This window comes from Protopterus annectens, chromosome 3.part1, assembly GCF_019279795.1.
Source record: "Protopterus annectens isolate FY-2018-M chromosome 3.part1, PAN1.0, whole genome shotgun sequence".
NCBI lineage: Eukaryota > Metazoa > Chordata > Ceratodontiformes > Protopteridae > Protopterus > Protopterus annectens.
This window is the reverse complement of record NC_056732.1, coordinates 886,958,121-887,030,209: the sequence shown is the minus strand read 5'-3', so window position 1 is coordinate 887,030,209 and position 72,089 is coordinate 886,958,121.

Sequence of the window (72,089 nt, the reverse complement as noted above, 5' to 3'; positions counted from 1 at the left end):
CCAGGTCCCTGTACACTGCAATTAGAGAACATACCACTACTCCACTTGAGCTATATAAAATAAGCTTGTCATTAGTGTGATATCTACTAAAAAGTGAGCAATGGTTAGCAATGTGCAGCTGTGGTTAGCTGGTGTATGACTTGCTTAAATATAGATGCTAAGTGTGTTTGTGCATTGGTAAGTATCGCTAAGCAAAGCATACACAGTGTAAGCGCCTATACTTTTAACCATGTTTTAGCTCCGCTTAGCGTCATGCAAACCCATGCAAACATGCCTAAAGCCACTTTAAAGTGCCTTAATCACTCTGCCTACCAGCAAAATAAATACCCTTTTATAGTTTTGAACCCAGGACTCTGTACACCATACTCACAGAAGTTAATCACTAAGCCATCTGAGCTGTTAGAAGTTGGGATGATTTCTCTAATATATCATGTAGAACAGTCAGCTTACCACAGGGAATGTACAATGTGGAAGCAGTAAACATTCACGTGATATATATATATATATATATATATATATATATATATATATATATATATACACACACACACACACACATATATGTATATATATATATATATATATATATATATATATATATATATATAAAGACAGTATATATAGAGAGTGCACAGAAAATCAAACCGCCAGTAATGCTAGAGTTGCCACCTTTTCAAATGGCCAGTCTGATTCTTTTTTGGAAATGAGAATTATTGCATTGAAACATATACCCACACTCAATGAAAAGGACATAACACCACACATTTTGCATAAATATAAATGCTTATTTGTGTACTATTTAAGTTGTTTATGCCATTTCTTATAGCATTTAGGTGTTTGAAATACAAAATAACTGATTTATGCAACTATCAAAGAAAACATATGATACATTCTTGGTCCTACCATCTCAGGCCATTTGCCATTTGTCAGTTTTTATCAGCAAGACACAACTGCACAAAGAGGGTTTTTCCCACGCAAAGAGGGACAGGTGGTAACCCAAAGTAATACATGAAAAATAAGATACTCTGCTGTCTTGGCCAAAGCCTTCAAGTAGTACAACAGTAAAAAAACACACTTGCCTTGAATACAAGAATCAATCAACACTTAATTACAGATTTAGTTCAACAGCCTCCAATTAAACTCTGTAGTTAACCCCCAGGGGGAAAAGTATCAAATGTTACTATGTAAATGGATCCTTTACGTAACAATGCTTCACTTTAAACTGTACTATCACACTGACAAACAGAACTGTCTGCAAAACAGTAAGCTCTAACCCACCACTGTTCCCATGGTGAAATGTATGAAATGTATAGCCATATACCTTTATGTTTCTGATTAGTAATATCCCTCACATGTACTAACAGCCTAGGTTAAAAACATGTAATACCCCTCCCCATAAATTATCTTACAAGGGCATATAACAGCATTCTCTATACACTGACCTCTTGACTGTACAGGGTCACACATGTTGTCCAGCTGTAGCCCTCATATTTATGGCCCCTACCCCAAAACATGTGTGGGAGTCCACAACATCACTGGGATGATAGCAGGAATGTCAGCACTAAATAATGATACACCATACCTATCAACCTCTTACTGCATGACATCTGGACAAAGCCTGGTATATGAGTGGAGTACAGAGGCCAAAACACAGGGCCATATTAGAAATGGTGCTGTTATACACTGTGAAAGTTGCTGGCATTACAGGATTGGTTGTAACATACCCTTTCTGAGGAATATGATGTCAGAAACACAAATGGATGTTGCCATGTACTGATAGCAATCAACAGAGAGAATGTCACTGATTTGTCAAGGACAACAACTGTTTGGGAAACAGACTAAACATAGCAGCCAAACCTCTGGCCATTATGTGGATAGCCCCACAGTTGAGAGCTTTTCAGACAGACTGCATTCCATGCAAAACTAGCATGTACACACAAACTCTGTAAAGGTAGCAGTATTCAAAGCATATGACAGCAATACTCACACTCTGTCCCTAGGTCGGGAACCTTATAAAAACATGTAGTTGGCCTGTGTCCACAAGTATTGTTGTACGAGGTATTCCTACCTGCTGTCTGTAACACTGCTTCCCCCACACATGAAGGATGTCTTCCATGCAGGCAAGGTAAAGGGGCAATGCCCACATGAAGTAGTCAATTATAGTAGTGGGTTGCTATGACATTGGCTATTGGAAGAACTACACAGCTGCTCTGCATGCAATTAGCAAGTGGGGAACACCAACTGGTGCAGAGGCCATCACATCCTCATGAGCATCACATACAAAAGCCAGGCTGCAACCTATTCAAATCAGCTCAATCCCCGTAGTGCAGAGCGAAAGAGAAAAACAAACAAAACAAGAAATGCATAAACCTATACCAGAACACGGAAGAGAGCATAAAAATAAAACAGGTATGTAAAACATGTAAGCATGTAATTGAATGTAGTACTTGGTCTCTAATAATGGGATAGATGATTTTGAAATAATTATATGTGCCAACAAGACTTGCAGTAATGATGTCCTGCAGAACAGCTGCTATGTGCATAGCATCTGGCTCTGTCTGCAGTGGGCCATACCTGTCAACTGTACATATCTTCACAGAATATCAAGATTTATCCATCATAGTATTTGGCCTGTTCCTCCTAACATCTATATTTTTTTGGCAAATAGCTGAGGAAGGAAGTCATGAAATAATGACAAACACTTGAGTTTCATACTCCACATCCTTCAGAACAGTCATGGTAATGCAAAATGTAGTATGCTACAAACATCATAGGTTTGTAACAGGCATGTTTAAGATCTGTTCCTATTTATCCCCCCATAATTTCAGGCTTTGTCCAGATGCGATTCTCTAAGAGGTAGAGAGATAGGATCACAGCTGAGGAGCCTCGCTCACTCTGGGAAAGTACAGCTCACATATGGCAACCACTAGAGTTCATAGGTTCATAGGTAGGTAGGTATTAGGCTACTGGCCCTAGGGCCCATATAAGCCTAGCCAAAAAGGTACCCTGGCTTTCGCCATCCAAGAAAATTATTTTCCTGTGCCCCTGTTGAGCAGAGCCACAGAAGTGATCCCCAGGGTGAATTTCCCATTTCCCATCCAATCATCAAGATTTTTTTTGAAAAGTGCTAATGAGGAGCTTTGTTTGCTATAGATAGGTAGTTTGTTCCAGAGTATGGGAAGTCTCTGGGACAGAAATCTCTCCCTCCAGCATGTTCTGTTTATTGTGGTGACAAGGTTTAGGTCCCTAGAGCATGTGGTTCAGAGGGATTGGGATTTCTTTACATAGAGCATGTCCAACAACTCTGGGTTTGATGTAACTTTATATGTTAAGCAGAGATCGCCTCTAAGTAGGCGATATGATGCAGAGTAAAGCTGGAGTTTTTTGAGATGATCTGCGTAGGGCATCTGTTTGATGCTGGTAATCCTCTTTGTGAAGTATTTCTGCGACATTTACAGTTGTTGTAGATGTCTTGTGAGGTATATACCAAAAGGGGCATTGCACTCTATAATGGGTCTAATGATTGATGAGTAGAGGGGAACAATGACTTCTATTTTCCTGGATGAGAAACCTTTTGTGATGAGATGTGCCATGTAGAAGGATTTCCTAACTACTGTGGCAATGTGATTATCAAAGGAGAGACTACTGTCCACCTGTGTCCCAAGGTCTCTTATCACACTTTTGGTGTTAAGTAGACCACCACCTATGTGGTAGTTCATGGGTACAGAGTTTTTACCAAATGGGATAACAATGCACTTTTTGGCATTGAGCTTGAGGCCACGGCTTTGACATCAGGCATCTGTCTCAGTGAAGTGCTTTTGTAGGATGTCCACATCATTAGGAGTTTTGATTATGGCTCCTAGTTTGCAGTCATCCGCCAACTTCATTAGCCAGAGACCTTCTGTGTTAGCCTGTACTTCAGAGAAGTAGATACCAAACAGGAGAGGACCCAGGACTGAACTCTGTGGTACTCCACTTGTCACTGGTCTGAAGTCAGATTTGGAGTCTTCTACTTTCACAGGGTAGGTTCTGTCAGTGAGCCAGTTGGCAACCCATCTTGAGACATAGGGATTTATACCTAGTTTAGTGAGTTTATCTATAATTCCAGAGTGGGGGATGGTGTTGAAAGCCTTGGTGAGATCTAGATAGGCTGTGTGAGCCACCTTACCCTCATCTATGGCTTTGTTGACTGCTTCAAAGAAGTCTATCAGGTTTAGAAGACATGATCTGCCTTTTACAAACTGGAACTGTGTGGGGTCCAGAGTTTGGAGATTATCAATGACTTTGTTTATAAGTTCCATGATGATATGTTCCATGGCCTTGCAGACCAGGCTTATCAGGCTAATGGGGCAGTAGTTCCCAGGGTCCATGGTGGCTCCCCCTTTGTGGAGTGGGATAAACCATCGCTGTGCATCATTCAGTGGGCACAAAGCCTGAGGTGAGGCTATGATTGAACATGGTTCTTAGGTGGGGTGCCAGTTCATTCTTTAGTTTGTGTAGAACACAGCCTGGGATGTTGTCAGGTCCCATGGATGCTGTGGTCTTGGCTTTGGAGAGTGTGTTTTTTACCTGTGCAGCCGTGATTGCAGGAACTTTACATTCTTACGGTATAGAGATGGGCCCTTTAGGGGGTGAGATGGTGGAAAGGTAGTAGAGAACCTATCTGCCAGGATGTTTATAGGTTCAGAGGTTCATAGGTGGGTATTAGGCTATCGGCCCTAGGTCCTATACAGGCCAAGCCATAACAATTCCCTGGCTATTTCTTCCCACAATATTTACTTCCCTGGACCCCTGTCTAGCAGGGAGACTGACATGATCCCCGGGGTGAATTTCCTATCTCCCATCCAATTGTAAAGGTTCCTTTTGAAGAGGGCCAAAGAGGCGCTCTGCTTGACATGCATGGGCAGTCTATTTCAGAGTCTGGGGAGTTTCTGGGTCAGGAACCTGTCCCTCCAGCATGTTTTGTTCATTGTGATGACAAGGTTTATATCCCTGGAGCATGTGGCTCTGAGGGATTGGGATTTATTTAAGTGTAAGCATGTCCAACAGCTCTGGGTTTGACATGGCCTTGTTTGTTAAGCAAAGATCGCCTCTGAGTAGACAATATGCAACAGAGTATAGCTGGAGTTTTTTTAGATGGTCAGTATAGGGCATCTGCTTTAGGCCTGTGATTCTTTTAGTGAGGTATTTCTGTGGCCTTTCCAGTTGTTGCAAATGTCTTGAGCGGTATATACCAAATGGGGCATTGTATTCTATAATGGGTCAAATGGGGGATGAGTACAGTGGGACAATGACCTCTTTTTTTCTGCATGAAAAGCCCTTAGTGGTGAGGTGTGCCACATAGAAGGATTTCCTGACTGTTGTGGTGATGTGGTTACCGAAGGAGAGACCACTGTCCACCTGTGTCCCTAAGTCTCTTATCACACTTTCAGTGTTTAGTGTTCTGCCGCCTATGTGGTAATTCACGGGTACATGTTTTTTTCCCAAAGAGGATAACTATACATGCTAGCAATATCAGTTGGTTCTGTATATTTAGTGCCACTGTGCTGTAACTCAGAGCAGATATGAGTGTTCCCATTGAGATTCTTCACATAGTTATAGAATGCTTTGTGGTTGTCTTTAGAATCAGTGGCGATTTTGTGTGTCTGTCAAACAGTTGTGACTGTGCCACTGCTAGGCCAGTTAATGGTATTTTGTCCATATTCATATGTTACCTGTGAATATGAGTATTATACATGTTTGTATTGTAAATCTAAGATACCTAGATAGGGCATGTGCATAGTAAAGTACTGTTGCAGATGTGTGTGTTAAACTACATGTGATATATTGAATTAATAACATTCACCTGTACAGTGTTCTGCTGGACAATAGTCTCAGCTGTGACTGATATCTGTAGTCACATATACATATACTTGAGTTATGTCAGCTATATTAATACATTATCAATATTGATTTCCCTGTTGTCACCCATTGATGGGGGCCATTGTCCAGAAGTCCTGGTATAATAGGATGAGAAGTATGATTGAGCTGCAAGACTGTAAATACAGTGTGCCATACTGACATAGAACACAAATGTATACCAGGTATCCCCTGAGCACATGTATGTATACGCATATTCAGCTTAAAGGCCCAAAAGTAATAACATGGGTTGTAAGCAGTCCAGAAAATAGGTTGTGCATGTTGCACATGTGTGTAATATCAGTGTCACTGCATACAACAGAAATAAATGTGTACAGCTACTTGTTGTTGCATTGCCATGACACTGATGTGAGTACTACTGTAGGCACGACTATCAAGTAGTAATCAGAGAAGTGTACAACTGTGTTATGAGCCACTGTCCATGCCTACCACTAACGGCTATATTAACACCCATATACACTGGATATCCAAAGTGTACACACCCCTGTTGGAATGCCAGGTTTGTATGCTGTATGTCAATGAGACCATAGAAAATCATTTAATAATGTTTTTCACCTCATCTGTGACCCATAGCCTGTACAATTCTACTGAAAAAGAAACAAAGCTGTTTCAAGGAAGGTGAGCAACCACTGCCAAGTGAAGATGTGTCATGATGTTAGAGTATAAACCAAGACAAATGAATGCTGTAATCAGCTCCGCAGGTGTTTACACTCCATATCAGTTTAAGGGTGTGCACACATATTCATCTGGCTTACTGTACTGAGTATTACTTCCCATATGTTTTCACAGAACAGATTGTCTTGTTTTCAATTGAATTGAGCATGCTATACGTCATATTACAGGTGGGTATTGTGTTGAACTGAGTTTTTGTAGGGTCATGTTTCAATTGTACAAATACCAGGCATTGTAACAGGAGTGTGTACACTTTTTATCCACTTTAGCTATATGGAGTCAACAGTACCTGACCTGTAAAACCAAACTCCACTAAGGATGGCATAATCCCCCTTGGTGGACAGCAGCAATACACAAAGCACATAATAGATTGCTATAGTGGCTGTACAGGGAAACATAAGTGCAGACCACAACTTGGAAGCAAGTCCACCTCTATCTGAGCAAGCATGTATGTTCACAGGTGAGTTCCTGTAAGGATGACTATGACTATAAATCAGACATATCCACACCACCAAGGCCAATTGCCACAATGCCTCCACATATGTAGTCAGTCTCAGAGGCAGTAACACAACTCAACCTGTACTAGGGGTAAAGCACACCTCATACACACATGCAATGGATGCAGGCAACCTGCATCAGACAGGTTAGGTGGGAACAGTGCCACCCTGTCCACACCATTTGTACAGGGGGATATGCACATCAACCACACACCTGACCTCATCAGTGGTGAGCATGTACATAATGCCTGCTGATGGCAACAACAGCAAGTCTCCATGGGGCATGAGAACATCACAGTCTGCCTCTTACATGAACTCAGGCATGTGCTCATAGCTCCATCACACACTACAGTGAAACACAGACTTGCCACCATCCACACACATCCACATGGAAGATGGCCACTGTCATCCCTCTACACAGAAATGAATGGAGAATAGAGGATTATGCAATTAAGTGTCCAACATTGGAGGAACTAGACAGGTCAGGGCCAGGAGTGTAATGCAAGATGCCAAAGCTATGATAGCTTACAGTGGTATGATATAGTTTGGATTATTTGCAAGTAATATCCACTGTTGATGTGCAAGTGGACAACTGTATGAGGTCCTGAGACATTTTTTCCTGTTTATGTCTTCCAGGTAATATGCAACATCTGTGGCTGCCAGCAGTCAGCAACACAGAGAATGACACCATAATACAGTATGTGATGCAGCATTATGACATGTTATTCAGCCACAAAGCCCATGATCTGCAGGAGAGGACCACACTGTGGAATGAGCTCATCCACAGGGTAAATGATGTCAACCTGCACAGCCAAAATTATGAGCAGGTGCGGCATCGTTGCACTGACTTTATCCGCCAAACCTGTCAGTGGGCTGCTGCCATTACGAGGGATGAGCTAGCCGCAGTTGGGGTTCAAGCCATCCAGCCCCCACTGACACATGATGAGGAGCTCCTCACCAGCCTTAGGGCATCTGCCCACTGGGCAAGCCATGAAGCTGAAGATGGCATTGTGGAGGTGGGTGCCACCCACACAATGGAAGAGGAGCATGTGGGCCCAGTGCACATTACTAGAACACTTTTGCTTATCCATTTTTATCTGTAAAGTATCTACATGCATATGTCAGATAAGATAGTATGTTACTGGAGTGTAGTAATGCACAGATGTGCATAATCCTTAGTATTGGAGTTTGTACTGCTGATGTGCTGAAACGCTTCTTCCACCCTGTAGCAATGCCACAGGTGTGGCTACTGACATTACTTCTCTCCCACAACTATTTAGCCCTCTGGTATACGACTGGTACAGCAGCCTGTACCTGGTGAGTATGGAGTTGTTTTGTTCAGGTTTTCCAATACACCAGCCATGTTAAGGCCATGTTATTTGCCATGCACACATTTAACACACCTACCCATAATGCATGCTGTACATGTTCAATGTTTTGGTGTTAACTGCACTGCATCACAGTGGTCATCATGGTGGCATATCTGAAGTGTATGTAAGATTCCTGCAGTATACCTCACAACCTGTCAGTGCAAGACATGTGAATAGAGATAAACAAAATGGTGTGACAAATGGCCTACAGTAGGGACATGTATGAAACATTACCCTTATACAGTGGATACAACAGTGTATACACCAGTATTAAATGGCAACTGTTCCTGATATATACAATGGCAGACCACAATAACACATTCCACAACTTCTACAACCTGTAATGTGATCCTAACATGAGAAATGAATGTGTAATATAGACTCCTATGTTAGGACACCAAATATGGGGTATACAAACCTTACAAAACACTGGAAGCATATGTGTGCACACACTCCAAATAACAAAATGTGGAGGCAGCTTGTGATGTACTGATAGCATTCACTCTTCTTGAGTACACACCTACCATCGATTACAGGGCCTCAATATCACACCAAGTAATGGTATGCTGTCCAAGAAGTATGTTCATGACATTTGCCCAATTGCCTGCAACAGAGGCAGCCATGGCTTGAATACATCTTACAAAGCATGAAATGGATCCCATATCTGAAAGGTAGCAAGCAGGAGTGGGAAAAGTAACCTTACCTCACCATTGCATATACCATGGCAAACAGTGCAGACAGTAATTTAGAGGTGTATTAAATATGGGACAACAGTGATGTAGAAAAGAAGCAGATGCCCATCCAAAACAGATGACAAAACATGTTGCAAACTGGTTAGGGAGGCTGCCCAGAGACATGCAGCAACACTGAGGGAGTCTAGCAAGTACTGCCTGTGTAGTACCTGTATCGACAATCACCTGGATTCTGCATAAGTGTGTCCTATGGGTTAGGGCAATTAGACAGAAGATTTTTCCCGCATAAAAAATCATCCAGGGCTCTGTACAGGTAGCAAAAGCATAACATCAAGTCTCCCAAAGGCATGTGTTGCAATGTGTAATGGTGTCATCAGACCAAGTCTCAAACCTACAGATAGTATTTGTAAAGATATGTGTGGTGCACAAGCAACACCTCACTTCACCTCAGGGCCACCATCCCCATTTTTTAGCTTGCTGGTGCCAGTGTACACCTTTAGGGTTGCTGTTCATTAGCTGAAACTAGGCCTGTAGATATGGTGGGTAGAATTTGGAACACTGCAAAATAACATTCGTGTGGCCCATAGTTGTCATGCATTTGCAATAAGGCTGAGGATGGGGAGGGGTGTCAGCTTCAAACACAACAGTGAACTGAAGCATACATACAACGCTAGCTGAGAATGGCTGTATCTGAACACAGTCAGGGTTATGAATTGTGCCAGGCATAACGCAGACTCTACAGCAATAGTGAAGCCACTGTGTGACCTCCAAGGGCTGTGCACATGAGCTGACCTTGCAATCTGGCAGAGTTGGGGGACCTTTGTAGGGCAGACAGTCCAAATAATGCCAAGTAAGGATAGGCCATGCTAGTATACCCTTTCCAGGAACAGTGACTGCTGTAGGTCACTTAACAGGAGCTTCAGCAAACCATTGTTTTAAGGGTGTGCACACTTATGCAACCCACATATTGTATGCATCTCATTCAGCATCTCCACGACTAACACATTTGTTTGATACTGTATTGGATTGCACAGGTCATAAGTTACATATCAGGTGTGTGTAATGTTATCAAATGCAGTAGTGTGGCCACATTGCATATCATAGAAGAGGCTGGAATGTCAACAGGGGTGTGTACACTCCTCATATCCACATTAAGCTTTGAAGGTTGTTGGTGTAACCAGATTTTATTGCACATACATGCACTCCTGATGATGAGATCTGCAAATCAAAGGTCAGGCATTAATTATTGACATCAGTCCTCATATCATCCCACTTATGTGTTAGTAAAACACATAGGGGCTGTGAGCAACAGAGCAAACATAACTGCCACACATATAGGCATTCAGCAATGCTTTGTACACTTGTGAGGTATGGTGCACAGTACATGCCAGTGTGCTGTACAGGTGCACAGCAATAATTTGTACATGGGTGCAGTGTGTTCCAGGTGAAGGGGCATCACCTACTAACACAACTCATGCATCATAGAGCTGTATAATGTTGGTAACAAGAATTAAGAATGGCTGCAGTCCATGCTGTTAAGTGCCATATGTCACGCATGTCAACTGTTGGGTAATGAGAGATCTGTGTAATATCTTTGTGCCAGCTCACCTGTAAGTATGTGTGTGTGTGTGTGTGTGTGTGTGTGTGTGTGTGTGTGTGTGTGTGTGTGTGTGTGTGTGTGTGTGTGTGTGTGTGTGTGTGTAGAAGTAAACCATAATGTACAGAACTTAATTTAAATTTCTTGTCTGCCCTTCACAGGTGGAGAGGTGGGTCAGGGTCCCTCCTGCAGGCAAACTGATGTTAGTGTCCATACAGACTCTAACAGTTATGATAGGCATAGTGAAGCACAGGCAGGGTTGTCAGGGCTGAATCTGTGCCATTGGTTAATATCCCACTTTTATCCACCCAGTCCCCACACACAGTCAAAATGCCCATACATACGCCATCACCAGTGACCATAGATGAGGGACAGTTGGCGGGTGGTGGCATGGGACAGGAAAGTGTGGTGACTATGGCAAGTATGTCTATACACAGCAGCCATATCTCGATAACTGGCGAGGTCCTACACAGGCAGATGGACAGGTGTGCTCATAGGAGGGCTGCTGGCCATCTTGCCCCTGGCAGAAGTACCACAGCAGGTGTCACTCAATGCATGTTTTGGGCCATCATGAAGGCACAGTCACATATGGAACATTACACCAGAGATAGTCTGAGGCTTCAGAGGGCTACTATTCTTGCTGTATGTGACTACATCCATGATCATGCAGATGCCCACCATTATTTTTCAGAGGTCATGGATAGATGGTTGGGTGAGATGGTGGGAATCCTCGACCATGTGGTGTCTGTGGTAGAGCATGTGGTGGGAGTAGGGCATTGGCCACTTAGACGTAGGTTAGCAACACCAACAGGTGGAGGTCTACATGGACATGCAACATCTCACTCCCATTCCCTTACTGGCAGTACCAGCAGCAGCACTGCAGGGGGTACTGACACATCACAATGCAGCAGGCCATGTGTATGTGGTCCTGGCCAGTTTCAACAGGGATGTGGATCCAGTGATCAATTGTCATCATCAGGGCAGAGTACCATATATTGGCTTCTGCCTGGTGGTGCCTTTGTAACCCCTGGCAGGCACAGTTCTCATGTCCGTGGCTGGACACAGCAAACTGTACACCCTGCTATGTATGGTCCACAGCTGTCCAACATATGCCTGTATAGGGCAGCCACATGGCAGAACTGCGTGCATCCATACACACAATCAACATCACAGCTAGGGCACCTCCATACTTACACACACCACATCTGCACAGGCTAATTAATAAACAACTTACACACATGATGTCAACCAAATGGCTCAGCCTAGACTTCTGGCAAACCCGCAAAAAACCCTGTACATATGATGAGACCTGTGCCACATCCCTGTTATCCATACCATTGATGCAGGGACATGCTAATATGGTTTTGCTGCACAGGGTGAATGTACTACAGTTTAGCAATTTAATGCTGTTTAAAGTATTGCCATCTGGAATGTTTAATGCTTACATGTCAGGGTGTGTAGCTGTCCAGCCATGATGCATTATTGCTGTTATTAACACTGACTGAATGTGGTCTCCATAATGTATTCCGTTTGTGTTCTAGGTGTCTGTGTATCAGGAGGATGTTGGTCTGCTGTCCTTTCCTACAAGGGGTGTGGCACTGTGGCAACACAATGACTGTGTCATATCCCGTGTAAAGCTGAACACAAGTAACAGGTCTGTATAATAGTTATTGCATGTGCCACATGGCTGATAGGTCTGTGGGGTGTATACAAGTGAGTGCATGGTGGCTGATGTAAGCAGCTCTTCTACAGTGGACAATGGTAAGTGTACTGGGTGGCACACACCAAATGTTTGTGAATAACGCACACACAGAGGGTTTTGTGTTAATGCAATACACAGAGACTACTGTTCACATAGATGTACTTCATTTTGTAGAGAACTCATTTTAGCCTATGCAATTCCACCAAGACCAAATTGCCAAAACATTACATCAGTAAATAATCAGTCTGTCAAATTTAATTTCAATGAAAATAGTACTGGCAGGGTATATGTCCTTTTTCCAATGTAGTGCAATCCTGGAGTTGGTATAAATATGTGTGCTGGTGTTGGGGGCACAGCCCCCCACTTTGGATGGTGTGGGGTATCATAGAACCACACATAGTGTCATTAACAACTACTTAACCTCTTAACATGAACTGGACAGCATAACAGCACACTAAGCAGGGAGATACGCACAACAATACTCCCAATGTGGGTGGCTGTGCCCACAACAACCACCCCCAGCTATTTATACTAACTCCACTATTGCTGTATAGCTGTACAGTGGGGAAAAGTGTATTTACACATCCACTACTAGTTTTGATGCAATGAATTTCCACAAGATGATTGCTTTGCAATATTACCTTTTGCCACTTAGTTCTTGGAAAAATGATCTCCTGGGAAATTGTTTTTCTGCAACCTGAAGTAGATCCCTTCATATACACACACACTTACTTGGCAACACTGAGATTAGAACCCTTACCTAGGTACTTATTGCTACTAATGTGTTTGGCCTTAATTGTACACACCACAGAGCTTGTAGGGTGAGGTGTGTAACGGGCTTCCTGTAAAGTGAACATCACCAGGCCTTGTACAGTATGATAATGGGGGATGTACTGGGTGTTAATGGACACTACATAGTATAACATACTGACATATACACATTGACAAACACATACAATCATAGAGAAATTTGACAGACCTGGGTTTAACAGTGCTGACTACCTTGTCAGTGAGTCCATACTGTTACAGAGTTTTTGCACACAGCTCATGCATTATTGGACTGAAGAGTGTCATCAGTTACCTGTATAGTTGATGGTGACAGCGGTCCTCATACAGTGGACCTTGGGACATGTACTGGGGTCCCATGGTGTAAAGACAGTATACCCAGCACCCCCACCCCACAATGGATATAGTACTCACTGAAACCCATGATAATGCTCTGACATACCCACAATCACACATTAACCAGGACTTCAATACAAACCCTTGTCTATCTAATTATTGCTACTATAGGGATATGCATTTATTGCACACACCACAGGGATAGTAGGGTGAGGATTTTGTCATGGCTCTCCTAATGTGAGCAACATCACCATCCCTTATAACATATGGCAATGTTTAGTGTATTTGGAGAATGAGGCCTCAGAATGCTGTCTCCTTCAAATATGCACACTCACACACACTTGCACACACAAATACACACACACACACACACACACACACACACACACACACACACACACACACACACACACACACATACACACACACACATACTCACATTTGCCAGGACTCAGAGGGTAATCCATGCCTATCTACCCATTTGTAGAACAGTGTTATGCTGGTACTGCAAGTTCCAGGTAGCCCATAGTGCGAAGAGTTTCACAAGGTAAATGTAATTTGAATTACAGCAGCAGCCCTTTCTAAGTATAACAATGGGGGGTGTAAGTGGGTGAGAAGGCCCTCAGAGTATTTTCAACTACAAGTTTACAAACACATAAACACTTTTATTCTCAGTAATGCACACAGACACATTTGTCAGTACTGAGGTCCATAAGTGCAGGTGTTCCTAGGTGTGTACCAGGCTATCCATGGTGATATGAGAAGAGTAGGGCATGTGAGTACACTGGTATCATGCCACCTAATGTTTGTCAGTAGGCCATCTATCAAGTACTACCACTTGAGTGATCCCCAGGGTGACAGTTAAATTCAACATCCACTCATCTGGTTTTCTCTTGAAGAGGGCCAGTGAGGTGCTTCAATTAACATGTATGTAACATATATTGCATAGCATGGCCAATGTCTGGGTTAGGGACCTGTCCCCAAACATGTTCTGTTGACTGTGGTAACCTGGTTGAGGTATCCATGGTATGTGGTGCATACATAGTGTTGTTTCCTAGCTGCGGCATTTGTAACACAGCTGGGCAGACATGCCAGTGTCAGTCAATCAAAGTTTGCCTGTAAGCAGCCAAGATGTGACCAGGAACACTTGAAGTTTCAGGTCTCTGTCCATATAGGACAGTTGTGTGATGGCTAGGGTCCTACATCTGCAGTACACTTGCAGCCTACATAGTTGTTGTAAGTGTCCAGTGAGTTACATGGCAAATGGACCATTGTGTCTGCTGATTGGCCTACTGAGCAGGGTGTAGAGGGGGCCATTGACCTCTCTATTCCTCAATGATACTCCCTTACTTATGCAATGTGCCACATGGAAAGACTTTCTGTCCACAGTGACAATGTGGTGGTCAGAAGAGAGGTTACTGTCAAACTGTATTCACAGACCTTCTATAAGGAGATCTCTGCCCATTGTGCTACCACCAATGTGGTCATTTCTGGGAAATGCATTGATTCAAGAGGGGATTGGGACACGGTTCTTGACAATGAGACTAAGGCCAGTATTCTGACAACAGTTGGAGGTGTCAGTGGCAACTTTATGCAGGATGTGTACATATTCTGGGGATGTGAACATAGCCCTCAATTAGCAAAACAGAGTTTATTCATGTTTGGTTGGATGTCAGAGCCACACATAACAAACAAGAGTTGACCCAGGACAAGAACCTGTGATACTCCACTCATGACTGGGAGGCTGTCACCAATCATGACTGTTTGGCAGTCTTGACATGGGTCTGCTGCTTTCACACTGTGGGTACCATCCCTGAGCTGGGTTGCTGACCATTTAGTGACATAGGGACTAATGAATAGATGAATGTGTTTGCCTATGATTTCTGAGTGTGGAATTGTATCCCAGGACTACAAGGGCCACATATGTTGTTTCGTACTCCATACTGTTCTATAGTTATTTCACATGAAAAACATATTGTAGGACTGCAGAGTGTCCACAACTACCACAAAAGTGAGCCCTGTACAGTGGACATTTGGTAGTGTACTGTGTGGACAACACAAAAGTGTGGCAAAACACCCTCTTCAATGTATATGCATCACAATGTTAATGACACAACCACAGACAGAGACACAGACTTGCCAGGAATGAGATTCAAACCCCTACTTATCTAGTTATTGCTACTACAGCATTACACATTTATCAGATGCATGGGAATGGCCTCAAAATCATGTCTTCACAAACACAGACACTCTCATACAAACAGACACACTTTTACATTTGCCTGGACTGAGTATACTGCACTACAGTTTTACGCAATCAGATGCACCATGGAAGTTACACATTTGAAAGTTCTCCAAAGGTATCTTTAAAGGTGAGTGACAGCAGCAGTACTAAAGGAGGGGTAAGGGAAGTGTAGTAAGTGTGACTGACCACAAAATCAGGTGACAACAAAGACACACACACTCTGTCATACACACACCTTTTCACAGTTGTCAGGACCAGGATTAAAACTACTCCTACCACAGGGTTATTTCAAGGTGTCTGACATCAGCAGGAGTGCTAACGTAGGGCAATGGGAGGTGTAGTGAGTGTGAATGGCCTCATAATCCTTCATCTCCAAACACACACAGTTTAACAATTGCCATGTCTGGGATTAGAACTCCTACCTAATTAGTTAGCTACACTACAGTATTACACAGTTATCATGAGTGCCACAGAGCTTATAGGGCTGAGACTTCACCAAAGGGTTATTTCCAGGTGACTGACGTCAGCAGGAGTGCTAACATGGGCAATGGGAAATGCACACTGGAAACACACACACACACACACACACACACACACACACACACACACACACACACACACACACACACACATGCACACACACACACACACACACACACACACACACACACACACACACACACACACACACACACACACACACACTCACTCACACACAGTTTACATTTGTCAGGACTGAGTTTACAAATAGTACATGACTACTTATTTGTACTATAGTGTTACACAGTTATCACAATCACCACAGACACTAGAGGGCTGAGGGCTACCAAAGGAATGTCTACAGTGATTGACATCAGCACATCATGTGATATAGGCCAATGAGATGTGTAGTGGGAGGTACAGGCCTCATAATGGGATTCTCTCTGTCACTGTCTTTCTCTCCTCTCTCTTCCCCACATTCCTGTGTGTGTATGTTTGACATATTATAGTCTGTTGGCCTTAGATATGTGTGAGTATTCCTATCCAATGTGTGTGTAAAGCATAAATGGTGTGTGTGCACAGACATCTGCAAATGACAGATATGTATAGTCCACTGTGTTGCCAGGCTTGGGCTTCATTTCTCTAAGTGTAGGAGCATGCCCAGTATGACCTTCTGTATTGAGTGTGTGAATCCATTCCAGGTAGGGTTGTACTCCAGTCAAGGGTTTGTTGTTCTACATCTACAGCTAGCAACCTGTTTCTGCAGGATATCTATAGATAGGTTGACAATATGGAGTCACAATAGGCGAAAGATAGGGGGATACTGTAATTATTGCTGTCTGTGCTGCTTGTGTTACATGGCTGATGTTAGCAGAGATATTCAGACATATGTACTGTTTTACACTGTGATGTATTATGTCATCAACTACTGACAGATATAATTATTTGCTCACAGTTATTTATCATGAAAATACAAGATGAATGAAGCTGAGTCCAGTATTGTGGGCCGGAGCCTGCATATTCTTGCACACTCCTGCCATTCTGGAGGGGTAGCTACAGACACTTGCTGATGGGTCTGTTTAAAAAGTCCAGCATCTTGGTAGTATGGTGGCTGAGGATCCCCTTCTTGTACATATATTGACTTAACAGAATGGCCATATCCTGCTGTGGACATACCTCTCAACTGTACAGATTCACCCAGGTTACTCAGAGGCAGGACTCATATATCTCATCAGTTCTCCTTCACATTGTGGTTTACTAGCAGGTTTTTAGCCACCCATTAATGAGTTTGCAGGCAGGGGTAGTATGGGCACACATCAAAGTTTCAGACTTCACACACTCCATAACATCCATGCTTCTACATCCCCCTCTGTTATTCTATCCTCTTCCTAACATTATGCGAGCAATATCTGAGAAGTATCTCTATAGTTGGCCCTTCATCCTAGCAGTATTTATGGATTGGTCCACAATTCTTGCAGTAGGACATGGGGGGCATGCTACTGGGAATTTTCAGCATGGCCTTGCATTTGTGTTATGTTGACTGTGTTAGGTTGTTAGTTAGGACCCCATAAGATACCATACATTGGCACTATGGGTGAGGCACTCGTCTTTGACAGAGGACTGTAGGCCATTTGTTAGTGATGATCTGTAGGAGGCCAGTGCATTCTGTCACTCATATGTTCCCAGGCTGCGAGCCAGTGGATTCTACTGGTGTGACAGGGTAAGTCTGTGAGGTGTTACTGGCAATACTTCCTGTCCATATTGAGCCATTGGTCTGGATGCAGGCAGGATGCTACTTACAGCTAGGGACACACCTGCACAGGACTCATCTTCAGCCTGCTGCATTCTGTGAGTATTCCCATACAGAAGTGGGGTCATACTGTACTCATTCCCAACAGCAAGGATCTCACCTGTGAGATACCTGTGGGTGTTGGGGGGTGACCTGAGTGCATATGTGATATGTCAGCTTAGGGCACCTCTCTCACAGGTATAAGTGGGACCTTATCCATATCTCACCTTGTGTATGGCCATCAGCAGTCTGGCATTAGTGTGTCACAGCACTTTGGTGGTGTGGCAGTGATTGGGCAGACAACCACTATGCCATAGTGGAGGGACAACTAATGTTATGCTAATCTCTAGATATATAATTCCACAGTTGTGTGCAGCTGAGAGTTATTGTAGGCACTGCATAGGGTACTTTCACCTGTGTAGTTTTTCCATGTAGGGCCCCCTGTTCATGGCCTGTTGGGCTTTCCACTGTTGACTGCTATTCACATATGGACAGTGTACAACCATTAACATGGGTGTCACTGAGAAGCACATTGGTTGGCACTGCAGTTATTGGGACATGGCCCTGTCAAGCACAGTACTGTACCTGGGCTACTGAGATACAACATGCAGACCTACATGCTGACCACTTCCACACAACATTAAACACACAGAAATCTAGCACACTGACCCCTGCATATTGTAGACATGCACCAATTTATCATGTTGATTGGGACATCTCTGGCACTCTGTGCTCCACTGATATTACTCTACAAACGTACATGTTACTGCATTTCTATATGGGGTTGTGGGGGGGGGCACACCTGACGACTTTACACATTTGCAGTGACTGTAGTGGTATTTCACTTACTCTGTTTACTTCCATTTAGTACTGTATTGTGACCTATCTTGCACAAAAGGGGCATCTCAGTAGAATACACATGTTAGATTGTATTTGCATACATTTCAGTTTCAGACTGCTTGCTTTCCAAAACTATTATGCAACTGCCAGACTTGTTGTACTATGTCTGTGCAGGTCTGCAGGGGGGCTGTTCACCATTGGCAGCATTTGAGGACCTTATCCCGACCTTTCTCTATGGTCATCTACACCTGTCCTGCTGGGTGAGGATGGGGTGGGTATGTGAACCCTCATTGACAGCCATGGGTGTAGCTTATGGACACCCAGTTATTTGGGCCACCACATGTACTGCAGTGGGAGTTGTCACCTTGTGTACTGTTGCATAGTATGTTGACACCAGTATTGGTTATGGATTTCCTGCTGTTACATATAGCGGTCAGCTGTCTGATTCTATCCCATTTGGCCACACAATTCCTTTGCATGCTTGCATCCATACCATAGATATCAGTATCAGAACATACTACTACGCTCACTAATTGATAGGAGGAGTAACTTGCCTTGTTCCTGGGCCAGTACTGCAGATGGTGCTGGAGGGCTGACTATGTCGGATGCACATAGTACACTGCCCATACATGGCAAGTCACAGGTAGTGTCATGTTTGGCATCCCTTTTACTGTATGTGCAAGTCAGAGAGAGGTCTCATTCCCTGGGTCCCTACCATGTCAGTATATGTGCTATGTGTTGCCTCATTGCCAAGGCCTGTGCATACTGGGCATGCCTCCTTCTGTCTACAGGGGCAGGCTCAGGTAGTTCTTCCTCTGAGTCACTATGTGCCTATGATGGCCTTGACAATGGAGGAGGGCTGTGTGGCCCTGCCCCGTGCTGTTCCTGCTGCAGCTGTTTCCACAGGATCATATTGTGCAGCATGACACATACTATGAACATTTGTGTACATGTAGCTGGAGAGTACTGCAAGGTTCCACTGGATGTGTCAAGGCAGCAGAACCTTGACTTGAGCATCCCAAACACATGCTCTATAATGATTCTGGTTTGTGCTTGTGCCTCATTATGGAGTTCTTGTTCAGGTGTTTGTGCATTTCTGAGGGGTATCATCAGCCACGGCTCCAGTGCGTAGCGAGGATCCCCCACTAGGTGGCCATATAGGATGTCCTCAATGGCAAATGACTGGTACAGCTGTGTCATATGCCAGATGTGGGAGTCGTGATAGCTTCCAGGACTGCCCACACACACATTCATGATAATGCTCTGGGCATCACACACAACCTACCAGTTGGTGGAGGGGAAGTCCTTGCAGTTTATGTAGACCCTACCCCACTCACTGGGTAGTGCTTTGATGTATATGTGTGTGCAGTCTATAGCACCCACTACCTCAGGGTATTCTGCTATGCAGTGGAAGATATACATATTGCTGGTCATCGCCTCACTGTTGATGAGGAAATATATGTGCAAACTGGCATGTGCTGACATGGCATCTAGGAACTGGTGGAGTACCCTGGATGCTGATGCCTGTGAAATCCCCATGATATCCCCGGTTGGCCTTTGGAAGGTACCTGTGGCTAGTATTCTTAAACCTACACATACCTTGGTATCCACTGGGATGGGTACCCTCTGTTGGTTCTGTGTGTGAGGTGGGGCCGGCACATCTCAACAATTTGCTATAGAGTGTCCCTGTCCACCCTGTAGCAATCCATTATCTTCAGCTCATGTAGCCCCTGGTAAGATACCCTGGGTCTGTACACTCTTCTCCTCCTCCTCACTGTGGGATGGTCATCAGCATTCACATTCTCACCACCCTCAGCCCATTGCACATACTGATGTATGAGAGCAACAGTAGCCCCTAACATTTTATTAGTTTTGTAAGGTAAAATTTCCCCATCTGTGTACACCGGTGGTGTAGAGTTTGTGGGAGAAAACAGACTGAAAGGTGCTTGCATTGTTTACAGTAGTGTGCTGGGCTTCTGCCTGTGTAATTAGCTGATTCTGATCAATTTCACCTGCCAGCTATGCAAGTTCTCATTTAAGCCCCGAGGTGCACCGCGCATACCCACTGCTCAGATGTGAACAGTGCTGCTATTTCCTGTTTTTTTTCTTTTCTTTTTTTTTTTTGTTTAAAACCCGGTGCGTGGCATGCACACCCATTTAAGCAACTAAAACAGTGCTCAGCAATGTAAGACACACCCCCCTCCTTAGCTGTGCTTAGCTAAGGGCAAATATGGGCCACAGAGCTCTAATAAGCTTATAGCATGCATGACACACCTCCTTATGAGGTCATCCACCTCTTCTACTTATACAGTGGTGTGGCTGCATCTACACAGTTGAGTGCAAGCTAACACTGAGAGGAAATCTGTGATTCAGTATCAATCCCCTCATTTGCATAAACCAGACTGCTAATTCATAGTTACCACACTCACACTGACCCTTCCCCCTTAGCAAACACTATTCCGTGGTATTGTTGTCTTATGCATGCCATCGACTATTATGACAAAATGCAGATTTGGGTATAAAAGCTTATTTCCCCCATTTTGTTATTTTCATGACGATTCCATTTGCACATCGCTGCCCTATGCTTAAATGGCCAAGATCGGCCAAAAAATATATAACTTGTTTTTTATAAAATTTCAGCTATTTTTCATGTCAATGGCCATATATTTGGCCATTGGCATGCCTACTACATAGAATACATGTTTTTTTGAGCTGTCATCCCTTTGTTTTGTAATTTGCAGAAATGTATTCGGTTAGTAACCGAATACATTTCTGCAGGTTACACTATTCCTGCACAGATCACTAATTCACTGCATTTGCATAGTTTTCACCAGCAAATGAGGTAATTAGCATATGGCGGTGGTGTCCATACAGGAATAGTTTCGGGGCGCTCGTTCATGTTTCGGGTTCTCAATCCTGGATCGCTCGTTGATCATATTGCGTGCAGCAGCTCTTACACTATTCCTGCACTCCATGCAGAGCTCGCTGAATCTTGGAGTTTGTTTTTGGCACATTCTAACTTCTGGTTTGATTTTTATTCCCAACTGGCACCAATATGCATATACTAAACTAAGCAGGGAAGTCATCTTAGACTTCTTCTCCTCATGTTCTAAAACTTTCATTATGTTTAAATCTGGTTATGTCATCAGATATGCATGCAGTCCCATGACTGCAGATGTATACATGAGATCAGTTTCAAGGAGGCCTATACCTCCTTCAGAACAAGGAATAGATAATCTTGGTATACACTGATTCTTATATATCACTTGATAAACACAGATATTTTTCTTGTTTTCCTGTCCATCTGATTAAATACCTTTTGGGCCAATCAGTCACCCCAAAACTGGAAGTCTGAACCAGAAGAGCAAATTGGTTTACAGTTTGGACTTTCTTCCTGGATGTCAGGGCTGTTTTCAATGTTAGTTTTAGTCTTCTAAAGTATTCCTTACTGACTTTTGTTTGCATTTATCCATGTTTTATTACTGAACCTTCTACAGTTTTGAAGGATTTATGCTGTCCCTCTTGCTCAAGTTCATTTGAACCACATTTCTGTCCCAGAAAGATATTTTCTTTGTTCTGTAGCTTTCCTGCTTTAAATGTTGCTTTTGCACATTTTTTAAGACCAAATGACATTATTGTATCATTTCAGAAGGTTTTAACCACTGTTTTAACTGCTGTGCTTCCAAGTCCTTGCCAGATGAGCTATACAGCTTCAAGTCATCTATAAAAAGTAGATAAAAAGTGTTTATAGTTGGTTGTTTTCTCAGAGCCAGTTTTTACCATGGTCTAATCTATTAAATAAATAGCTTAATGGGTTAAGGGCAAGACAAAAAGCAACAATGCCAAAGAGTCACACTGAAATTTCCCACTTTGAATTTTTATCCCTGGAATAATAATTTCCCCTTTGTCATGGCTTAACTGTAAATTGGTTTGTACTGTTTTATGGTCATTGTGATGCAATTGATCAATATAGAGTGTATATTACACATCTGTAAACTCTACTTTATCCATAAATGTGAGATGCTGCTAAATACTATTTTATAGTTTATCCATGCCATACTTAGATTCTTCTTCTTTTTACAATTCTCTGTTATGACTTTCTTTAACAACAATTGGTCCTTTGTTCCATGTGATCTCTTTTTGTTACTATTTTGTTCTATTGACATTATTAATTTTTTCTTAATGAATATAAACTCTGTCTGTGACAGTTCCAACATATATTTTGTACATTGCCAAAAGGCAAGTTATTTGTCTACTTTTCATTGTGGAAAAGTAACAGAGAAGGAAATATCGGGTACGATATTGTCAGAATTGGAAAGTCTGGGACTTGAAGCCATATATCAGCATGCAAATGTTGAAAAAAGATTTATCACCACCTGTAACATGATGTTCTATAACAGTATAATAACAGCTATGAATGAAAAAGTGTGTTGTGGTGTAATTTATATAGATTTAACTTCAACATTTGACAGGGTCATACACAAAACACTGACCAATAAATTAGAATAACTAGGTATTGATTTACTCTTGATAAGATGGATAACTGTATGGATTACAAATAGGACATGGCAAGTATCATATAGCAGTTGGACAGGTGAAATTCTTGATTTCAGTTAGGGTATCATACAGGGCTCTGTCCTTGTTTGGATTATATCTTTGAGATGTATCTTTTTCATCTGAGGTATTCCACAATCTGTAAGCAGATGACTTGAAACTGGGTAAACTAATTACACGTGTTACATATAGGACATGTCTGCAAAAGAAATTGACTAAATTGACCTTTTGGACACACGAGATTAATATACTGATAAATACATCAAAAATTGAACAATGAGAGTTTGTAGGCATAAACCGAAAGGTGAATATTTCATGTAATATTTCATATAGCACACAGTGATTGAAACTGTAGCTTCATTCAACGACCTGGGTATATGGGTAGTTCCAGCTTTCCATTTTTCTAATCATATCAACCAAATGGTTAATGATAGTTATAGAACCATAGGTTGTGTAAAGATTTATAAAGTCTAGGAAATCAGAAATGATGAAGTCACTGTTTGATAATTACATTAGAACCAAACTTGGGTATGGAATATGGAAATCTTATAAGAAAACACCCATGAGTATACAGGAAAGAGTACAGCAGAAATATATCAAGGGCATATATGGATGTGAACATTTAAGTTATTGCAAAAGACTAAAATATCTGAACTTGTACAATGTCTCTTATAGATACTGTATGTAACAGGAGATCTTATTTAGCTGCATAAGTAATTTAGAGATAACTAACTCTATGAACATTTGCCCCCGGATTTACTATTCTTCCATGCAGGACAAGCTTAGTCCTGCACGGAAGCGGCCGTTTAGGAGCTGGACGGCAGCGTGCCTTACATATTAATGAAGACATGCTGTCTGAGCTCCTAATCTTACATGGAGCATGTAAGAGTGCAGGGGGCGTATCTAAGAGCAGAGTTCTCAGAATATACATGCCCCTGCAATGAAGAACAGCAGAAAGCCCTAAAAGAATGAACGAGACCGCTCATAGGTGTCTGCATACCCCCAGCAACATCCCCCCACATGTACAAGAGCAATAGTAACAACAAACAATATAAAGATACATTTTTTATGAAATACATTAAATTTAACCATAGGTGCACAGGTTTGCCCATCACTTAGCTATGGTTAATGCAGCTTAAATGGCAGAAGAGGATAAAAAGGAAGATATATGCAAATCAAGCAGTATAGCAATAGTGTAGTGGGCAGAGCAGTCATTCCTGGTTCGAGTCCCACTGCAGCAGATTCCATTTTCCATATCAAATCACATTATGACCAATATTTCTAGTTGCATAACCTAATAAATAACATATATTTGTAAACTGGAGTACTGCATTAAATGCAGATGTGAGTTGCCAGTGTCATAATGTTACAAAATCCACAGATAATTACATGTGCCCCATACAGTATATGTACACAGGATTCAGGGATACAAATAGATGGTAAAATGTGTAATGAATGATAACTCCATACAGCTTCCAAATTCCCCACCTTCCCAAGAACCATTAGACATTACTGTCTAAATCAGTGCAGTGGTAAGCAGGAGTAAGCTCTAGTAAGCAAGTGTAAGCACTATTAAGCAGTAGTAAGCAGGAGTAAGCATATTTAAGCACTAGTAAGTGGGTATAAGCCCGTTTGCATGGGGGTAAGCAATGTGCACACAGGGTAAGCAATATGGAAGCTAACTCTCTGTAAGCATCTTTAACAGAATGTTAGCAGTGCTTACCCTTGCTCAAACCCACGCAAACCCACTTACAAGTGCTCAAAAGTGCCTTCATCAATCTGAATCCAATAGCAGCTGTTCTGCCCAGTAACAAAATAAACAGCATTGCAGGTCTTGAACATAGGACCCTATACACTATAGTCACAGTAGTAATTAACCACCAAGCCATCACAACATTACATAAGAATGAGGAATCACCAAAAAAAATCCTCACTATAGTAAAATCAAACTGAACATGTGAAAGGAATCAGCATACAGTCATATGTTCTATAACCTACTACATAACATAAATATGTGAATTGGAGTACAGATGTAAGCCCAGATGTGATGTATAATTGTAATAGTGTTGATGTCCCCTATTAAACACAAGGACCCCATACAATGTATGTACACATGAATCATGGATACCAGACATATATATAACATGTAATGAATAATAAATCAATGCCAAGAAGCAAATATAATGCAAAGTAAATATTAAGCAATGCTAAGTATTGCACAGGCCATCTTAGTAGGTATAAGCAATGTGTAGGCCAGCTATCTCAATTTGCCCAGTAGTATACCCCTTTAAATAATACAAAACCTTAGGTAAGCAGGTTTGCCCATAGCTTAGCCTTTTCAAAACCATCAAATCACTGCAAAGTGTGGGAAATTGTCCCTATTTAAATCCAACAGGCAGGAATACATCTCATAACTGGTTGTAGCTTCCCCTTGCAGGCACCATGTCAGGAATAGGAGAGGGTGTGCGCTTTTGGGTGCAGCACTGGGGCATCCAGGAGTCCAGAGTCATGGCAGGACTCCTTGTCAATGACCATGAGCAGAGACTGCTGCAGGGCCAGTACCAGGGTTCCCAATATAAGACAGAAGCCTGGGACCGTCTCACCAGTGACCTCACCAGTGCCACTGGCATACCCCGAACTGATGAGCAGGTCAGGCATCATTATGCTGACCTGAAGTGGTGAAAGGTGGATCTCTTGGATCAGTGGATACAAGAGGCTAGGACAGCAGGGGTTGTCTCAGGTGTGTGTAAGTATCACTCCACTACCTGTTTAATAATTGCCAGCTCATGTATATTATGGATAGGTATGGCTAATTATTCTTCTTATGTCCTTCACAGTGGCAAGTGAGTGAGCCACAAACCAGGAGGCCCATGGATGTCACCTGGAGAAGTTGTGATGCGAGGCAGGTTAATAGTATTCTTGCATGTACTGTCATAGGAAATAAATCTAAAAGTATTAGTAAGTTAATCGTCAGTATAAAACCTGTATTGTTTAAGGCAAGTACTGCATACACCGGAGAATATGACAGGAAGAGTCTCATATAGTTTGTATGTAAATAAAAGCATAATAGCCTGACAATAATGGTCTAACTGCTGGACTGCATGTGTATACTCTGGTATCATTTGGTAATGTAGATTGCAATCACTTAATAGTACTGTTGTATTTAACACTGTTACCCACATTGTGCAACATAAATAGAATGCGTAGGAATGTCTCTATATGACTGGTGTAATCACCAGTGGTCATTTAGTACAACTGAGAGAGAGAGATAGACAGAAAACAGTGACAAAACAGACAACAAAATCCAAATAGCACATGCTACTGAGATGTGAACTGTTGTATTTTTAGCACACACAGCCATGGCTCAAATCCTGGGAGTGGTAGTAGTCTGCATACAGAATCATACCTCACAACTGTACAAATATGTCCAGAATGTCCAGTAAATTGGCCCATATCTGCTGCTTGTCACTCTGTCCCCAGGGAAATCAGTGGGATGATCCCAGATGTTTAGGAAGCAAACAGGAAATGCAACTGTCACCCATCTATAAGAACAAACCTGTCACACTAGCAACTCCCCAAAATATTATGGGAGTAATAAGCCACGTATGTCCCATATACACCCCCATGTTGTCAAGCTGTGACCAGAGTGTGTACAGTAACAGAGTGAGATGTATGTGCATAATACTAATGTGAAATCTGGTACTTTGTGTGGCAACATTCAGATAGTGCAAACAAATATTGCTCCCAGAGGTATGTCAGATACAAAGACTGTGCCAAGAAATAAAAGCTTGATACCCTGTACTGGTACTGTTTACTCTGGTATTGTATGGCATTGTGAGTGTTGGAGTTGCTGTGAATAATAAGGAATCACTGTTACACACACTGTGCTACATAATATAACTGTCTATGAAATCCTGTATAAGAGTGTTGTAAGTCACTAAAGGTTGGAGAGGGCAATAGTTTATATATGTCCTGGTTCACCTGCTTTTGGTCAATACACAGCCAGAGTCTGTGCAAAAAGAGATGGGCAGGTATTTGCTTAACATCAACCTGGAATCAGGGAGCATGTGTAGAAACAGTTAGTGTTAACAAACGATTCCTCCACAGGTATACCAGGTAAAATGTGGATACTGCAGGTAAAACCAGTCCATGTATATAGTTGTGGACAGCCATATCACTGTCCAAACTAAGGCAATAGGGTAGTGTAGTAATACTTGTAAGGTACACATAACAGCACTGACTAGGAAAGTAATGTGAACTACAGGAATATACTAGTTGTTAATTGACATCTCCTCCCCCCCCACCATATCTCCAACAAAACACTAAATATCCACCTCAACTGGTACGTGATGACTCCACTGTAATGTTGGGACATATGTCCCATTGTTTGATAATTATATAAAATCTGTTCCTATGCATGTGCTATGTTGAAATACTCCAACATTAGTGGCATTGTGCCATCAATGTACCTGCATGCTGTTGTTATTACCACTGCGATCCCATATATGCATGTGTTCCATTTGCTATGCAACTGTTTCATAACTGGTGTCTGGGTTAATGGGAATATCTATCCATGCTGTTATACCTAATCCTGGAATGTGTTGACTATTACTAACCCACATATGTTGATAAACCATAAACACCATAGCACGTATGGGAATGCGGGTCCCAGCGGACCCACCTTTCCCACTTCAGCTGACCGTGGCACCGGGCAACAGCACGTCTGGGGCCCAACCCGGGAACTCCTTGTCCGTTGGTCATGAACCACCTTCGGGTGGAACTGCCTCAGGGGATGGGGCTCGCCACCCCGGGAGCAGGCCCGAACAGGAACCTGTCATCCGTCGCCAGGTCCGGGTCATGGTGCATAGTGAGCTCCGTAGGGAGGACAGAGATCTGCTACGCCAGCTCGTGGGCCACGTGTCATGACTAGTGGGTTGGCCTGGCTCTCCGACTCAGCCCCCAGCACAGCCACCTTTGGGGCTGTGAAGGTGGAGTGGTGACTGCCCATGGGTGGTGACCTCAGTTCCCCTGTTTCCACTAGGGGGCTCATGGGCTTCTGATTTCACAACACCCCTCCCCATCAAGGTGTTTACCCCCACATGTGTCATCTACCACACCTGTATGCATCGTGTTTGTCTTGTCTGTTATCCTACCCAGCCTACCTCCCCAAATATACCTACTGTCCCTCCCCAACATCCCACTCTCACCTGAAAAAAAAAAAAAAAAAAAAAAAGGGCAATCTGTTCCCAAAAAAAATATCGCCCCATACATAGCTGTCCATTTCGCACATGTCCCCACTGGACACATGTAATCTGGTCTAATTGGCATCACGACATATCATTGCTGTCCTTACCCCTCCCTCAGGGGTTTGAGTGTCCAAATCTACCTCCAAATTCAGTGTATATGCACAGCCGTTGCTGTAGAAGAAATGGGCAGCTATGGACCTTCCCTACGCCCTCCTGCACATCCCTAGCTATTTCCCCTACTGTCGTTCCCTCTCTGTGCCCCTTTTTCTCCACTTTCCTATCAACCCTTTTTTCTTTTCTTTTAAAGGAATTAGCATGGGGATAAGCAGGAGTAAACACTTTTAAGCAGCAGTAAGTGGGTTTAAACTTGTTTGTGTGGGGGTAAGCAATGCCTACACAGGTTAAGCAATTTGGAAGCTAACTGAGTATAAGAAACAATAACCAGAAGTTAGCAGTGCTTACCTTGGCGCAAACCCACGCAAACCTACTTACAACTGCTTAAAAGTTCCTTAATCACTGTATCCAATGGCCCTTGTTCTGCCCAGCAACAAAATAAACAGCCTGTGGAAGGGTCGAACCCAGGACCCTACACACCATAGCCAAAGTGATTTACCACTAAGCCGTGTCAAAGATACATAACCCTGTTGTTTTCGCAAACATATCATCCAGCACAGTCATTCAACAGTACAAGAAATGTATTTAAACATGTAGATGTGTGTGTGTGTGTGTGTGTGTGTGTGTGTGTGTGTGTGTGTGTGTGTGTGTGTGTGTGTGTGTATCCATTTATATCTAAATAGATATAACATATCCATATATATATATATATATATATATATATATATATATAAACTATGTACACACACAAGCACATATATACATACATATATGCATCTATATATATATATATATATATATATATATATATATATATATATATATATATATATATATATATATATACAGCAATAAATATATGTAATATAAACAGACATATGTCAATAGATATAAAAGAAAACATAACAAAAACATATATGTCCACTTGCACCGCTAATGGGGGTGAGGGGGCCCAAACAACATATGTGTTGTATGTATAGATACCCCCCCCACAGCCAAACACATCTGCCCTGCAATACAGTACCAACTGTTGCAAATCCCATAACCAGGAAATGACACAACATGGGCAAAAGATGTTAACAGTATGCCATCCCACCTGTATGATGTCAGTCTGGTATCAGTAACATATAATGCGGTACATTCTGGCTACCGTAGGGAATGTACAATGTGGAAGCAATCAACATTCCTTAGATACATATACGCAGACAAATATATGCTGATGGATTCACTTCATAATCTTGAAATACTGAAATCTTGAATTTCAGTATCTCAAGACCATAAAGCCGAAAATCCATACACTTGAAACCCCAGAAGCGAGAAACTTAATATTGCGACTTCTACACTAAACATACCGCAGACCCAAACACAAACATACATCTCCCTTCACATACACAACCACCTATCTTACATACAAGCAGTGGTCAAGCCCCTCTGCACCCAGCATGTGGGGGGCTGTGCCCCCCACCCCCCCTACTTAAATATATTAACTCCGAGGTCGCACTACACAAACACACAAAAACATCACCACACAAGCTACATTCCCCTTGCACACACACACATCACACTATCAAAACACACAGACACACACTAAAGACCCGTACAACACAAACACTTACCTACATCTCCAACCACCCACTCACTCACCGCAACACCAGAACCGCTAATTCAAAATCTCCGAACTTCGGGATCTTGAATTTTGCACTTCTGGGGTTTTGGTATTCTGCACTTTCGCCCTTCTGGTCGTGGGCTACTGAAATTCGGGATTTCGGTAGTTCGAGATTCTGAAGGGAACCCATGCTGATACATATATATGTGTGCACATATATATATATATATATATATATATATATATATGTAACTACACATACACACACACAGATATGTATAGGATGATACATTTATTTTATTTATTTATTTTATTTTGCATTTGTTAACCGGGAAATTCCAACTGGACTAGGTCCATTTACAGCGGAGGCCCGGGGAGAAAAGTTCCACAAAAGAAAAAATTTTTTTACAGAGTAGTACAAAACAAGAGCAGAATATTTATATACAGAGTAGAATAGCAATCATGAAGATTATTAAAGAAAAAAATGTTCAGATATTTACAATATAAATGCAAGCAGACAATACACTTTGGTAGTAAAAGAAGTTACAGATAGCAGAGGTAAAAGCTACTGATAGGCTGAACTCATGAATTATTTGAGTTGTAGTGCTATACAAGAGTTACAGCACCTAACTTGGAAGGGTTGGAGGAGGAAAAGGTTAGGAAAGTTGTAAGTTTAAGTAATACAGGGACACAGCCAGATATTGATTAGATGTGATTTGAGGGAATTTTTAAAGTGTGAGGTGGTGTTGGCATTGTTCAGTAAGGCGGGGTGGGGGGGCAGTTCCAGTTCCTAGCAAAGGAGTGGGAATAAAGCACTCTTCCTGCAGTATTATTTGCTCTAGTGATACAGAGGAGAGATTTATCACAAGAACGGAAAGGCCGATTAGCTGTGTAGTGTGTAAGTAGTTGAGTTAGTGATGGGTTTTATTAGGGTATTTGAGAATATTGAAGCAGTGACTAACTGGTGGTAATTAAGTAGTTGAGGTAGTTCTAGCCAATTTAGGTCTCTTAAAGCAACACAATGATGTGTTCTGAAGGAGGTATTTTTAACAAACCTCACTATCTTATTGTAGCATGACTCAAGTTTATCTAGATCTGTTTTCCTGATTTGGGTGAAAATTGGTGCTACATACATTAGTGTGGACAATAAATGAGTCTGAGAGAAGGTTTTTGTGTCTATATACTTTGCCCATTTTTTGTAAACTTTATTTATGGTTTGTGAGATATGAACATCGAAGTAAAGGTTTTTGTCAATTTCAATGCCAAGTAGTTTGGTATGGTTAGAAGGGGAAATAATAGTACCATTTTTAGAAGTGATGGTGAAGGCTAGAGTAGAGGTTTTTGATTTGTTAGGGGTAAATAGTAGTAATTTAATTTTGTGGAGGTTTAGGATGAGTTGAATATCAGAAATCCATTTCTCAACAGAGTTAAAGGTTTCCTGGGTAAGTTGTTGCAGAATGGTTAGATATGGGGCTGTACAGATGATAGTTGAATCATCTGCATATTGAATAAGTGTGACATGCTGGGATGAACTATGTAGATTATGGGTGTAGATAGAAAAGAGAAGTGGACCCAGTATTGAGCCTTGTGGGACACCTATGGTGGTGGGAAGTTGAGGGGACAATGCACCTTGCCATTGGACTGACTGTTGCCTGTCAGATAAATAGTTTGTGAACCAAGCAATGGTAGATGGGGCAAAGGATAGTGAGGCATGAGAATCTAGTAGAATGGGGTGTGAAACCATGGCAAATGCTTTGGAGAGATCCAAAAAAAATGGCAGATGTGAAGCTATTGTTGTTCCTATATTGGTTAACTAGATTAGTGAATGAGAGAAGAGCAATGGTAGTACTATGATGTGGGCAGAAGCCATGTTGTGTGGTAGACAATAGTTGGTGTGCTAAGGAATTTAATGATTTGGAAGTGGATACACTTCTCCAGAATTTTAGAAAGGGGATAGAATGGCAATGGGTCGGTAGTTTGGGAAGTCATAAGAGTTCCCACCTTTATGAAGAGGAATGATATATGAAACTTTCCAGAGTTTTGGCACATAAGATTCCTGTATGGAGCAGTTTATAAGGATGGAGGCTGGGTAAGATATGGATTCAACAGCCAGTTTTAGGAAGTTTGCAGGTAGATTATCGGATGCAAGGATAGTAGGTTTTAGTTTTAGAAGGAGCATTTTGATTATAGAGGTCGGGACTGGTGAAAGAGTAAGGGGAGGAATGCTTTCTGGATGATTAGTTGGGGTGCATGAAGGGCTATTGTTGGATAGTTGGTTGGATATTACCAGAATGGATTTTATAAAGTGGTGGTTAAATTGACTGGCTATGTCAATGGTATTGTTTGTAGAGTTAGGGACTGGAGTAGTGGTTTTCCTTGGTTTTAGTAAGGAGTTGATAGACTGCCAGAACTTTTGTGTTTTTTTGGAGTATTTGCTTTGGGCCCCTAGGAAGTAGTTCTGTTTATCCTGTCTGGTCTGTAGTTTGGCCTGATTTCTAAGCTGTTGGTAGTTTGTTTAGAACAGATAGTATTTTCCTTTTTCCATATTTTCCAGGCTTTATCTCTGTGGTTTAGTAGGACTCTAGTTTCTCTACTTTTTCCATGCTGCATAGTTAGCTTTCACTCTAACTTTCCTAGTAGGGGCAAATCTGTTAAGGATGTTGATAAAAGTAGCATTAAAGTAGTCAACTGCCTGGTCTAATCCAAGAGTTTTTAGTGGTTTCCAGTTACAATGACTTAGAACAGTGTTGAGGTCATTAGGGTTTAAGTTGCGATCATCTCGTACTAGTCTATGAATTATGGTTTTCAGTATGGAAGTATGTTTACATAGTAGGGATGTGGGGAGGTGGTTACTGATGCCATCTGGTAGGAAACTTGTCTGGTAATTTTGCTTGGGGTAATTGACCAGTACCGAATCCAGAATGGATTGTCTATGTGTTCTTTTGTCTGTTCTAGTGGGTTGTTGAATTAGTTGAGAGAACCCATAGAGATTGATGCGATTAGTGGGGGTTTTGGAATTATAGGATACCCAGTCAGTGTTCAAGTCACCTAGTAGGATAGTTTCTTGTGGTAGATTGTCTTTTGTCCACTGTAAGATTTCCTCAGTTATGGTAGAGTTGCTTCCAGGAGGAATGTAACAGCAGAGAATGTTGATATTTTTTGTTTTGTTTAAGCAAAGGACTGAAGAAAGGATTTCAGTGGTATGGAATTTAGGTAAAGGGTTTGAAGGAGTTGGAGGTTAAGTGTGTTTTTAAAGAGAATGGCTACTCCACCTCCTTTTTTGCCTACTCTATCCAGTCTTAGGGTGTTATAACCTGGGGGGAGGAATTCTTCATTTTGGATTCTAGGTTTTAGCCATGTTTCTGTGATGGTGAGTATATCAGAAGTGTAATGGGTTATACATGAATGCAGTTCAGGAATCTTATTTAGCAATACTTCTTACGTTTATATTAAGAATTAGTAGGTCAGATATCTGTTTGGATTTGAGCGAACCTGGGTTAGGGTGTATATCACCAGAGATTAAACGCCTTTTTATGGTTGATATTATATGTTTGAATATGTGTGTTATTTCTATAATGGATCTATGTAAGCTTTTTTTAGTGCTAAAACTTTGTGTGCTAACATTGTGTATAAAAGGTGTAATATTAACATTGAGAATTGTGGGGCTGATAAAGAAGTATATGTGAGTTTCTGTGAAAATAGAAACATGTGTAGTACGGAATGAGGTGTTATTTAGAGCTAAATTAGTATGTATTGATGTGATGTTTTGAGGGCTACTGAGAGACATGCAAGTGTAGTTTGTATTTTGTATGATAGAGAATGTTAGGAAAATGGCTACTAGGTGATTAAGGTAATGAGGATGTAAGGTATTTAAGGTAGTGTGGGGGTGTGGTTAGTAGGCAAGTGTAACTTAAAGATGGGAGTGGTGTATAGAGTGTTAATCAGAAGATGGTGTTATGGAATTGGTTGGTCTTTATATAGGTCAGGTGTGGAGGCCAGGTGATGAGGGGTTAGAATAAATGTAAGTATAGTGGGGACGGGTGAGAAATGGGGGCAGGGTAGGGAAGTGGAGTGAGCCGAGTGCAGCGAGGCAAATGGAGTGGGCTATAACCAGGCTACGAGATTGCCGAAGCAATCAGGTTTCACTTTCAGTAAAGGTAAATGCCCAGGATTATCTATACTGGCTTTGGCTTACAAAGTAGAAGGTGCACACAATACGGAATAGCCACTATGCCTACAGTTGCCACCTGACCAACTGGACACTGTATAAGCCACTCATACAAATAACAATTGTTGCCTGCAACATATACCCACAGAACGGTCAAAGGATATAACACCACACACAGGTATGCATACATGGGAAAGCTTTATTTGTGTACTATTACAGTTGTATATGCCATTTCATATAGCTTTTTAGATTCTGACATACATATAAACAGATTAATGCAACTGTGAAACAGTTATATTAATACAGTAGTCTGGAAAGGTTGACATATGTTGCTGTCCAGGCCGAGGCCTTCAAGTAGTACAATAGTAAAGACAGACTGGGCCACAGGATAACACTCAATCAACAGTAAGTAATGCAGATGTATAGTTCAGCAGCCTCTAACTACACACTGTACACAATCTCTAGGGGATAAAGACCTCAGTTGATACAATGGGATGTATCTGTTACATAACAAGGCATAACTGACAACATCACAACCACAATGACAAACAGAACAGTCTGTATGGCAGGAAGCAGTAGGCCTGCATTTATCCAAGGTGAATTGTATGGTAGTGTACATCCAGATACCTTAAGGTAGCTTATCCCTGATACCCACACATGTTGTAACAGCCTAAGTTAGTTATGGTGCATCCCCCCATAGACTGAATAATACAGGGCTATATACCACTGTTACATACACTGGCCTCTGGAGTGCATAAGGGCACACATGTATTGGTAGATGAAGCCCACACATACATGGACCCAACCCCACAATATGTGTGGGGGCCACAACAGCAGTGGACTAATGGCAGGAATGGTAGCATGACATTCTCACAACCCACAACATAACCCCTGACAGCATGTCATATGTAGAAAGCCTGGTATGTAGGTGGAGGACAGAGGCTGGAACACAGGCCCATATGTGAAATAATGGTGGCATACACTAAACAAGTCGCTGGTGTTACAGGATAGTCTGCAACATACCCTTAGTCAAGAATATGAAGTTAGAAACAGACATAGATGTAGCCATGTACTGATAGCACTCAACACACACACTGCCAGTGACATATCTGACACAAGACATGTGTAGTGGACAGACAAAACATAATAGGCACACCTCTGGCCATAAGTGGATAGGCCCACAGTTGAGAGTTATGCAGACAGACTGCATTCCAAGTTAAAATAGTATGTACACACAAAACCTGTAACACTGCTGCTATACAATGCATACAACAACACTACTCACGCTCTGTCTGTAGTTCTGGAACCCCCTACAAATATGTATCTGACCTGAGTGTGCAGGTTCTCCTGTAAGAGGTATTGCTACCTGATGTCTGTTACACTGCTGCCCACACACAGGAAGGATGTCCACCATACAGGAAAGGTAAAGGAACCATGCCCACATAATATAGGGATTTATAGTAGTTGGTTGCCATGACAGTTGTAACTGGAAGTACTACACAGTATGTTGCATGCAGGTAGCAAGTGGAGGACACTGACTGGTGAAGAGGACATCACCTGATCTTGTGCAACACCTACAAAATCCATGCTGCAATCTATTCAAAGCAGCTCAATCAATTTACTGGAGGGGACCGAGAGAGAGAGAGAGAGAGAGACAGATTGATTGAAAGGCAAAATCTAAAAAAAAAACAAAAAACAAAAACAAAATCCAGCAAAATATCCAGAAGAGACATCATTCCCACAACAGGTATGTGAAGTAATATTCATGTAAATGACTGTAGTACTTGTTCCATAATAATGGGATAGATGATGTGGAATTATTTATATGTGCCATCAGGTGTTGTTGTAATGATGTTCAGCTGAACAACTGCTAAGGACAATAAAGTCTGTCCCTGTGGGTAGTGTGCCATACCCATCAACCATGCAGAACAGCACTGACTGATTAGATATAAGCCTTCATAGTGTGTGTTGTGCAGTGGGAAGCATGTATATTACTGTGGCCAATAGCTGGTCGTGGATGTAATGCCATAATGATGGACACATGGGTTCCACAGCCCACCTCTTGCAGGATACTCAGGTTAACCTGTATTGCAGCATGCAGGAATGCCATAGGTGTGTAATAGGGTACCTGCAATCTGGCCCTACATATACCCCCTTAATGTCAGGCTGTGTCCATATGTGGCACCTGTCTGTGTTATAGCAAAGCAGAACCATGCAGCTATGCAGGAAGGTGTTGTGAGATTGTGGACCTGATGTCTGAATGTACCCCGTATATAGGTATGCATATGTGTAAATATATATATATATATATATATATATATATATATATATATATATATATATATATATATATATGTATGTCCACAAATATACAGATACCCATGTGTAGACATATATATAAACACATATATACATCATATATATCTACACATATATAGATATATACCTATATGCACGTCTACATATATACAAACACACACACAAACATATATGTATATAAATACATGTCCCCTATATTACCACCACAGTGCTGCATGCTGTGTGCAAGGGAACAGCACACATAGCAATACACACAGATATCTATAGCTTTCAGTGTGTGCAACATGGACAGGTATGTCACATGTGAACTCCTTGTTGCGACCACATTGCCCTTGTCTGTGAAGTATGGGATGGAGATATGGGAAGTATGGCAGATATAGTTGTGGAGGTGGTCAGGGCTGGTAGATATAGAGGACAGCCTACAGTGGTGGTATGTGACACATGTGGTGGGTAAATACCCTGGATGGTGTGTGTGCGGTCTGTGATTTGAATGCCCCATGGGCCCCAATATGGACACAATGGAAACAAGCCTCCCACCCACTGCTACTCACAACAGCAGTCTATATCCCGAAGGTGCCTGACCTGGATGCTGAGCAGGAGGAGCATGTGGGCCCTGTGAATATCTACTGGGTGCCTCAAGGTGATGTAGCACATCCCACATGTGTCTGTGGATCCCATTATGGAATTGACCCTGTACCTGACCTTGGGGGACAAGCTCATATCTGTGTGTGCCCCCCGGGGGGGGGCAACATCCTCTGAGTTGGTTCCACCTGAAGGCATTGCTGGACCAGTAGACGAGGAAGCTCCAGGATAAGTCACACATGTGATGTAGCCTGGTAACATAGGCAGATGAGTTTGGAGAGGTGGTTCTGCTGGCCAATAGTAGATATACATGCTATTGTGGCACTGTTATAGAACATGTTGGTAGTAATAGTCTACACAATCCAGGAACATGTCCAACAGCATGCATAGATAACCCCAATAACACAGAATGTCAGATGTGCAGTAACCACATAACAAGCATACCACAGGCATATATGGAACCATAGTGGACATGACAATGGCATGCAGGTGAATAGTCTGTAACAGGCCAGCAATGATAGTGTCCACACAGAGAACATGGCTACAAACACATTGCACAAAGCGTGGTACAATACAATAACTGCCCCAGTGCTAGGTATGCCATAGCCATACCTATTCAGTTGTGTCTACAGTTTGTTGTCACTAATATGGTGGGGGATGACAATGATGTGTATTAAGAACTGTGGTAACCTTGCTGCATGACTTGCTCACACCTGTGTCTATCTTTATATCTTTCAGGCAAAATGTCCCATGGAAGGCTTCTGGCATACTCAGCAGCTATGAACGACATTGTGGTGAATCACCACATACAGCACTATCCTGTCTTGTTTGGCAGGCCTGCCCTTGATCAGCAGGAGTGGACCGCCCTAAGGAACAACCTAGTTCACAGGCTCGATGTCGGACTACACAACGGCTGTTATGAGCAGGTCCGGCATCATTGTTCTGACCTGCATCACAATGCCCATCAGCGTACTGCTGCAGTATGGGGGGATCACCTCGCCAAAGGGAGTGGCCATGCCATCCATTTTCCCCGACATGTGTGGAGGAGCTCCTAGCCAGCCTCCTGGCACCTGCCCATCCACTTAGCCACCGACCGCCGGACACCTTTGTGGAGGTGGGTGCTACCCACACACCGGCCGAGGAGCATGCAGGTAAGGCCACAGGGCACATCAGTAGATTACTGTTGCATATACATCTGCATCTGTACAGGTAGATCATGCATATCTGACATGTCATAGATATAGTTTGTTGCTGCATAGTAGTGATAAACAGATGAGCATATGTGGTAGTATTGTGGACATGTACTGTTGATGTATTGTAATGCTGCACCCACCCTGTAGCAATGCCACAAGTGTGGAAACTGACTTTGCATCTCTCACACTATTATGTAGGTCCCATCGGTATACCACCAAGGCAGCAGCCTATAGCTGGTGAGTATGGTTTATGTAGATGCTTGCCAATACACCAGAAATGAAATGGCTATGGTATATTCCATGCACACATCTAACACACCTACCCAGAATGCATGCTGTACATGTGCATGTATTGTTGCTGCTAAATGCACGGCATCACAGTGGTGATCATGATGTGGTATTGGAAGGGTATGTCAGACACCTGCAAGATAACTAACATCCTGTCATTGCAGAATGTGTCCACTGGGAGTAACATAATGGTGGGAGACATGGCCTACAATAGGGGCATGTTTGGAACAACACCCATATACAGTGCAGCACTAGTGTATATACCTGTAGGACAATGGCAACTGTTGCAGAGTTACACTATGACATAAGGTATTACTGTGGTCAACATTATCAGCTGGGACTAGGTTGTAACATGTGGTGTTCAGTGTATGGGACACTGCAAAGTGACACACATGTGTAGGCCTTACTTGTCAAACATCTGCAAATAAGCTGAAGGTGGGGGGGGTGTCAGCATTACACACTAGTGCACTGCAGCATGGATCCTAAGGATGCTAAGAATGGCTGTATCTGCAATATATTCAGGTTCAGGAACTGTGGCAGAGGTAACCCTACACTCACAGCAATAGTGATGGCAGTGTGTGAACACCAAGGGATGTTCACATGAGTAGACCTTGCAATCATGCAGATTAGGGGGACATGTGTAGGGCAGACTGAACATACACTGGCAAATGCAGATGGCCCACGCTAGTATACCCCTGCCAGAGGTAGTGACTGCTGTAATACACATAACAATAGGTGCAACAAACCGTCATGATAAGGGTGTGCACACATATGTCCACACAGAGTGTATGCATCACTGTCAGCATCCGCACACCTAACACATTCTGTAGACACTGCATGTGAAAGAAGAGAACATATGTCACATATCGGGCTCATGTACTGTTAAGATTTGCTGTGATGTGGTCCCATGGCAGATCATGGAAGGGTGCATCAAATCTGAGTATGTGCACCCCCTCATAATCATGGTATGCCCTGATGGTAGTCGGAGTAATAGTATTGGATTGGTCATACATGGTCTGCTGATGTTGAGAGCTGTAAAATCAGACATCAGACATTCACAAATGACATCTGTCCACATATCATCCCAGGTATGTGTTGCTGAAAAACATAGGGGATGTGAGCATTAAAGCTGACATAACTAACCCAGTACTATACATTCAGCAATGGGTTGTACACCTGTGAGGTGTGGTGCACAGTACATGGCAGGGTGCAGAACAGATGCACAGCAATACTGTGTACATGGGTGCAGTAGTATCCAGGGGAAGGGGCATCACCTAGTGACACAGCACATGCATCACACACATGTATACTGTTGCTAGCATGGATTGACTATAGCTGTACTGCATGCTGTTGTGTACCGTATGTTCTGCATGTTGACAGATGGGTAATAAGAGGACTGTGTGTACTATCATTGTGCAACCTCACCTGTATGTGTGTGCATCCTGGTGGGTAGTTAGTTTGTTTGTAGGGTCACTCTGGTGAAGTGGAGGGAGGTTGATGCATGTAGGATGTGTGAGTGCATGTGTGTGTGTTTGGCCATGTATGCACATGTGTGATTGTGGGGTTGTTCATACAGCAGTACCTCCCTTTGGGATTGTGCAGTACATGGACATGGTCTGCCACATTACACACCAGGAATACTTGTCATGTATGTAATTACAAAACAGCTGATAGTATAATAACATCTGTAGCATGGAACAGGCTTTGAGAGGGAAGGTAGACACCATGTATACCCTTAATATCGCATTCAGCAGAGAGGTGACCGACAACCCACGTATGCAGCACTAAAGATGCATTGGGAAATTACTAGTCAACACCAGGGAGTGTATCTATATATTACAGTTGTCACATGATAGGCTGATTGAGCAGCATATCTGGCATGTACTGAGCAATACATACACATGACACTCCAGTGTGTGATATTATGGAGTGAACATAGTAGCCCACATACAGCCATGCTTATGATGTCCAGACATACACAGGTTGAACACTGAATGACAGCAGTGAGGCCATCTAAAACCTTTACACACAGGTTAGGCAGGTAATGTAGTAACAGGCCTTGTGTTGTGATCACTTGTCTAGGCATTTAGAGGACTGATATGTTAATGAGTGGTATCAATGAGTGTATGTTGCCAAGTGTGATGCAGGATGGGGAATGCATGGAAATATACATGGGACTGTCTGTAAAGTCACAGACAGGTAAGTATTACGGTGGTGTGTGTGTGTGTGTGTGTGTGTGTGTGTGTGTGTGTGTGTGTGTGTGTGTGTGTGTGTATATGTACTGTTATACAATGCTGTACAGGTCTTAAAGTGCATTTATTGTTTTCCCCCACAGGTGGCGAGGTGGGTCAGGGTGCCTCCTATATGCAATCTGATGGTGTCCATACAGACACCGAAGATGATGATGGTACTATTGAGGCACAGCTGGGGTTGTCATGGGCCGAATCAGCGCCATCATTTGACACCCCCCTTTTAGCCACCCCAAACCCACACACAGGTTCAGTGCCTAGACATACCCCATCACCAGTGGCCATAGCGGAGGGACAGCTGGTGTTTGGTGGCAGTGCACATGAAAGTGTGGTAACCATACCTACTGTGCCTAGTTGCAGCAGGCATAGCCAGATGTCTGGCAGGGCATCACATAGGCAGATGTCCCAGGGTACTCATGGTAGGGCCACTGGCCATCATGCCCCTGGCAGACGCGACACAGTTGGTACCAGCAGGCGCATGTTTCAGGCTGTCATGACAGCACAGGCACAAATGGAACATTACACCAGACAGGGCCTGAGGCTGCAGAGGTCTGCTCTCACATCTGCAAGTGACAACTCCCGTGAACTGGCTGGTGCCATCCGTGCTTTAACTGAGTTCATGGATAGACGGTCTGGTGAGATGATGGCCCTCATTGACCATGGTCTTTTTGTGCTTGAACGTGTGGTGATGGCTGCATGGATGCAGGCCAGCAACGCCAACAGCTGGCAGTCAACGTGGACATGCTAGGACACCTAGGGGCTCCTGTAGTGGCCGTACCAGCCCTGGCACTGTGGGGTGGGGTGCTGTCCACACCACACCACACCACAGCAGGCCACAAGTACGTGGTGCTGGCTAGTCCCAGGAGGGACATTTATCATTGTCAGATGAGAGTAGCACATTGTGGCATGTAACTGGATGTGGCCATGGAACCTCTGCCAGGCACAATCCAAATGTCCATGGCCGGAGGCAGTGAACTGCACATCCTGCCAGGTATGGTCTGCAGCTGTCCATAAACACCTGTGTAGGGCAGCCACATGGCAGAACTGTGTGCATGCGTACCAACACACTATACAAACACACCTAGGGTAACCCCATACCAACACACACCACATCACCATGCCCAGTTCACCTCATTACACCCCTCAGCCACACACATGGTTTCAAATGTATGGCCCACCCTTGGCCTCTGGTGAACCAACAACACACCTTGAGCATATGATGTTACCTGTGCCACATCCCTGTCATCCATACCATCGATACAGGGACAGGCTAATATGGTTCTGATGCACACGATGACTGTACTACAGTGTTCCACAGTACTGCAGTGTAACATGTTGTAAGGAGTACAGTGTAATGCATATATGTCAGGTAGTGTAGCCATCTAGCAATGATGCATTATAGTTGTTAGCAACACTGGTTGATTGTGGTTTCTATAATGTTATCCATTTGTGTTGTAGGTGTACATGTATCAGCACGAGGATGGCCTGCAGTCATATTCTACAACGTGGTATGGCACTGTGGTGACAACATGGCTGTGACATATCTGGGGTACAGTTGAACACATGTCACAGGTTTGTATAACAGTTATTGCCTGTGCCACAGGGACACGTGACCCGCTGGGATGTGTATAATCTGCAACCTGATGTAGACCCATCCACATACACACACACTCATACTTGACAACACTGGGACTAGACCCCGACCTAGGTATGTAGTGATACTGAAGTGTGTGGCTTTCATTGCACACACCACACAGTGTTTAAGGTGAGGTGTGTTCAAGGTTACATGTTACATGCAGAACATCTCTAGACATGTACAGTATGCTAATGGGGGATGTAATGGGTGTATATGGATGATACATAGTGTGACATACCTTCATATACATATTAACAGACACATAGGCAGACACACATCTGAGAGACCTGGGCCTATCGCTGCTAACTAACTTGACCATGTGTCCAATGTGTTACAGGTAGGCTGCACATAGCATATGCATTTCTGGCCTGGATTGTGATATCAGTTACCTGTATGGTTGATGGTGACAGCAGTAACCATAACATGGTATGTGGGACATATACCGGGTGTACCTTGCTGTTATGACAATGTACACAGCACCCACATCCCCCAGTGGATATTGTACTCCCTGAAACCCATGATGACACTCTGACATACCCACCATCACACATTGGCCATGACTGCGATACAGCCCATTGTATATCCCAACAGTGGTACTACCGGGATATGCATCTAATGCACATGCCACATGCATAGTACGGTGTTGCATTGTCATCCCTCACATATGGGCAGCAACAACACTATCTGTACTACTTTGTGGCAATGGGTATTGTAATAGGAGTATGTGGCCTCAGAATGCTGTACCCTACAGATATATGGACATGCACACATACACACACTTGCCAGAACATAATGGGTATCCCATACCTATCAACCCATTTGTACAACACTGTTGTGCTGGTACTGCAAGGCTCGTGTAGCTGGTATGGAGAGGAGCTTAACAGGGTACATGTAATGTCCCATACAGCATCAGCCACAACTGACTATGGCAATGGGTGTTGCAGTGCTTGTGAAGGCCCTCATGAAATTCCCAAGTACAGGTGTGCTAACACACAGGCACTGCTATACTCAGACATGCACACGTACACATGTGTCAGTACTGGGGTTCATCACTGCAGATGGTAATAGTTGTGTACCTAGCTATTGTCCAGGGAGAGATGGGTTGTGTATGGGGTTGTGTGTATAGTGGTATCCTGCCACCTGCCATGTGGCAGCAGGCAATCTATCGAAAGACACTACTGTGGTGGCCTTCAGGGAGAGAGTGACATGCATCAGCCAATCCTCCAGGTACCTCTTGCACATTGCCACTGAGGTGATCAAGTTGACAAGTATGCAACATGCATTACAACACATGGTTAGTGTCTATAATGGAGACCTCTACCCAAGCATGTTCTTTTGACTGTGGTAGTGTAGTGGAGGCACCCATGGCATGTGGTGCTTACAGGATGTTATCTCCTATATGTGCCAGTTCTTATACAGCTGGGCAGACATGTCAGTGCCAATCAAGCTTAGGTTTCCAGTACATATCCCAGCTGAATACCTGCCATCTGCACATCTGTACAAGGACTGACAGTCATCAGCTTGGCAAGTAGCTATGCAGTAGGATGAATGTGTTGACTGATAGATGTTTGACAACAATATGCATGCCATAAGTACATGTCAGAAGCCCCCACTAACATGTGCTATACAGATGGTAGTCTACAGTTACATTCCATATGTTGGATCATTACCCAGTAGGAGTTATGTACTATGACACAGCTCGCACACCAGGGATACAACAGGGAGGCCTGAGAGTCCAGCCATGCCTGCAGGTGTGGCTGTTGTCAGTGCTACATTTAGCACTCTACTCTTGCCTGGGTAAGCACTGTCAACAGTAGTACTGCCATGATACAGTACATGCCAGTGTGACAGCATGTACCTTGGGCTACTACCCCTGTATGTAACATATTCACATGGATAACAGTGCTGTCCAGGCTTCATATATGTCTGTGTTCCACACATGACACTCACAACCCTTGCTACTGTAATGACAGCAGATAGGCGCATGTATTGTACATGGCATTACATACACTTTTACAGATGCCATTACCCTGCTATGTTATCAGACCGGGTGGTGTGAACGGGTTACCAGGGCTAAGCCATGCTTAGCAGGTATCAATATTGCTACAATATAACAGCTAAGCTGATTGGCACACTGGTAAGAGAAGCCTACACTGTGTAAGCGTGCATACGTTTACCCATAGCTTAGCACCACTTAGCTTCAAGCAAACCCACACAAACCCAATTAAAGCTGCTCAAAACTGCCTTAACCACTTTATATCCAACAGCCCTTGTTTTGCCCAGCAACAAAATGAACAGCCCTTGCAGTTCTTGAACCCAGGACCCTGTACACTATAGTCACAACACTTAATCACTACACCATGACCCCTGTGAAGACAGCTGTTGTTTTTTCCAACATATCTGTCAATACACATATTGATTAGTATTGAACAATTACCTTTACTTCCACAATTGTGTAGTACTTGTTATTAATATGACTGTTGCATCACATATGTCGTTTTACCATAATATACACATAGCAGATACATACAGTGAGATATATCTGGGAGGGTATACACAACCGTGAGGTTTACACACGACAGGAATATGGATATATACATATAACAAGTTGACATATGTCTACATGTACATACACATGTATATTCATACATATGTCTGGATACACATCTGTATAGTGCAACATATATATGGCCATGTGTGCATCTCTTCATATGTAGATATATATATAATATATATATATATATATATATATATATATATATATATATATATACACACACACACACACACACACACACACACACACACACACACACACACACACATATATATATATATATATAGATATATGCATATATAGCTATATATGCATGCACATCCTATGTGTACAGATTTGCCTATTTATGTAGATATATATGTAGATATTTATAACTATATGTGCATACATATCTATTCCGATATACCTAGTACTGTCAATATATATGTAGATATCCATAAGTATATGTGCATATGTATCACTATCTAATTATGTGTAGACATATATTGTTGTGTATATGTATACATCTGAGTGTTTATATGTGGATCTACTTTAGAAATTCGATACTTCAGAAGAGTGACACTCAGAATGACGAGACCAGAACGACAGCTTACATAAACGAAACATCACATAACCGATGTTTCAGAACAACGACAATGTCCTGTGTACACATTGCAATCATTGTGAAAAAGTTTCAAAAATAAGACGCAAACGCCCCATTATGAAGTATAAATAAAGCAGCTAAGCATACAGCCGCTGTGCTATGCACCATTTCAGTTAGACTAGATGTACACATGGAAGCTCCAGGAGTAGTTGGTAGTGTGTATAGCACTATTAAGTCCCAGAAAGGAAAAGAGTTACTGGTAGTAGATAATTACATCTACTACCTAGAAAGATGCAGGGAAAATAGAAGGCACTGGGGTTGTAGGTATAAAATCACTGAAGATTGTAGAGGCAGAGCGACAACCTTATTAATGTTGACTGGTGATATTCTACAGAAATCAGTACCTCACAATTATACCGCTGAGCCAGGAGAAGTGGAGAGATACAAGGTGTGCCATGAGGTGAAAACACGAGCACAGTTTAGTCGGGATACCACGTGTCTAATTTTTGAGGATGCTGTAGCTTCCATGTCCCTAGACACAGTTTGTTATGTTCCCCATAGGAAAGCTCTGCTGCAACAGGCTGGGCGTGTTCACCGTAAACAGATTCCGTATCATGGAGGCGAGGAACTGACCATAGACAACATTGATTTCACCAAATTCCCATTCAAGGATGGCCCATTTGTTAATAAGGAAATGTCTGACAGCAGTACAGATACTAAAGTGATAGTATTTAGGACAGTTAACAATCTACGGGACTTGAGCTGTGCCACTATCTGGATGATGGATGGTACATTATTTGGTAAAGGTGTAAACATTAGACAGCTGTACTCAATTCACGGTTTCATGAAATATGGCAGCCACAGTAAGTCCATTCCTTTACTGTATGCATTCCTATCCAAGAACTCTTTAAAATGCTACAATTACTTGTGGCACTGTGTGTTTCATCTCTTGTCAGAACAAAACCTAGAAGTGGCTGTTCGATTTGTTTTATGTGATTTTGAAATAGCGGCTGTTAAGAGTATGTGAGCAAATATCCCCAATGCTAAATCTAAGGGCTGTCTCTTCCACTTCTCCCAGAATGTTTGGCGGAAAATACAAGGGTTAGGCTTGACCCATCAGTATAATACATCTCAGGCATTCCAACTGGCAGTTAAGAGCTTAATAGCTCTCTCATTTTTGAAAGAGGATGAGGTGGAGTCAACATTTGATGCATTGAAAGAGGGTTTTCCACAGGAAGGGCTAGATGTCTTGAAATACTTTTCAGATTGGTACGTTCATGGCAGGGAGTGGAAATTTAATACAAGGACTTCCTCTAAACTACGTTTCCCACCATTGTTTCCTATTACATTCTGGAACATTAGTGAGCTAAATGAATTGTCCTTACCAAGCACTCAGAACACAGTTGAGGCGTGGCATAGGGGACTAAAGTGTCTCGTTGGGGAAAGAGGTACCAATTTGTATTTAATACTATTCAGTCTAACTCGTGAGAAAAACAGTGTAGATGAGCTATGGGTCAGGTATTCCACTGGTTATGTCCCTTCCCCTAAAAAGAGGAAAATCATAGAGAGGCATAACATGTTTCAGACTGTGTTAACTAACAGAGATGATTATACGGCTGTGGAATTTGTGAAAGCCGTGGCTGGACTTCTTAAAGTGTAGAGTCATTCCTTATGTTAAGCAATTACAAAACAGGTTCACACGGGAATCCCTACAATCCCTGTTTAACACTATGCGTACACTTTACACTACCTTTTCCCCTGTCTATTGTCATTGTTCTGAAATGTCAGTTATGTGATGTTTCGTTTATTTAAGCTGTCGTAAGCTGTCGTTGTTCTGGTCTTGTCTTTCTGAGTGTCGATCTTCTGAAGTGTCGGATTTCTAAAGTAGATCAAGATATATATATGTATATATATATATATATATATATATATATATATATATATATGTACATATATATATCCATATATGTATGTCGATATATATATTTGCATATATCTATATAGATATATGGATAATTGTATATACATATATGTTCACCATATGTCCTGAACTTGGAGTTGAGCCCTACCTCAGCCCCAATAGTCCTAACCTGTTAGTGCAAGGGGATGTCAGGTATGTATTGTAGGTATATGTGTAGACTATTTCTACTGTAATACGGGTTGTCTTCGCAGACATGTTATGTGTGGGAGGTCACATCTGCTTTTAACATGTGCACCACTGGCTACTGACAGACATCCTAAGGACATCATAGTACAGTACCACTGCTAGCCCAGTAATGATCTTGTGGACTACAGCAGAGATATGGCCAATAAATGTGGACAGTCTGATACACTGGGCAGTCCAGAGGTATACACAGAACCCCTTAGTGCAAGACATGTAGACCAAATCTGACAATGTGGATGTTAACGGCCATGTAGATGGGTATATCATGTAAATACTGGTATACATTTGCCCCCATAGGTTATGCTATCACATACCCCTGTCTGTCCTGACACATGATAACCGCTGGTACAGAGGTGCCATGGCCACATGCTACCCACTAGTTAGTGACATACATCTGCACAGCATCCTAACATACATGACTGTTATGGTGGCCTGGCAGCAGTACATCTGGCAAATATCTGGACATAACATCACACTGGGTAAGTACACTAAGCTGCTAGGCATATAACAAAGCACTGTGCAGGCTACAGGCAGACTGCTGCAACACTGGCCAAAATGTCTTATGGGGCAATGCACATGTACCTGCATATATAGCAGGCTCTACAGGCATGTCACAGCATAGAGTAACAGACACCTGTGTGAATGTGCATAACCACAACCAATGTGAAAACAGCCACAACCACATATGGTAGTCTATCATGATATTACAGTATATGGACTATCTGATCAACACCATCCTCATATGTGCCACTCACACACTAACCCTACATATACTGGGCCACTACACAGTGTGGTCTGATGCCTGCCTATGGTATGGGACATGTGTGTGTTTGGCCCTACAAACATGTAAGCCGATAGGGTAACATACAGTGGAGCAGCATGTAACATCAAATAGAGCAGGACCAAGAACAATGACATCTACCACAGTCTGTACAAAGGCCAAGGTACATATTCACAATACACATCCTGTCGACAATCACCATACATACACAGACCTCAGTACTGTACACACAACCACAGAATGGCCAGGTTATGTCCTGAAATATAACCCATACTATACATAACATGTGTAGCAGTCTAATATCTCACTGGCCTATCAGATATGATGTCAGTAAATTATGGTGTACAGAACATATGCACCTCTTACTGCATGACATATGTACAAAGGCTGACACAGTTGTGGCTGGAGGCACAAACATAGGGCCAGTATTGACATGTTGCTGTGATAACCTCATAAATTTACTATTGTAACAGGGTTTGTTGTGACATATGTCGTATGAGGGATATGAAGTCAGTAACTCTCATGGCTGTCACCATGTACTGACTGCAATTCTAACACTATGCTTCTGCAGTTCACAGGTAGGTGCTTTGTGTGAAACACAAGAAACAAAAGGCACCACATACTGCCCAGTCTGCAGATGACCCTACAGATGGGGGTTTCCTCAGAAACATAGCACTATCATGACAGGTATTAAAACATGTAGACCAGCCATATCAACACACACCCTGTTAAACCAACATTACTCCAAATGCAGAATAACAGCACTTACATTCTGTAGTCATGTCAGGTGCATCCCCCTCCTGTGTGTTAGCCTGTTTCCACAGTGTATGTTGTTAGAGGTAAATCCCCAATCCATCTGTGATGCAGTTTGCCAAACAACAGATCTAGGCCCTGCTCACAGTGAATGAAAAGGCCCAACACCAACATGACGTTCCTAGATATTGTAGTGTGTTTCCATGCAATTGGCTATGGAAATGTTACCACAGCTGTTCCACATGTAATCAGCTAGAGGAGGACTGCAATTCATGCAGAGGCCATCAGCTGATCATGAGCATCACTTACAAAACACATGCTGCTGCCTAAGTAAAGCAGGTGTAGTTCTCCACATCCACCAGACAGGGAGTGAGAGAGGCAGACAGAGGCAAGGATAAGCCAGGGAGGGGGTGGGAGAGTAAAACCTAAGCATGTTTGTGTCACACACCTACCAGTATAGGGTATCAAACCTCTGACTAACTATATACTGTTATCACATGTCTATGCAGTTATTGGATGCACCACATAGCTTACATGTTGAGGCACTCTCCAAACATATATGTGATGGTGAGTGACATCTGCAACAGTGATATGGTAGTGAAATGGTAGGTATAGTACACGTGCCTGTCCGCATGAACAGGTGTCAGTGTCAACACAGCTACCCTCTCTCAGGGACTCACACACATTGACACACTTGGCAGGGTCAGGAATACACTTCCTCACTAGTTAGTTTGCCACAATACAGTACTGTGCAGGTATCACATGCACCACAGGGGTTATCTGGAGGTTATATGGGCAAAGGGTATGTGGAGGTGTCTGACAGACAGCATGCTTCAGTATGCCAATGGGGGTCATAATGAGTGTGAATGTGGTCAAAAGCATCATACACCACACTCACAGACACAGGGGTGCCAATACTTACATGCATGCGTGCATTGCTTTACGGGTGCGTAGTGGTTGACTGTGCCAGACAGCTATACAAGGCTAGGTGAAGGGTATACCTTGGCATCAGGCCACATGACAATGGTCTGCAGTGTGGCTTATGGGTGTAGTGTTTGGATTGGCAGACACAGGTGGGTACTGTATTCACCATACAATTACATAGGTAGCTATTGTGTGTGGTCATTGCTATTCAATGCTTGCCACATATGTGTTCTTTAGTCCATGACATGGACGCTGTCTGGGATGTGCAAAAGTCCCACATGCATGTACAGAGACATGTGAAACTGTACCTGGGGTGTCTGACTCATGTCGTGTACACAGATTGTTATAATCAGATGTGCCTGTCCTGGCCTCATGTGCTGGGAATACATAATGGACAGCAGGTTGACCCTACACTTACATTGATAGCATGCTACAGGTAATCCCTGGTGTCAGTAGCATCTGTCCATACAGGGCATGTGTATAAGGTATGGTATGTTCTTTGTGGGTCAAATTTGATGTCACTACAGGTGTTGCAGGCATCCAGTGAGGAGCATAGTGATGGCACACTGTCTGCATGTGTATGCGTATTTTACTGATGGACAGGGTGCCATGCCCTCTGCTGTCCACTGCATTCAGACCATGGTTACTATCTGTGGGCAATATGCAGGGTACTACCAACATAGCAGTTGTTGCATAGGCAACTGTGTTTGTGTATGAGACATGGGTTGAGAGTGTTCTCAGTGTAATACATGGGTTGCTAACTTTGTTCACCAGGCATTGGTGTCACATGAAGAGGTATGGATAGCCACCCCAGCCTCTGGGATATTTAACATCTGTTATTCTTGTAAGGTGGACATTGTGACATATAATAGGGCCACCATATAAGAAATGTGCAAAACATGCTCCACAATGAGTTGAGTTGTTACACACTCACAGCCACACAGGATATGAATGACAAACACAGACACACATACACACCTGCCATGTCAGGGATTAGAACTCCTACCTAGCTAGTTTATTACACTATAGCATTACGCAGTTAAAGGACATGCCACAGAGATTACTGGGGTACTTTTTCCCCAAAGGTGTATTTCACAGTGAATGACATCAGCAGGCTTGCCAAAGTAGGGCATTGGAATTGTAGTGCATGTGACTAGCCTACAAAGCATTGCTCCCTATATGAACATAGAAACACACACACACAAACCTCCACACTTGCCATGTGGGAGAAGACAACCCCTACCAATGTAATATATCACACTACAACATTAGACTGTTAAAGGACATGCCACAGAGATAGTTGGATTACTCCTTCCCCAAAAGTGTATTTCACAGTGACTGACATAAGCAGGCTAGCCACAGTAGGGCATTTGAAATGTAGTGAGTGTGACTAGCCTAAAAAGCATTTCTCCCTACACAGACATTAAAAACAAAATGAAAATGCCAGCGAATATAGAACTTCCAAAAAACAAAAAAATAGACCCAAGCAGCACAGGATACTCCAATTTATTGTCACGACACAGGATAAGCAAAATCCCACACACTAAGCGCTTTCACCATATAATAATGGCTTCTTCAGAGTAGAGTGGGAACAGTTGAGCCATACATTTAAAAAGCTTGACATCACCTAAACTCAGCCAATCATAACATGAAAACAATTAATAAATACTGCAAGCAGACTTCACTACAAAACCTGTTCCTAAATTCATATAAATGTTGTAAAAAATATATATGTAATATAACATGATATATCTATATATATATATATATATATATATATATATATATATATATATATATATTCAATATCCATATCATAACAATTTGCTATATGAAATTAAAAATATATGTATATATGAAAATATTAATAACTAAGTAATGTAGCATATAACATGCAAAATAAAATACACAGTCCTAAAGACAACTTCTAAAAAACTACCAAAATTCTAAGACATATAATATAATAACCCTCATTCAAATAATAATAAATTACTATAAATATGTATATGTTTTGGAACTATTAATTATAACAATAGCTCTGGTTTTAAGTATAGGCAATAGAGCAACATTCTCATTCAATCCAGATAGAACTTCCACTGAGTGACCTCCCAAAACCTCTTGTATCAGAGGCACATGGGATATATGCAAATGATCCTTATGAACATAAGGTGTTTAAGCTAATTGGTGATGCTGAATGCCCATGAATTGTTTTGTCGTTTTAATGGACAATTTAGGCCAATAAAGGCAACCCCCACTAGCTGTGGATATGCATATTTTGGCCTTGTTATGACCTCATCAGCACAGCACAAACTGAGTGTTTGACTAAAAATTTGAAATACAGGGCTGTTATACTCAGCTGATGCCCATTATCATTAGGGTCACTGCAAAAATATCCCAAGCAACAAACTAAACAATGAGTGAGAAGGTCACTGAAAAAACAATCAGTAAAAACAAAATGAAAATTCCAGCAAAGCCTGAACTTCCACTGAGTGAACTCCCAAACCTCTTGTATCAGAGGCACATATGATATCTGCAAATGATTTTTATGAACATCAAGTGTTTTAGCTAGTTGGCGATTCTGAACACACATGACTTGTTTCATCATTTTAATGGACAATTTCAGGCCAATAAAGCCAAACCCCACCAACTGTGGATATGCATATTTTGGCCTGGTTATGACCTCATCAGCACAGCACAAGAAGACTGTTTAAGCATTAGAAACACAGGGCTGTTATACCCAGATGATGCCCATTATCATTAGGGTCACTGCAGCAATATTCCAAACAACAAACTAAAACAATGAGTGACAAGATCACTGAAAAACCAGTCAGTAAAAACAAAATGAAAATTCCAGCAAAGCTAGAACTTCCACTAAGTGACCTCCCAATCCTCTTGTATCAGAGGCACATGGGATATATACAAATGATCCCAGGTGTTTCAGCTAATTGGCGATTCTGAATGCCCATGACTTGGTTCATCATTTTAATGGACAATTTCACGCCAATAAAGTCAAACCCCACTAGCTGTGGATATGCATATTTTGGCCATGTTATGACCTCATCAGCACAAGCAGAATGTTTGACTAAGCATTAGAAACACAGGGCTGTTATACTCAGCTGAAGTCCATTATCATTAGGGTCACTGCAAAAATATCCCAATCAACAAACTAAAACAATGAATGAAAAGGTCACTGAAAAAACAATCAGTAAAAAGAAAATGAAAATTCCAGCTAAGCTAGAAATTCCAATGAGTGACCTCCCAAACCTCTTGTATCAGAGGCACATGTGATATATGCAAATGATCCTTATGAACATCAGGTGTTTTAGCTAATTGGCAATTCTGAATGCCCATGACTTGTTTTACCATTTTCATGGACAATTTCAGGCAAATAAAGCCAACCCCCACTAGCTGTGGATATGTATATTTCGGCCTTGTTATGACCTCATCAGCACAGCACATGCAGACTGTTTGAATAAGCATTAGAAACACTGGGCTGTTATACCCAGCTGATGGCCATTATCATTAGGGTCACTGCAAAAATATCCCAAATAACAAACTAAAACAATGAGTAAGAAGGTCACTGAAAAACAATCCGAAAAAAAAAATGAAAATTCCAGCAAAGATAGAACTTCCACTGAGTGACCTCCCAAACCTCTTGTATCAGAGGCACATGGGATATTTGCAAATGATCCTTATCAAGATCAGGTGTTTCAGCAAATTGGCGATTTTGAATGGTCATGTCTTGTTTCGTTGTTTTAATGGACAATTTCAGGCCAATAAAGCCAAACCCAACTAGCTGTGGATATGCATGTTTCGGCCTTGTTATGACCTCATCAGCACAGCACAAACAAAATGTTTGACTAAGCATTAGAAACACAGGGCTGTTCTACCCAGCTAAGGCCCATTATCATTAGGGTCACTGTAAAAATTTCCCAAACAATAAACTAAAATAATGAGTGAAAAAGTCACTGAAAAACCAATCAGTAAAAACAAAATGAAAATTCCAGCAAAGCCAGAACTTCCACTGAGTGAACTCCCAAACCTCTTGTATCAGAGGCACATAGGATATATGCAAATGATTTTTATGAACATCAAGTGTTTTAGCTAGCTGGCGCTTCTGAACACACATGACTTGTTTCATCATTTTAATGGACAATTTCAGGCCAATAAAACCAAACCCCACCAACTGTGGATATGCATATTTTGGCCTGGTTATGACCTCATCAGCACAGCACAAGAAGACTGTTTAAGCATTAGAAACACAGGGCTGTTATACCCAGATGATGCCCATTATCATTAGGGTCACTGCAGCAATATCCCAAACAACAAACTAAAACAACGAGTGACAAGATCACTGAAAAACCAGTCAGTAAAAACAAAATGAAAATTCCAGCAAAGCTAGAACTTCCACTGAGTGACCTCCCAATCCTCTTGTATCAGAGGCACATGGGATATATGCAAATGTTCCTGATGAACATCAGGTGTTTCAGTTAATTGGTGATTCTGAATGCCCGTGACATGTTTCATCATTTTAATGGACAATTTCAGGCTAATAAAGCCAAATTCCACTAGGTGTGGATATGAATATTTCAGCCTTATTATGACCTCATCAGCACAGTACAAGCAGAGTGTTTGATTGACCATTAGAAACACAGGGCTGTTCTATCCAGGTGATGTCCATTATCATTAGGGTCACTGCAAAAATATCCCAAACAACAAACTAAAATAATGAGTGAGAAGGTCATTGAAAAAACAATAGTAAAAACAAAATGAAAATTACAGCAAAGCTAAAACTTCCACTGAGTGACCTCCCAAACCTCTTGTATCAGATGCACATGGGATACATGCAAAGGATCCTTATGAACATCAGGTGTTTCTAATAATTGGCGATTATGAATGCCCATGACTTGTTTCATTGTTTTAATGGACAATTTCAGGCCAATAAAACCCAAGCCCACTAGCTGTGGATATGCATATTTCGGCCTTGTTATGACCTCATCAGTACAGCACAAGCAGAATGTTTGACTAAGCATTAGAAACACAGGGCTGTTATACCCAGCTGATGTCCATTATCATTAGGGTCACTGCAAAAATATCCCACACAACAAACTAAAACAATGAGTGAGAAGGTCACTGAAAAACAAATTGGTAAAAACAAAATGAAAATTCCAGCAAAGCTAGAACTTCCACTAAGTGACTTCCCAAACCTCTTGTATCAGAGACACATGGGATATATGTAAATGATCCTTATGAACATCAGATGTTTCAGCTAATTGTTGATTCTGAATGCCCATGACGTGTTTTACTGTTTTAATGGCAATTTCAGGCCAATAAAGCCAAACCCCACTAGCTGTGGATATGCATATTTCTGCCTTGATATGATCTCATCAGCACAGCACAAGCAAAGTGTTTGACTGAGCATTAGAAACACAGTGTTGTTATACCAGCTGATGTCCATTATCATTAGGGTCACTGCAAAAATATCCCAATCAACAAACTAAAACAATGAGTGAGAAAGTCACTGAAAAAACAATCAGTAAAGACAAAATGAAAATTCCAGCAAAGCTAGAACTTTTACTGAGTGACCTCCCAAACCTCTTGTATCAGAGGTACATGGGATATTGCAAATGATCCTTATGAACATCAGGTGTTTCAGCTAATTAGCAATTCTGAAAGCCCATGACTTGTTTCATCATTTTAATGGACAATTTCAGGCCAATAAAGCCAAACACCACTAGCTGTGGATATGCATATTTTGGCCTTGTTATGATCTCATCAGCACAGCACAAGCAGAGTGTTTGAATGACCATTAGAAACACAGTGTTGTCATACCCAGCTGATGTCTATTATCATTAGGGTCACTGCAAAAATATCCCAAACAATAAACTAAAACAATGAGTGAGAAAGTCACTGAAAAAAACAATCAGTACAAACAAAATGAAAATTCCAAAAAAGCTGGAACTTCCACTAAGTGGCCTCCCAAACCCCTTCTATCAGAGACACATGGGATATATGCAAATGATCTTTATAAACATCAGGTGTTTCAGCTAATTGACGATTCTTAATGCCTATGACTTGTTTCATCGTTTTAATGGACAATTTCAGGCCAATATAGGCAAACCCCACTAGTTGTGGATATGCATATTTTAGCCTTGTTATGACCTCCTCAGCACAATCAGAGTGTTTGACTAAGTATTATAAACACAGGGCTGTTATACCCAGCTGATGTCCATTATCATTAGGGTCACTGCAAAAATATCCCAAACAACAAACTAAAACAATGAGTGAAAAGGTCACTGAAAGACCAATCAGTAAAAACAAAAATTCCAGCAAAGCTAGAACTTCCACTAAGTGATCTCCCAAGCCTCTTGTATCAGAGGCACATGGGATATGTGCAAATGATCCTTATAAACATCAGGTGTTTTAGCTAATTGGTGATTCTGAATGCCTATGACTTGTTTCGTCGTTTTAATGGATAATTTCAGGCCAATAAAGCCAAACCCCACTAGCTGTAATCGCCAATTAGCTGATTAGTGATTACTTGGCCTTTACTGGCACAGTATATTTCTGCAGATTACACTAGTCCTGCACGGCCGGCTTCCAGCTTCCTGGATTGCAAATTCACCTCATTTGCATTTCTCTTGCATATGGGTAATTTGCATACAGGGGCTGAGTCCATGCAGGACTAGTGCAGGAGTGCTCATGCATGTCTCTACAGCTTTTTCCTGGATCGTACGGCAAACATGTTGCCTGCTGGAGCTCCTGCACTAGTCCTGCACACTGTGCAGGGCTTGCTGAATCCGGGGGTTTGTGTTATCAAAAAGAAGTAGAGAATCATCAGACAACCTATATAGACGATTCTGGTTCCTATTACATTGTTGCATGTTTAGGTTGTCGAATACCTAAACATCGACACCTAAACATCGAACCATCAAAACCGGGACCGGCCAGTTATGCAAATTTTTTTCCAAGTGTTCGACATTCTAATATAGACCTGAAGAGTCTGTAGGAATGAGAAGTGTGCTAACTGGTTCTCTGAGACATATACCTCTCAACCTCTTAAAGCAAGAAATCTTCACAAAGCCATAAATAATGGGGGGACAAAGGACCAAAAATAGGACACTTTTAAACTATTGGTCTTACAAACTTAGAAAGTCAATCGAGTGCAGGTTTTGCATTAGCGTGAATTTTCTGAAGGGCATGAAGTCTGAAACACAAATGTCTGTCATTATTTTCTAACATCAGTCCTCAATGATCTACCGATGATTTGCCAGAAAAACATAATTTTATGAGAAACAGACCAAAAATATTACATTCTGTAAAAATATGTATAGTTGAGAGGTTTTCTGAATGAGCAGCTGATGCTTGGAACAGGCTACCAAATTTCTTTTAAAGCAAAAACCAGTTTAGATATTTTTAAGAAAAGCCTGGACACATTATAGGAACAACTGTTTTGGTGTACTGGCGGGCTAGAAGGGCATACATGCCTGTGCATGAAATATTTATTTGTATGTGTATTGTTTTTAGGATGGCTTGTAGGTTCACTCTTAAGGAGAGGTATTCCCCCGGATTCATGAAGCTCGGCGCAAGGCCGGTGTAAGGCTTGCGCCGGCCGTGCGGCGTATATATGGAGTAGTAGCGCCATATGCATATTAATGAAGGCGTGCAGCCTTCACAGCCACGTGCATAGGAAACGTGCGCGAGTGCATGGGGCGTACCGAAGTTGCAGAGGGAGGCGTGTCAATGTCGGCTGTCGATGAGCAACCTAAACTGCTGAATAGTATAGTCCACCTGCAGTAATACTCGCACCTATCAGTGTCCGTGGAGACTGAAACGTATACAAAGCATGCAAGATAGTCCCTGCGAACAGAAAATGAAGAAGCAAGCACAAATGCACGATAGGGAATAACAGGTCCCTACCCTTGAACAAATGACAGGAAAACCACTTGCCCGTGGTCCAACGTAGTGTTTATAGCTATACCATGTGGAAGTGAAACATATCATATGCTAGGGCGCCGCCAGAAGGTACGTCCAGCCCAATGGAGAGGGTCACCAGCTGACCCATAATGTGAGGGAGGGCACGTAGATGTGCAGATGTGTCCATAACAAAATACACGAGGAGAAATGTAGATATATGTAGTGACTGTATGTCCGAATCATATCCCACAAGGGATGTAATAGTCACATACAAAAGGTATGTCTGTATCCCACATAACAAATGTGATAGGGAATAGAATACACATGTAAACGAATCAGGAGCATAGAAACAGCTACAACAATAAGGACACATGTAGGCTGAAAGGAACAGTATGACCCGTACCATCGACTAAGAATACCACCTGTCCCACTTTGCGAGCGACAGTACTGCTGCAGCCAGATGTGTCCTGACACAAGCATGTAAACATGGCAAATGTGCAGAGATTATAGGACATAATTATCCCTCAGACGTCATGTAATAGTGGCATTAAACAGTTGTTCTCCACATGTATATTACATAAATGTCATAAGAAAAAGAATAAGCCACTGAAATGCTACAAGACTAAAGCTTAGATATAGGCAAGAGTTGTAAGTTCTATCTGCCGAACTGACCGTGGGTATGTGTCGGCATGGAAAATGTGTTGTGTCCACCGCAAATGTTACATTGTGGCCAATTGAAAAGGTGGAAACAGTACCGTAGACTGTGGGGAGGCATTGTCCACAACAGTCAGATATGTGGAAGGAATAGCATGGACATCGGAAAAGGTGCCATCCCCCCAATGAGTACAACAGGTCTGCAAATCCTGGGAGTCATCGGTAGAAGCCAAACTTGTATGTGACACAGCCGAATGGGTAGTACCCGGGTATACCAACTAAGTAACGAAAGTGAAGTATGGGCATGTACCTATGTGTGTGAGGTATAGCACGTGGGAAGCAAACATGGCAGGGTAGTCCACACAACCATAAAGGTACCCGACACCTGTAGGGCAGTCAGTGTGCTACTCTGGCCGTGTCATGGCCCAACAACAAAAGTAGTGAGCTATCGGATGTGAGTAATTTGCATGTGAGGGGTGGATGGGTAATGGTAAAACCCGCAAAGGCGATACTGTGTCGTATGCAGAAAAGATGAACCAGAGGTATAGGAGGGGGCAGAGGGTGAAGTGGACATAAACACAAACACATGGAGAAACAGCTGCAAGACAAGCAGACAGGCCATAGTGTAGAACACAATCCCACAAACATATGTATCATGTAAATGTGCGATCAAAATGTATAGATATGTCACCGTCACATACCCACAGGTTGGTCCTGATGGAACTGGTCATAACAAATGCAACACACCTGGCTGCATAATGGGCTACCCAGCATACCCTCCACATCACACAACCCAGCCCGTAACAGAACGTCCACCAAATCCACCCGTACGTGGCCCACTGGTCCGTTGCAGACACAGCTACACATACCGACCCCTACGCATATGTAGTAGGTATTGTCACCCTAGGCAGTGTCAGGATAGCAAACCATGTATTCCCTGCATGTTAAACCCCCTGCACATTTTCATAAAGCCAAAATACATTTCGATACTGTTTCTGTGTGGAATGGTCCAATTTCTGGAATATCCCTTACGGGATAAGTAACCTGTGTAAATAGTAGAATGGGTATGATGACAAGACGTCCAATCCTGTACATATCTGGACACAAGTCAGAACGTGAAGTACAGGTCCAAGACACTGTCCAGACCTGAGTGGTCATGCATAACCCAGTACCCAGGATAAAACACCTTCCTGTGATGCACGTGTCCCCACACAAATATGCGGGAGAATATATCACACACTCGCATAGTGGCAAACGGCAGAAGGGTGAGGAAGACACCCGACATTAACAGGAGAACCCTGATGAAGTGTGAGGGATACCTAGTGTGTGCCGGCGTGACCGACCATACCTGACAACCTGTGTGAGCTAGATATCTGGACAGAGCTGTGACTACAAGTGAGACAAAGGTACAACAGCAGGTACAATATGCAAAGATAGCTGTTAGAAGTTATTCATGTATGTGCAGTCTGAGTACCCGGGAAGTCCACTGGGCGAAGAAGTGCCCAGTAACAGCGGCAGCCCGGGTAGAAAAGCTCCACAAGCAATACAAGGAAATAAAGGCTACATAATGTTAAAGGTAAAATACAAGAGTAAAAGGCATACAGTCAGGAAATACACATGCATAACATGTGCATAATAAGACAGTGCAAATCCAGAGTTTGTAGTGGTAATACAGAAATGTACAACAATGACATACTGGGACTCAAGTGAGTGTCAGCTAAGTCTGGTTAAGCTGGAGGGTAGAGAGGAGCAGGAGTATGGAGAGCTCAGAGGAGTGAGATCCGTAGAATGTATAACAGGTGCAAGCAGGAATATATCCATGTGAATGGATAAACATAGATATATCATAGAATGACAGTTTACACAATGGCATTAATGTCCGGAGTATGAAGTCTGAAACTCAACTATCTGCCAGCATGTCCCGACATCTGTCCCTAATGCCGAGCTACTGCTGTGCCAGAACACAACAGCGTATTACAGAGGTTCGTACCATATCACTCAACTGTCCAGATATTCGCAGAATGACCAGAGTGTTGGCTCATAGTGTTGTGGCCTCCGACAACCTGCGTCTGTCCGGTAAATAGGTATGGATTGACGTCACGAAATAATGAGCATTAAGTATAGCACTCCACATCCCGCAGAAGAGTCATGACAATGCAAAACCTATAGTACTCTATCAACATTATAAGCTTGTAAGGAAACTAGTTAAAATGTGTCCCTGTTACTCTCCCCATCATGTAGGGTTTGCGCAGATTTGTTGCTCAAAGAGGTCGAGAGGTATGGTCCGTACATATGTACAGTAACAAGTCATGACATTTGTGTAATGTACAACTGCATACCTGTAGTCACAACATGTCCAAGAAAATAATCCCCGTATGAATGAATACAGGTAATAGTCAAATGTGAATGGGAACCCCCCCCCCTCACCGTGGAGTATGGACCATAACAACCCCACCCATAATATGTACAGCCAACAGAATAAGCTCCTGATAGGTGCCCAAACACATGTGTCTATAAATACAGGTAAAATGTTCATAATAGGGAGATGCTCCCTGTCCACATGCTTCATCTGACATTTGAACTCGGCCAGGGAAGTTCCGTTCACCAGGCAGACAAGCCTATACCCAGATCACTACATGAACACCCTGACAATCAGAAACGTGTATGTGATACGACTATATGCCCTGGTGTTCTGCATATCCTTGGAGTGATTAACAATGCAGCTGGGGTCCACAGCAGTAGACAATACGGAATGTGTAATATGTAGTACCGTGTTTCCCACAGCAGGGGAATGGATGCCTGTGTTGTAAGTGAAGCGGTGAGGCATATGTTGATGTAGCTAAGTACTATGGGTATGCATATCAATGAGGCAGAACAGCAACAGAATACTGTTTCCGGCATCCGTCCAATGTGAATGCAGTCCCGGTTGACCTACGACCACTGCAGATATCCCTGTAAAGTGTAATGAATGCATTCGTGCTGTACATACACTTAAATATGTAAAGGTGAACCGTGTGTTTCACACCAGTCTATAAACCGGACTACAGATAAGTAAGTGTTACGGTCAGACGTATGAAAGGCCGCGTAAGCACACATTTATTAAACAGATGTAACCCACAACATGTAAATGCAAGTGCGCCTGTGCGTGTGTGATCCGCTCACAGCATAGTAAATGAATGCTGTTTCCCCCACGTTAGATATACATGGCTCAAACCTGTTGACCCCGTAAAGTATGAAACCGGACAATGGCATGCAAACTACCGGTACAAATAGGGACAAACCCCAGATATGTGCCAGAATAAACATAGAAAGTGGATAGAATAACGGGTGTGTCAGTAGCATGGATTCTCTGAAGGGTATGCAGTCGTAACCTGAACTGCTTGCCAGTATTTCCCAATATAAGTCTTTAATGAAATGCCACTACATTGCCAGATAGACACAAGGTTATGAAAAACACACCGAAGATAAAAAGGCAACCAGCTGTACATTCTGCGATAATCTGTACAGTGGAAAGGTATGGTATGGATATAGATATATGTGTATACACATAATCCACAGACGTAAACCAAAGCAAATTATGAAATGAGGACTGAACATGTATATATGTATACACAACAAACATATGTCCCGTAGATATGACATATGTACATAAATAGGCCACGGCATAGCTAATATGGGTAGATAAACAGACATGCATGAAAGGTGAATAAACCGCTGCTTTCCAAACCATTGGCCATAAAGTGACAGTCCAGCAAGTTCTACAATTTAAACATGCATATAGGTGTCCATTGCAGGACCCCAAAAATTGATCCATACGTAGTGTCAACCGTCATTGACGCAAAATAAGTGACCTCAGCAAGTACGATATAGCTGTACATGCAACAGTAGCAGGTGCAAGGGTAATGACACATGTGTCGATAGAATGTATGACGTACGAACTGATATCCGGAGAGTGGGGAGTGCATATAAGTGTCTCCACACTTTAGTACCACTCACATTAAACATGTGTAATGGGTACTGTGGAGGGGTGTCAGGTATGGGAATCATGGGTATGCAGAAATGGGCCTAGGTGTTGTTTGGCAGAGATTTATTAGGTCCGCCCCGTGGGAGTGATGTGGGTATAGCACACACCTATATTCTCAATAATGGGGCAAACCATCCACTGGATATTGCGTAAACCATTGTGGGAATATGTAGGGCCCTATATCAGTGTCATGTAGGCGATTATCATGGATGGACATGAGTACGACCAAGATGGTAACCATACCTGGCAAACTGTCAGAATAAGACAGCTGCACTAAGGCATAGTACATGAAATACAAATAGGGACTATATTAGATATACCCCAGACAAAGTCAGAACGTTGATAGAATACTGGCGTAGCCAGGAATATGAATGTTATAAGTGTTACTAATCATGACATAGAAATGTCAGTCACTATTATCTAACCGTACAGTTCGTAATGCCTTGCCAGTAATTTACCAGAAAGGCACATTACTGTGACAAATGTAACAAGAGCAAAGGTCAAATGTCAGGGCGTGTACCCATAATGTGTACAGGTTAGGGGTATGAAGGTAACCTGTCCAAAATACATGTACAGAACTAGTGATACTAGGTGGACAGGTGAGAAGAAAGACGTCAGGACAAATGACAAAACATGTACAAGTCATACGCATGTACTCCGACAAATGTGAATGACAACGTATGCCCTGTGTAAGTCAATGTGGAAGGTTAATAGACTCAAAAGAAATGTGTCCCTCAGGGTGTCATGCAGTGTCACCGTTACAATGTCCAGTCCCCCATACTCGTACTTGAGCTCTGCCACTGACGGAAAGCGCAAATACCAGCGTTCACATACGGTACATGATAGACTAATTAGTGTGGATAAGCAGCTGTTGGCCTGTGTGAGGAATACAACCCTTTGGGTGGGTGTGTCCTGCAATATAAATGTAATGGCATGTGGCCTATGATGCCGCCATACAGTGTGTGTATTGGTGTCAGAAAGTTGATATCTTGTATCAGACACATACTCCGCAAGTGTACAGATTTACGCAGAATGTGCAGAGTTCTGCCTCATATGTTTGATGTGTTCCATGTAAAATCAGTACCATTCTGGCAAATTCCTGAGAACTGAAGTCATGAAATAATGACAAACATGTGAGTTTAAGACACCAAATCTGTCAGAAAAGTCATACTAATGCAAAACCTATTATTGTGTCAACTATCTACGTTTGTAAGAGCAATATGTAAATACTGCCCCATGTGTCCCACTATCAGTTAAGGCTTTGTCCAGATGTTTGCTCTAGGAGGTGGAGTGGTATGATCAGAAACAGATACATGTGTGAGGAAACAACATTATCGACTGCAAGATAACGCAGAAGGTATGAAAAGCGCTGCAGTAGGACATTCAGTACTGTCCGCAGGTATGTGCTGACATGTCAAATGACACAGCAGTCTACATGAAGTACCTATAGGGCTGTCACCTTTACAAATGATGATAGTGGGACATACCCACAGCCATGCACACAGCACAAATAGACATACACACAGCAAAACTAGGCCATGATACATGAAGCCTCCTGCGTGTACGAGTAGAGTGAGAGTACAGCAAGGATAGATGTCTGCCAAGCTATACAGCAAATGCCTGTAAGGGTGTGTAACACCGCCCGTAACACGAATGTTGCACGGGCAATGTTGGGATTTGCAACATACCCCATTGGTATGTGAAAGCTATGCAAATATGCGATACATGAAACAGTCAGCTGTCAGTTATGGGCAGAAAATATATATATATATATATATATATATATATATATATATATATATATATATATATATATATAGAGAGAGAGAGAGAAATACAGAGATACACACACAGACACACACACATATGTGGCAGGGTTGTGAGCAGAACACAAATGTAACCACTGTACCACACAATAGCATTACGCAGTGACAGAACGTGCAACCGTGAGTAGTAGATCACGGAAATCACACAGCCATACGTATAGCCTGTAGACAGCGGCATCAAAGGCAAAGACGCCACACAGATGTTATGGTGAGTGAATACTGTAAAAGCAATGTACTGTTGTCATGCAGCTGGAAACACACACACACACACACACACACACACACACTTGGCAGGGCTGGGAATCGAACTTACACCTTACTACCCTATCACACTACAGCATGATGCATTTACAGAACGCGCTACCGAGATTACTAAACACAGCAGACCCACATGCATTCTTCTAGGTGCGTGTCAACATCCACAAAGGCAAAGACATCAGCAGGATATATCTGTGGTGCGAAGCGTCTAAAAGCATAACCTGAGCCCCCAGGCGGACGGGAGCATGCGCGCACACACACACACACACACACACACACACACACACACACACACACACACTTGACAGGGCTGGGAATCGAACTTACACCTAACTACCCTATCACACTACAGCATGATGGATTTACAGAATGTGCTACCGAGATTACTAAACACAGTAGTCCCACAGGCATCCTTCTAGGTGCGTGTCGACAACCGCAAAGGCAAAGACGTTAGCAGGATATATCTGTGGTGTGAAGCGTCTAAAAGCATAACCTGAGTCCCCAGGTGGACGGGAGCATGTGCACACACACACACACACACACACACACACACACACACACACACACACACACACACACACACACTTGGCAGGGCTGGGAATTGAACGTACACCTAACTACCCTATCACACTATAGCATGACGCATTTACAGAACGTGCTACCGAGATTACTAAACACAGCACACCCACAGGCATTCTTCTAGGTGCGTGTCAACATCCGCAAAGGCAAAGATGTCAGCAGGATATATCTGTGGTGCGAAGCATCTAAAAGCATAATCTGAGTCCCCAGGCGGACAGGAGCATGTGCACACACACACACACACACACACACACACACACACACACACACACACACTTGGCAGGGCTGGGAATCAAACTTACACCTAACTACCCTATCACACTACAGCATGACGCATTTACAGAACATGCTACTGAGATTACTAAACACAGCAGTCCCACAGGCATCCTTCTAGGTGCGTGTCGACATCCGCAAAGGCAAAGACGTCAGCAGGGTATATCTGTGGTGTGAAGTGTCTAAAAGCATAACCTGAGTCCCCAGGCAGACAGGAGCATGTGCACACACACACACACACACACACACACACACACACACACACACACACGCGCACACACACATTTGGCAGGGCTGGGAATCGAACTTACACCTAACTACCCTATCACACTACAGCATGACGCATTTACAGAACGTGCTACCGAGATTACTAAACACAGCAGTCCCACAGGCATTCTTCTAGGCACGTGTCAACATCCACAAATGCCAGGACGCCCGCAGGGATTGTATAAAGAGTGTACGATCAGACATAGTACTGTCCCACGGTAGATGTATACAATCACACGGCAGTGGTGTACTCGGGGCAACTATACATGTATGGAGCACTACAACAACAATACATAGACACAACACGCACCACAGACAGTACACCCTTCCAGATAGTCACCCAGTGTGTACTCGGTAGGCATCCATCCTGATGCTGAAGACGGAAATCCATTGCCTGGATGACCACCATGGCAAAACAGGATGTCAACGGCCATGCCTATGCACAGAGGGACATCACCGACACAAGGTGTCACTGGCCATGGCCACACACCTGGTAATATACATCAGTTCGGACTGTACTGTGTGTCGATCTACACAACGTCGTACTGGGCATGCTCACACACTTAGCTGTTGCAAAGGGCCGTCTTGCATGCAGATGGAGTGTAAACACGGAAGGTCTCAGTTTGGACTGTACCATGTGTCCATCTACACAACTGCGTACATGGACTGTACTGTGTGTCCATCTACACAACAGCATACTGGGCATGCTCACACAGCTGTTGCAAAGGGCCGTCTTGCATGCAGATGGAGTGTAAACACGGAAGGTCTCAGATTGGACTGTACCGTGTGTCCATCTACACAACTGCGTACATGGACTGTGCTGTGTGTCCATCTACACAACAGCATACTGGGCATGCTCACACACTTAGCTGTTGCAAAGGCCTGTCGTGCATGCAGATGGAGTGTACACACAGAAGGGCACAGTACAGAAGGGCACAGTAAGGTATAACTGTCCTCACACACAGGACGGTCACACATGCAGTGACCTGTACACACACAGCTGCCATCACAGCTGTCACAGGTGCAGGTCACACACGTACACACTGCAGTGTACACTGTAGCTGTCAAGTCATCACCATGTCATCGGTGCAGCACTACACAGCCTTACAGTAGATACATGACCACTGGACTGTACAGAGGTGTACACCAGCTGTGCAGTGTACACATGTACCAACAGGGATCCAACAGGTGTTATGCATTGCAATGATACCAGTATACATGAACAGGTCAGCTCAAGACATACCACGGCCCTTACACAGCTGTGACACATGACTGTTGTTGTACACCAATGAACACATGTCTGGGTATGTCATACATGTGATTGTGTGGATGTGTGCATGGACTGCACACACAACACATACATACATAGCCTTTGATGTACCTCGTGCATAACAGTGGCCTAATCAATGCTACACACGCAAATGGAAGGTGGGGCCATGTCTGTTGAATGCTCACACTACACGGGGTAGCAATATTGACCGGGACACATACCCTTGTACTGGTCGCCTGTGACACCAGTGATATCATACCACAGTCCATGTGTTATGTATGCCAACACACATGTCCAACAATAGCAATGCATACAAACATGGCAACAAGAGACACATGTGACATCTGTACTGTGCATGCAGCAACCATGCATGTGCAGTGGCCGATGTCCGTAACATAGTTTCACCTAACTACGACATGCAGTCGCAATGCAGACCCATCACTGACACCTGTATACGGTGACATACAAACAGCACGTATGGAGGGATGAGTGTACATAAACTGGTGAACCACCTGTGTAGATGTATGTGTGCAGGGGGTGGCTCACAGTTGTGTCACACACCATCCTATCATGCCATGTGCAAACAGTACGCTATGTCGCTGTTACGTGACGGTGCTGACATAATGCATACACAGCGGTCAGGTGTTACCAACTATATGTCACATGGCACCTGTAACACCTACAACCTCCCGTGTGCATATAGCAGCACATTTGCCAGATATAGCATCGGTACACATAATGCAATCAATACCGCTGCATGTCTATCAAACGTGTCATCATATGGCAGGTGTATCATTCCCAGCACTGCCATGTGTGTCTGAATGTATGACTAGAGATGCCACATATCGCGGGGAATATGTCCCAGTTGTTACACATCCCTGTACACCGTTGTAGAGATCTGTACATACGTCAGTGTGGGAAGCATGAAGTCGGCCGGTGTGGTGCATCACACACGTCGGCTGTCCGTATACACATGGGTGGTCACCACAGTGTGTGTGTGTCTGTATGTATGTCTGGTGCTTGGTGTGAGGGTGTATGCTAATATACAGTGAGAAATGATCACTAACCCCACGTGGTGACTAACCCGTAATGGTGAAGCAGTGCACTACCCTGTTGATGCCATAGGTCCCAGCCATACTGGCTACCTGTGTATGTTCCTTCTCTGTGACACGTCATGTGGGTGCATAGTACTGTGAGGGTGATGACCACATAGGCATGGGTCCCCACCTGAACACTATGGGGTGTGCGTTATAGTGGTGTACACCCCGTGAATGTGGCCATGTTCCCGTACTGTTACAGGGTCCTACTGCTGCACAGTGTGGCCTCCAGCTACCAAGTGACACCTCACATCATCATTGGCCAGACCGCTGTGTACAACCGCTGCACCATGTCACCATACCTGTAATGTGTCCTGCTATGTATGTCACGTCTCTGTCCAGTGTAGCCTGTGGCACTGACCACATGCATCAGGTGCAGTATATGTGTGGACATCTGTGTCATGTTGGTGTTTCCAACAGTCAGGTTGAGGGTACATGTAGCATGCTGATATTGCCAGACGTGCCTGTGAGTAATCCACAGTTACACATGGGGGAATGCAAACACTGCTACCTGTAGGCACATGCAAGTACACCATAGGAGGGATCCAGGGTATCACAACCAACATAGTGCTACAAATGTAACCGAGACACATACCATGAACACATCACAATGCATGCTGCACCTGCACTACATGGTATGACCGGTGCATGTCGACAGTACACAACCTATGTCACATACACATCTCTCAGTATTCACACACAACCACTGCAACATACACATCCCTCACTATGCATATACAGGTAATATTACAAACACCTCTCACTATTCTGTTCACCCTGTGCATCAGAATATTTGTGCATAACCCTGCACCGATGGTGTGGATGACAGGGATGCGGCACAGGCTTCATCATATGCACAGAGTGATATGTTTGCCAGGGGCATAGGCTGCACCAATGGATAACATCATGTGTGTGTGTAAGGGATGGTGAGTTGATTGGACATGTCTGTTCAGAATACATGTGGATGTTGTGGAGCCCTACAGTTGTGTTTGCTGTGTGCCTGTATGTGTGCACACAGTTCTGCCATTTGTGAGGCCTACACGGGGTATAATTGACAGCCCCAGATTGTACAGACCAGGTTGTACAGCTCACTGTGTCCGCCCACGGCCACGTGACCTGTGCCTGCCTGGGGTTGCACGGGCACTACCAGGTGGAGGTACAGAGTGGCTACTGTCCGACGATACATATCCGCTGGAACCGTGTCCCTGCTGAGAATGTCCAGAGCTACATCCACATGGCCTGCTGTGTCCTGGTGTTGACAGTGCAGCACCAGCTGCACTGCTACTGTTACCGGCACTATGGGAGCGGGCATGTGAGGTGGCATGCTCACGTCGACCTACACTAGGTGGTGTTGCTAGCCTACATCCACGTGGCCTACACCTCACTCCTACCAGATGTTCCAGCACAGACAGCTCCCGCTCGCGGATTGCCATGCTTCGGTCAAGGATTCCGACCATTTCACCCAATCGCCTATCCAGAACATCAGCAATCTGCTGTTGAGCATTTGCTGATGCCTGGATGTTGTCATTTAGGGTATGGATAGCAGCTCTCTGCAGCCTCTGCCCTTCTCTGTTCTGCCGTTCAGCACGTGTCTGTGCCACCATTACAGTCTGGAACATGCGTCTGGTGATACCAGCTGCTGTGCTCTGTCCTGCAGGTGCATGTCTGCCAGAGGTCCTCCTACGAGCAGCACCGGCCACATGCATGTGTGGCACATCTGCAGTCATTACACTGACACCATGGTGTGTAGACACACCTTCTGTAGCCACCACACGTTCCTGTTCCATGCTAACAGACGCTGACTGTCCTTCCTCTATGGCCACTGGTGATGCGGTATGTGTTGGTAGTAGAACTGTGTGCGGGGAAGAGGGGGACATAGCTGAGATGGTAACCATTGGCACAGATTCAGCCCCTGACAACCCTGCCTGTACCTCATGCATATGTTCATCACCGCTAGTATCTGTGGGAACACTAACATCAGATGGACCGCAGGAGGGTAACGCACCTACATCACCTGTGAATGCAAAGAAATACTGTAAAGTACAATAGACACAGACACAGACACACACACACACACACACACACACACACACACACACAGACACACACAGACACACACACACACACACACACACACACACACACACACACACACACACACACACACACACACACACACACACACACACAGACACACACACACACACACACACACACAGACACACACACACACACAAACACAGACACACACACACACACACACACACACACACAGACACACACAGACACACCATGCATGTGATTTGTCAGATGGCATGCAGCATGCCTGTGATACAGCAGAGGGCATGCAGCTCAGACATTAATAGTGTTAGTAAGCATACCTCCCTGGGTTGCACAGGTGTCATATCAGTAGCCATGCAGTTCACACAATCATGGTAGCATGCATGCATCCCTGTGATACACCATGTGGCCCAGAACAGGATAATAGTATACATGGCTGACGTGACCTTGACATGTAATCTGCTGACATGTGCATTAACATGCATACATGTCTGACACAATGGTGTCCTGACACATGTACAGCATCATAATGGGCTTCACATTGCAGTGTTGTGTGTATGCCCTACAGATAGAATGCATGTTTAGCAAATGTGCATGAGCATGGGAGGGTAGTGTGAGCCATCTACATTGCTATACAGTGTAAAGTACAGACACTGTGCCATTGCATGGCATCATGAGGCATCTATGTTGCTGTAGAATGCATAAAATGTACACATTGCATAGCCATAACTGCAACACAGTCATGATGTTCAACAGATCGTATATGGTAGACTTCAGTGACACCTCCAGTAGCTGTGCACAGGCTTTTAGGATGTCCAGTGTACCACATCAACTGTATAATCGGTCAACTATGGCTATAATTGGACCATGTGTGGACAATGTGCAACAGGGTGTATACACATCCCATTTACTGTGCGGCTACATGTCTCTGGCCATCCCCCATGGCCATGTGTGCACATGTGTTGGCCAAATGTGTGTGATGGCCATCTATCTCACTTGTCTGTGTTGTCCCATATGACATACACCCATAGATGTCAGATATGTCACAATCCACAGGGTTATGCAGACAACGGGTTGTATGTTTGGTATGTGGGGTATAGGTCATGCGATAGTGTGACAATATTGCAGAAAGAACACTATGTGTCTGGGACATGTCAGGTGGCACATCACAATGTGTGCACCCAATGCAGGGGCATATGACACAATGGTGACACCTGTGGG